Genomic DNA, 72,089 nt, shown 5'->3' on the forward strand with positions numbered 1-72,089 from the left:
ACCTCCTCCTCCTGGGTTCAAGCGATTCTCCCACCTCATTCTCCCGAGTAGCTGAGATTACAGGCATGTGCCACTATGTCTGGCTAATTTTTGTATTTTTAGTAGAGATGGGGTTTTGCCATGTTGGCCAGGCTGCTCAGGTGATCCAACCGCCTCGGCCTCCCAAAGTGCTGGGATTACAGGCATGAGCCACCGTGTCCAGCCAGCTTAGTCTTCTTTATTCATATCCAGGGAGCAAAGAGCATCTCTGTTTGTAGCATCCACAAATGAGTAACAAAGTTTCTTTCCTTGAAATCTCCAGCAAGCTCATCTCATCTTGCATTTCATTGGCTTGGAGTGGGGAACCTGTCCATCTTTGACCCTATCCCTGGGGCCAGGAGGATGATGGAATGTCATGATGGATCTAAGCCAAACAGGATTTGTCCCTGGAGCCAGAAGCAGGTTCAGTTTTCCCCCGAAGGACATAGATTGCGTGGGCAAGGAATAGATAACCAATACAAATTTGGATTCTACAGTTGACAAGTAGGAAGAAGAAACGCTGGCAAGATGAAAAGAACAAGCATCTGCTACACTTGAGTTTATCCCATCTTAAGAGGCAGAGCCAGATCTAGCATTCGTATCTACACTCCATGAAACGTCTTATTAGTTATTGCCTGTGATAGGCAACTCACCGTGCTAGGCACTGTGGTAAAATAACGCCCCAGATCCCACGAAGTCAAAAGTTCAGTCTGAGATGGAAGGCACACACAAATAGCTAGAGTGAAAGCAGGCTGGGGGCGGTGGCTCTCACCTGTAATCCCAGCACTTTGGGAGGCCGAGGCAGGTGGATCACTTGAGGTCAGGAGTTTGAGACCATCCTGGCCAACATGGTGAAACCCCATCTCTACTAAATACTAAAAATACAAAAATTAGCCAGGCCTGGTGGTGCTGGTCTGCAATCCCAGCTACTCGGAAGGCTGAGGCAGGAGAATCGAACCCCAGAGGCAGAGGTTGCAGTGAGCCGAGATTGCACCACTGCACTCCAGCCTGGGTGACAGAGCAAGACTCTATCTCAAAAAAAAAAAAAGAAAGAAAGAAAGAAAAGAAAAAAAGATAGCGAATAATACACACCATTAAAGAGAAGCAAATGGAGTGCTTTTTCCTGCAGAAACATCTCCCTATGTGGACACACGATGCTTTCTTCTCTAGGAGAGTTGCATGGCACACGTTTGTTCTATGTGCTGAGAATCCTCTTCTCATGGACAGTGGGTTTCACAGAAACATGTTGTACAGTCTTTCCTTAAAGTTAACATGCAAGATGAACTATTAAGGAGAAAATGCAAATCTCTTATGTTGAATACTCTTACCACATTCTTCAGGAAAGCTAAAGACTTAACTGAGTGGTGTATTATTCAAGCTTGAGCTTTAAAATGTGCCCTTGAGCCTCCAGGAAATATTCCTGAAATATTTTTCCCTATATGGCATAATGTCTAGTGAAAACTTTCCTTCCTTAGTCTTAAAATAGTTTACTGTTTTCACATTTCTCTGCTCAACACCAAAGAAGGAGCATAATTCTTTTGTTCTGAACTTAATGGGTTATTAAGTTTCGCTCTGTAGTCCAGAGTACAGTGGCACAATTTCAGCTCACTGTAACCTCCACCTCCTGGGTCCAGGTTCAAGCAATTCTCCTGCCTCAGCCTCCTGAGTAGTTGGGATTACAGGAATGCACCACCATGCCCAGGCTAACTTTTTTATATTTTTAGTAGAGACGGGGTTTCACCATTTTGGCCAGGCTGGTCTTGAACTCCTGACTTCATGATCTGCCTGCCTTGGCCTCGCTAAGTGCTAGTACTAAAGTGCCCAGCCGGCTTATGCCTTTTAAAATGCCTAGCCTAGGCTAGGTGCAATGGCTCATGCCTGTAATCCCAGCACTTTAGGAGGCCAAGGCAGAAGATCTAGAGGCTAGGACTTTGAGACCAGCCTGGACAACATAGTGAGATGCCGTCTCTATTTTAAAAAATAAAAATAAAAATTTTAAAATCAAAAATGCCTGGTCTAATGCCTACTGCACGATAGGTCTTTGATAAATGCTAGTTGAACTTGAATCTGTAGCTGCAAATGATTATCATGACTGCCTTCTTGTTAAGGTACTCTACTTAAGCAACATCTCATTTCAAAATCTTCCTGGCTGAGTATTTCATTTTTCTGTGCTATTTAAATGACAGTTCCCATCTCCTCATTGGATTCACTCTCTTGGGTACCTAATATTACCATAGTCATTGAGGGTTGTAAGCTCCAACAGCTAAAGGGGCCAAACAGGTTAACAAACTAAGTAAAGCAGATATGCTCAGCTTTCCATGGGCAGCCTCATACCAACTGTGACGTCATGTTCGTTAATTTTTTTTAAATCTCCCCCAAACAGAGACAATTCAATGCAAGTTAGCCATGAGAAATTATTAACTTGCTCAAAATCCTACGGAAAGACAAGGAGGGGCATTTGAACACCAAGAGCAGAAGCAATCAAATTCTCCAGCTCCTCCCTGCCAACTATCTTGCCTGTCTGCCTTCTTTTTCCCACACAGCCTCCATGTGTGTCTTGTCTATTTTGTGTTGCTGTGACAGAATACCACAGACTGAGTAATTGATGAATATAAACAACAGAAGTTTATTCCTCACAGCTCTGGACGCAGGGAAGTCCAAGATCAACGTGCCGACAGTCTGCTGTCTGCTGAGGGCTGCTCTCTGCTTCCAAGATGGTGTCTTGATGCTGCATCCTCTGGAGGGCAGAATGCTGTGTCCTCACTTAGCAGAAAGCAGGAGGGCAAAAAGGGTGAGCTCCCTCTGTCAAGCCCTTTTATGAGGGCACCTAGCCCGATTCATAAGGCAGAGCCCTCATGAGTCCATCACATTCCAAACGCCACACCTCCCAATACTGCTGCCTTGTGGATTAATTTGCAACGTGAATTTTGGAAGGGATAAAAACACTTAAATCACAGAAATACAGACGTAGCCAATTAAAAAACAAAACAAGGACAGAACTTGACTTTGCAAGGTGCGAGTGCCCTTCTTTCTTGAGGCAAATTTCACTCATGAGGAATAAAGTGTGCGTGTGCCATGTATCTACCATGATGGGGGCCAGGGACCATGGGAGAAAGTCTGCTATAGGTAGGTCACCCACCAGATGCTTCCCCTTTCCAGGTGTGGAATTTATATGTAGAGGGAGCCCTTTTGGTTCGAGATAGAAGAAGTATTTTAAAGACCCCAGAATGAAAATTCTGCCTACCTCTAAGTTTTTTTTTTTTTTTTTTTTTTTTTTTTTTTTTTTTTAGAATTCTTTGCCTCAAGACAGTTATAAACCTCTAGTCCTCCAAAGATCACGGAACACTTGACTGATGCAGAGTGGGTATCTCTCCCTCCCAGCAGAGGATGCAGTGTTAATTTCCCAGAGAGTTAAACTGGCTGAAGACCTGAGGAGTGTTCACTGCATGTGTCTAGATGCCTTATTCATGGTAGTCAGGTTATTCAGAGCTACCCTTTGTTGAAAAGGATGGGACTGGAGACTAGTGTTCTATTTTTTGTTTTGTTTTGAGAAGGAGTCTTGCTCTGTCGCCAGGCTGGAGTGCAGTGGTGCAATCTCGGCTCCCTACAACCTCCGCCTCCTAGGTTCAAGCGATTCTTCTGCCTCAGCCTCCTGAGTAGCTGGGACCACAGGTGCGTGCCACCACGCCCGGCTAATTTTTGTATTTTTAGTAGAGACGGGGTTTCACCATGGCCAGGATGGTTTTGATCTCTTGACCTCGTGATCTGCCTGCCTCAGCCTCCCAAAGTGCTGGGATTACAGGCATGAGCCACTGTGCCTGGCCTTTTGGAGACGAGTATTCTAAGTAAAATAACTCAGGAATGGAAAACTAATCATCATATGTTCTTACTCATAAGTAGGAGCTAAGCTATGAGGAGGCAAATGCATAAGAATCATATAATGGACTTTGGGTACTTAAGAGGGTGGGAGGGGGTTGAGACATAAAAGGCTACAAATTGGGTTCAGTGTAGTATACAGCTCAGGTGATGAGTGCACCAAAATCTCACAAATCACCACTAAAGAACTTACTCGTGTAACCAAATATCACCGGTTCCCAAAAAGCCTATTTTTAAAAAAAGCAGCAGAAAAAGAACTCCCTATTCAATAACTGGTGCTGTGAGAACTGACCAGACATATGAAGAAGACTGAAACTAGACCCCTTCCTTACACTATACACAACGTGAATTTTGGAAGGGATAAAAACACTTAAACCACAAAAATACAGATGTAGGGAAGATGCCAAAAGCAGTTGCAACAAAAACAGAAATTGACAAATGGGACCTAATTAAACTAAAGAGCTTCTACACAGCAAAAGAAACTATCAACAGAATAAACCAACAACCTACAGCATGGGAGAAAGTATTTGCAAACTGTGCATCTGACAAAGGTCTAATATCCACAATCTATAGAACTTAAACAAATTAGCAAGCAAAAATCAAACAACCCCATTAAAAAGTGTGCGAAAAACATGGATCGACGTTTCTTTTTTTCTTGAGACAGAATCTTGCTCTGTCGCCAGGTTGGAGTGCAATGGCGCCATCTCAGCTCACTGCAACCTCTGCCTCCCAGGTTCAAGCAATTCTCCTGCCTCAGCTTCCCAAGTAACGGACTGCAGGAATGTGCCACCGCACCTGGCTAATTTTTACATTTTTAGTAAAGGCAGGGTTTCACCTTGTTGGCCAGAATGGTCTTGATCTCCTGACCTCGTGATCCACCCGCCTTGGCCCCCTAAAGTGCTGGGATTACAGGTATGAGCCACCATACCTGTAATTGACACTTTTAAAAAGAAGACATACACGTGGCCAAAATGCATATGGAGAAACAGTTGAACACCACTGATCATTAGAGAAATACAAATAAAAACCACAATGATATACCGTCTTACATCAGTCAGAGTGGCTATTACTTAAAAGTCAAAAAATAACAGACACTAATGAGGTTGCGAAGAAAAGAGAATGCTTATACACTGCTGGTGGGAATGTAAATTAGCCATTGTGGAAGGCAGTTTGATAATCTCTCAAAGAATTTAGAACTATCATTTGACCCAGCAATTCCATCAATGGGTAATATGCCCAAAGGATTATAAATCACTCTGCCATAAAGACACATGCGCATGTGTGTTCATTGTAGCGCTATTCACAATAGCAAAGACACAGAATCAACCTTAATGCCCATCAACAGTAGACTGAATGAAGAAAAGGTGGTACATATATACCATGGAACACTATGCAGGCATAAAAAAGTTGCGATCATGTCCTTTGCAGGGACACAGATGGAGCTAGAGGCCATTATCCTTAGTAAACTAAATCAGGAACAGAAAGCCAAATACCACATGTTCTCACTTATAAGCGGGAGCTAGGCCAGGCACAAAAACAAAAACAAAAAATAAACAGCTGGGCTCAGTGGCTCATGCCTGTAATTCCAGCACTTTGGGAGGCCAAGGCGGGCAAATCACCTGAGGTCAGAAGTTTGAGACCAGCCTGACCAACATGGTGAAATTCCGTCTCTACTAAAAATACAAAAATTAGCTGGATGTCGTGATGCATGCCTGTAATCCCAGCTACTTGGGAGGCTGGGGCAGGAGAATTGCTTGAAACCAGGAGGTGGAAGTTGTGGTGAGCTGAGTTCGTGCCATTGCACTCCATCCTGGGCAACAAGAGTGAAACTCTGTCTCAAAAACGAAAACAAAACGAAATAAATATATGCTTGACAAATGGTCCTTGAATAGAAGACTGCATCACCACCATTTAGGAGCATAAACAAGGGCTAAAAGTTGTAACCCTGGACTAAACACTATGATGCACTCAGAGTTAGAGACAAATTAATAAAGGGCCCACTAACAGAATTGAGCATTAACTCAACTTACCCACTACTAAACCACAATGCTTTAGCGCCCATGCTGAGGCTGTGAGCTGTATCAAAGAAAGCTTGGAATGAAGAAGAGCAGTCTAAATTTCAATTTCAAAGACAGTAGGTAAACCATTGGAAGAACTTAGTTTCTATGGATACATATTTTTGACAAAATCATTGTTGTCTTAAAAGTAAAATTTAGACTATGTCTATCTATACAAGGCCAAAATATCGGATCTTTGCAGAGTTGACAGATAAAAGACAGGATACTTGCTTGATTAAGTATGAATTTCATATAAACTATAATTTTCAATTACAAATTTATTTTTAAATTTTTAGTATAAACGTTGTATTTGTCAAGGTCACAGAGAGAAATAGAACCAATAGATTCTACTATCTATCTACCTACCTATTTTAATGAACTGGCTCACATGAGGCTGAGAAGTCCCAAGACCCACAGTTCAAAGGCTTGAGAATCAGGAGAGCTAATGGTTTAAGTTCCAGTTCAAGTCTCAAGGCAGGAGAAGACCGATGTCCCAGCTCATAGACTGCCAGGCAGAGAGAGGGAGTGAATTGTCTCTTGCTCAAGACTTTTGTTCTATTCAGGCCTTCAATGGATTGGATGTGGCCCGCCTACACTGCCTACACTGAGGAGGGCTATCTGCTTTGCTCAGTCTACTGATTCAAATGTTAGTCTCATGCAGAAACACCCTTACAGAAACACCAAGAATAATGTTTAACCAAATATCTGGCACTCTTTGGACAGTTAAATTGACATATAAAATTAACCATCACAGTATGTCCCAAGCATTGTGAAACTAAACTATGGAACGTATTTAAACTAGTATCAATCAATCATCTATAAAATGGTTTATTTCAGATTTGAATTCAACTGGGCATTACTATTTTTATCTACTAAATCTGGCAAGCCCACATCTATGAGAAAATAAATTCAATTCGTTGTCTGGATATTAGGACTACATGTCATCTGGTTAATTTTATTTTCATATATTAATGGATGCTTGGCTTTTGTGTAAAGTGCTTCCCTCCTTTCTTCCCTGCTTATAAGTGTTTGGCTGATACAAAAGATTTTTCTTGTCATCCCTCCATCCCTCAAGGACCCAAAGGCCAAAAGTTCCGGGTAATTCATTTATTGACTTTCCATGGAGAGGGCATTGATAAAAGGGGTCAAAATGTGTGCCTTGGCTTTCAAAGAGCTCAAAGCATTAAAAAAGCTGAAAATGGCAAAAGCAACTCATTCCTTGACACATTTTCCAATCTGAGAGTTGCACAGCCCTGGCCATAAGGAACCATGCTAGAAAAAGCCAGTCTTAGGGAACATGCTTATAATTTTTCATAATAAATAATAATGTGGACGAAAGAAACAGACATCCTCCCACACAGCAAATCAAACCCACAAATGTTGGGGTTTGAGGTATAGGATGCCGGTGGACTTGGAGAAGAAATCAGTAAAAATAGAAGGAATTTGTACAACAATAAAAAGTTTTAATTTAAAAAGGCCACAGTGGACTTGACCTCATTTTTAGTCTGATGTACCTCCACAGAAACTTTACCAACCCATCTTAGCTGGAGGTAAAATCTCCAGCTAAAGTTTCATTTTAAGAGTTCTTTGAGAAAGAACTAAGCTTATTCCTTTCAAGCATATATTTTAATTGGAATTAGGTTGATCAAGTGGAACTATTAGAAGACTTGTATTAATGAATGGGCAAGAATAAGGGATATGGTTAAAATGACAGAGGCACCCTAAGCAGTGACTTCTTATAGCACAACTACATAATTCATAATTAATACAAATATTAATGACACATATTTATACACTATTGGGTACAAGTGTGCTAGAATTATTGGAGTGCTCATGAAGATTCTGTTTTCTTTTTTTTTATACAGAGTCTTGCTCTGTTGCCTAGGCTTGGAGTGTAATGGCACGATCTCGGCTCACTGCAACCTCTGCCTCCCGGGTTCAAGTGATTCTCCTGTCTCGGCCTCCTGATAGCTGGGATTACAGGCACCCACCATTGTGCCTATTTTTTTTTGTATTTTTAGTAGAGACAGGGTTTCACCATGTTGGCCAGGCTGGTCTTGAACTCCTGACCTTGTGATCCACCCGCTTCGGCCTCCCAATGTGCTGAGGTTACAGGTGTGAGCCACTATGCCTGGCTGAAGATTCCTCCTTTCTACAACAGTGACTCCAGAACTCAGGAGTGGGCTGTACACAGACTGAGTCACCCAATCCCCCAGCCGTAGCTGAGGGGTCCAGGGGCAGACACCTGATCCACACTGGACCAATCAGAGCATTTCTTTGGGATTTTTTTTTTTTTTTTTTTTTTTTTTGGGACGGAGTTTCGCTATTGTTACCCAGGCTGGAGTGCAATGGCGCGATCTCGGCTCACCGCAACCTCCGCCTCCTGGGCTCAGGCAATTCTCCTGCCTCAGCCTCCTGAGTAGCTGGGATTACAGGCATGTGCCACCATGCCCAGCTAATTTTTTGTATCTTTAGTAGAGACGGGGTTTCACCATGTTGACCAGGATGGTCTCGATCTCTCGACCTCGTGATCCACCCACCTCAGCCTCCCTAAGTGCTGGGATTACAGGCTTGAGCCACCGCACCCGGCTGGGATTTTTATTGTATTTATTTTTCTCTAAGATTTTAAAAAGAGGAATTAAAGGAACAGAGTCCACACACTTTGGGGCTAGAATCCTGGTATGTGTGGCCTGGGAATCCTCAAGCTACATGGGGGATCCTGGCTGCAGCAGGAGAATGACTCCACATGCAGAGAAATAGAGACAGAGCAGAAACACGTGCCCTGTTGAATTCCAGCCGCTGGCTCCAGGCAGCTCTGAGGTCCAGCAGTCCCTGTACTTCCTACTGCTGTGTGTGTTTATCTAACACACTTTTTTTTTTTTTTTTTTTTTTTTGCCTTTGTTACGATAGCATCCTGGGCTGGTCAAGGTGGCTGACACCTATAATCCCAACTCTTTGGGAAGCCAAGGTGAAAGAATCACTTGAGGCCAGGAGTTCAAAACCAGCCTGGACAACACAGGGAGACCTCAACTCTACAAAAATAAAAAATGAGTCCGGGGTGGTGGCATGTGCTTGTAAACCCTAATACTCATGAGGCTGAGGTGGGAGGATCTCTTGGGCCCAGGAGGTCAAGGTGGCAGTGAGCTATGATTGTGCCACTGCATTTCAGCCTGTGCAACAGAGTGAGACCCTGTCTAAAAGAAAAAAAAAAGTTAATGAATTAGCTAAAAATAAAGAGAGAAACATCCTGAATAGACTAGCATTGTGGCTCATATACTGTGTTGCTGCTGTGGGGCCTGCAGCGATATGGAGACTGGGCTCCAGCCCGGAAGGAACCCACCGTCCTGTGCGTTAGCTAGAGGATAAGGTGGAAGGCTATACACACCGCAAGAGGACTCAAGAGCTGTAAGAGAGCAAAAGTGGGTGCAGTCCCTTCTAGCAGGAGGGTTTAGGGACAACTTCTTGGCCAAGATGGGTTCTGAGCTTGCCTCTGAGGTAAGGTAAGATTTGACAATGCGGAGAGAAGGCCCTGGAGCTAGAGAAGATAACAGGAGCAAAGATTTAGTGGCATGTGGGGAAACAGCCATGCTGGCAGGTCAAGACATTTAGATTTTGTTTGGTGGCCAGGAGGCATCTGAAGATTAATTGATTTCCTTCCTTCCTTCCTTCTTTCCTCCCTCCCTCCCTCCCTCCCTCTCTCCTATAAACCACTTAAGGTTTGGGAAGGAGGAAGTGGGAAAAATGAAGCAGGGACGCTGGAGAGAGAGCCTCACCGAAAGGAGGGAGGCCAGGACGGACGCACTGGGGAGGGGCGGGATGGCTCAGAGGCAGGAAGTCTCTAGGCTGGGTGAGCAAATCAAGACATGAGAGCTCGGAGGAAATAGTGAGAGGGGAGTGATGAGATCTCTCTGGTTGAGCAAGAGGAAGACAGCATGAGGTGGTGCAGGGCAGAGGGGAGAATTTCAGGAATTCAGAGCATGGGGCTGGGGCAGCTCTGCCTGCTCATCTGTTTGTGTCTTGATGACGTGGAATGAGTAGAGATAAAGGTCTCTAGACCTGCAGAGGCTGAGGATGTTTACAGAAACAGCCAAACATTTCCTTTATGGATAGAGGGAAAAGACTAAGGCCTCTGAAGAAGATCCTCAAGCGTGTTCATCAGGAAGGAGGATTGGGAAAGGAGCGTGAACAGATGGTGTGGACATCCATGGAGGCTGCCGAGAGCTGATGACCGAAGAAATAGTTGAGAAAAGGGATGGGGGACCCAGAACAAGGAGAGGCCCCCAGGAAGGTGGAGAGTGAGAGGAATGTCATGCCAGGGGAGGAGGGAGCTATCGTCCTGCAGATAAAGTAGATTTTGGTTAAAGTGAAGTGTTATAGAAAGGAACAGTGATGGTTTACTTCCCAGGATACCCCAGGGAGAACTCAGAATGAGAAGCAAGAATACACACATCAGTGAGAACAGTTGATCATTTTCCATGCTAAGTTTAATGAAAGAGGGAGTGTCCGGATGCACACGAGTGATGAGGACACAGATGTATGAAGACGGCTTCTCCTTCAATTCTCTTTAAAAGATTGTTTCTGGACAGTTGAGTTGGCTCATGCCTATAATCCTAATACTTCGGGAGGATTGCTTAGGAGTTTGAGACCAGCCTGGGCAAAATGGCAAAACCCTGTCTCGACAAAAAAATCACAGATTAGCCAGGCCTGGCGGTGCTTGCCTGTAGCTATTTGGGAGGCTGAGGCAGGAGGATCAGTAGAGCCCAGGAGTTCAAGGCTGCAGTGGGTTATGATCATGCCACTGCACTCCAGCCTGTGTGACAAAGCAGGACCCTGTCTCAAAAATTGTTTTTTAATTAAAAAAACAATTAAATGGGCCAGGTGCAATGGCTTACATCTGTAATCATAACACTTCAGGAGGCCAAGGCAGGTGGATTGTCTGAGCTCAGGAGTTCAAGACCAGCCTGGACAACATGGTGAAAATCCATCTCTATTAAAATACAAAAAATTAGGTGGGCATGGTAGTGCATACCTGTAGTCCTAGCTACTTAGGAGGCTGAGGCAGGAGAATTGCTTCAGCCCAGGAGGCAGAGATTGCAGTGAGCTGAGATGGTGCCACTGCACTCCAGCCTGGGTGACAGAGCGAGACTCTGTCTCTAAATACAAACAAAATCATAATAAAAGCTTGTTTCCAAGTATATATAACATCTCCCCTTCCCCCTTGCATCCTTTATTTGCTTGGCAAATTGTGTGTGTGTGCTTGTGCATGTGTGCACGTACCTGTGTGTGTTCATGTAAGGTCACAAGGGCTCACCTGACCTTTTGACCCTTGATATTTGCGTATAGAGGGCCTGTGTCCCCTTTTTCCATCACTGCAGTGGACAGTTAAGTATTAAAGACTCCAGAGTAAATAAATCCCTTCCCTAACTCTCTGACTCAATCTTCTGGAGGGGGAAAAAAACCGAAGGAAAGCCAGGACCTCCTGTGAGTTGCAAGTGGAAGCAAAGGTTATCTGAGGGTGACTTTCTGAGATAAGCCCATTTTCCACTGGAGACTTGTCTTTCCCAAAGCCTCAAAATCTGAAGATTATCACCTCTTTTGTTTTTTCCCTGCCTCGTGGGTGTATGGCAACCCTGCTAAGCTCATTCTCAACTTCATGTGGCAGTGCTGTGGGGGCTCTGGCACCGCAGCTCCAGTGCCTGAATGCAGGGAGACTTGTTTGGTGAGGGTGGCATCCTACATAGAACAGAATTAGGCACAGGTTCCAGAACTGTGCCCAGAGTCCACAAAGGTGCCTGCTCTTCAGATCTCTGGGCATTTGCCACCTGTGCTCCTAACAGGGCAGAAGCACAGTGCCATGATTAGCATCATCAGCTCACTTCTTGGAAACTCAGTGTCCTCCCATGGATTGCAGTATGGTGGTCACATAGCCTATCTGAGATGATTCACGTGAGCACAGCGCCCAGCGCGGAATTTGGCAGGTGGCCAATATTATCATTATTATAGATTCAATAAGTTCTGTGGGAAGCAGGAAAGCAGTAGTATGTGTGGGGTCACTCAGTCCTTGGGCAGAACAAGGGCAGAACATAGACCAGGAGCTCCAGGCATGGGGGCTCACACCTGTCATCCCAACACTTTAGGAGGCCAAGGTAGGCAGAATGCCTGAGCTCAGGAGTTCAAGACCAGCCTGGGCAATATGGTGAAACACCGTCTCTACCAAAAATATGAAAAGTTTGCCGGGCGTGGTGGCGTGCACTGGTAGTCCCAGCTGCTTAGGAGGCTGAGATAAGAGAATCGCTTGAATCCAGGAGGAGGAAGTTGCAATGAGCTGAGATCATGCTGCTGCACTCCAGCCCAGTGGGCAGAGCGAGACTCCATCTTACAAAACCAACAACAACAAAAAACCCAAAACCAAAACAAACAAAATGAACATAGACCAGGAGCACCAGAGAGAGCAGCCAGGAAAGCTCGAGTCCACAGGGAGGAAGGGGAGCTGCACAACGTTGGACAGAGTCCGCAGGTGTGCACTGGACACACAGTGCTTCTGGAACGAAGTCCTTCAGGCCTTTTCTTTCTTTCTTTCTTTTTTTGGTAAAGTCTCTCTGTCACCCAGGCAGGAGTGCAGTCATGCTATGGTGGGTCCTACAACCTCCACTTCCCAGGTTCAAGCGATTCTCCTGCCTCAGCCTCCCAAGTAGCTGGGATTACAGGTACACACCACACCCAGCTAATTTTGTCATTGTTGTTGTTTTTGTATTTTTAGTAAAGATGGATTTTCGCCATATTGGCCAGGCTGGTCTTGAACTCCTGACCTCACGTTATCCACCCACCTCAGCCTCCCAAAGTGCTAGGATTACAGGCATTAGCAGCCATGCCCGGCCTGCTTTTCAAAGCGTTGTCTGTACTGAGCCCTGGCATCCTCTGGAAGCTGATTAGAAATGCTGACTACCAGGTCCCAGCCAGGCCTCCTGAATTAGAATCTGCATTTTAAACAAGGTATACATTGGAGTTTGAGATGCCGTGCTGCACCCTTCCAACAAAGGTGAGAAGAGACTTACAACCCTCCTGCTGCTTCCGTGGAGTTACTGAGAGGAGGTGATGGTCAAAAAGAAACCTCTGGGCTGGCTGCCACTACTTGGAGACATTTCACTTGACCCCCGTCCAGTAAGGCCACTAACATGCGAAAGAGTGGGACCGAGCCTTTAGAACAGGCTTACCAGTGCCCAGTGATTGGAGGCCTCAGACAAACAGTGAAACACTTTAGGAAAGCAAATTAATGTCCGAGCCCAGGTCTGCCTTAAATAGGCACATGTTTGCAAAGTACCTAGTGCTGTACTCACAAGTGAGTGTATGTGAGTGTGTGTGTGATAGTGTGTGTGAATGTGTATGTGTATGAGTGTGTGTGTGTGTGTGTGTGTACAGTCCTCCCCCTAACACACACAGCCAGAGACAACGTCTGCTTTTTTTTTAAATAAACAGAACCCATATGTCTGCATAAAAGCAGAATACTATTTTATTAAGATCTCATCTGAGGATATAAAAACTTCTATCTTAAAAAGAAAGCCATTTCCAAAAATCAGAAATATTTTTTTTGTTCTTGTTTTGAGGCAGAGTTTTGCTCTGTTGCCAGGCTGGAGTTCAATGGTGCAATCTCGGCTCACTGCAACCTTTGCCTCCCAGGTTCAAGTGATTCTCCTGTCTCAGCCTCCCAAGTAGCTGGGATTACACGTCAGGCTAATTTTTTATATTTTTAGTAGAGACAGGGTTTCTATTAAACCTGACTTCAGGTGATCCGCCCGCTTCGGCCTTCCAAAGTGCTAGGATTACAGGCGGGAGCCACCTGGCTCAGTCACGAATTTCTTCTTCGTGTGAAATATAACTGGCCTCTCTGAATCCATCTCTCTCTTTCTCTTTGCCCTTTCCCCAATAGATTTCCGTTTTGTTTTGTTTTTGTTTTTGTTTTAAAACAGAGAACATGAGTTTCTAGTTGACAAAGTCTGTGCTCATTTCCTTCACTGAACATTGCTCTGAGCCAAAGCATGTCAGTGAGAGGACATGGTGACACAGGCCTGTGGTTGCATCCAGAAACAAACTAGGTGGGGACAGCAGCCCCAGTTCTCCAGAATGACCTCTTTCCTCGGAATCCCACTCCAGGAAGAGAGTCCGGCAGGGGCTGGCCCTTGGCACGCACAGCATCAGAGCTGGCTGGGGACAGCCTGGCTTTGTCACGTCAGGGGGCATGGATGGGCATGCAGTGCTCAGGGTGGACACCACACACACACCAGTGACACTGAGCTCAGAGGACCAAATTTCGGGGAGAGAATGTGCTGATGGTGCTTTCTCCAAGACCCCTCTGACCTAGAATGGCAAACTACCACTGATGCCCAGCTCCTCTGCTAGAATGACCCCGAGGGACTGCAGATGACTTAACAGTTATATTTAGCAAGTCATGGGAGGGATGGGCCAGTTCCAGCCAGCTAGCCTGCCTTCAGAGGCCCTGGATTCCTTTGTCCTCCCGCTCTGCCTCCCGCTCTGCCTCCCCTTCTAGTCCTTCCCACTGACTGGCTCTTAACTCCTTCATGGCTTGAGGACTCCGTCAAACATTGGCAGAGCAGATAGAACGGAAGGGAGGCCAGCCGAGTATCCCAGCCCCCAACTCCTCACTTGGCTGCCTGAAATTCTGCTTTATGAACTCTTCTTCAGTCCTGAACTTTTTTTTCCCCATCATTTCCTAATAAAATTATGCAAGTGCCCTTGGGAAGAGGATGACTCAAGTTTTCTTTGATCAGCTCGCAGACTCCGCAAAATGGGCACAGTTGAGGCTTTGGAGGGGACAGGACTGACTTCTGAAGAAAATGGGGAAGACGGTTACACCCCCAAAACCAGTGAAACAGAGCAAAGCGACGAAAAAAGGCGAAAGGAACGGAAGAAGACACAGAGGAGTTCTCGCTGGCTGGTGCTGCCAGCCCTGAATGAAATTTAAGGTGAGAATAATGGAAATCCTACACACTGATTTAATCAAAATCTGAGAGAGGAGGAGTGTAGGTGGCGGCTGGTGTGCATGAATCGCTCTAAATTTTCATCTTTCATATGAGAAAGATATTAAAAACTGAAAAATTGAGAGAGCTGGATATGCTTGCATTTTAAAAATAAGGGGTAAGGCCAGGCATGGTGGCTCACGCCTGTAATCCCAGCACTTTGGGAAGCCAAGGTGGGCAGATCACTTGAGGTCAGGAATTTGAAACCAGCCTGGCCAACATGGAGAAACTGCGTCTCTATTAAAAATACAAAAATTAGCTGGGTGTGGTGACGGGCGCCTGTAATCCCAGCTACTCAGAAAGCTGAGGCACGAGAATCTTTGAGCCTGGAAGGTGGAGGTTGCAGTGAGCTGAGATTGCACCACTGCCCTCCAGCCTGGGTAATGGAGTGAGACCCTGTCTCAAAGGAAAAAGAAAAAAAAAGACACTGAGTTTGGGGGTGGCCTTTTATGCAGCATTAATGTGGCAATAGCTAACTGACATATTGCTTGACCCCAGGGCTAGGCTCTCCGACACTGCTATATTGTCAATATGAAATTTTAAGGGGAATAAAAGAAAAATAAAAACAAACCGGCCGGGCGCGGTGGCTCAAGCCTGTAATCCCAGCACTTTGGGAGGCCGAGGCGGGTGGATCACGAGGTCGAGAGATCGAGACCAACCTGGTCAACATGGTGAAACCCCGTCTCTACTAAGAATACAAAAAATTAGCTGGGCATGGTGGCGTGTGCCTATAATCCCAGCTACTCAGGAGGCTGAGGCAGGAGAATTGCCTGAACCCAGGAGGCGGAGGTTGCGGTGAGCCGAGGTCGCGCCATTGCACTCCAGCCTGGGTAACAAGAGCGAAACTCCGTCTCAAAAAAAAAAACAAAACAAAAAACCAAAAAAAAGACTTTTTTTTTTTTTTTTTAAAGGAGCATATAGAAGAAAGCAACAAAAAGGAGAATTAGAAATGAAAAGGAATGCACTAGAAACTCTTGTTTTTCTTTACAATTCTAGGAGAATTTAGCTTCTAAACTATTTTTTCAAAAAAAAAAAAAGTAAAAAGAGGTCAATGCCTCTTATTTCAGATATCTATGCAGGGTTCTTAGCAGGGCTTTTCTAAAGCCTGTGCCATTCAGTGGCCCAGCACTTTGCTGAATGGGTTGAATCCGCCACACCCTTGAGGGGACAGTTGGAAGCACTGCCAGGGTTTTTCCCAAGAAGTAGGATTGATAAAGTTGGTCTTTTTTTGTGATGACTCCAGTAGCATTAAGCACAGAATCAGCTTTGTGAAATGCATTTTTAAAAAATAAATAAATAAGACCAAGAGGATGGAATTCTTTGTCCCGGTTTGGCTTGAAAGGGGGCAAACCCGGGTGAATCCACGGGACTCGAAGCCATAGGTCTGTCTGCATGTGGGGTTGCTGGGGAGAACTTACAGAAGGGCAATTCCAATAGAAGAATTTGCACATCCTTTACCTCCCAGAGCTTTATAGTTTCCATGCTCGCTGCTCTGTTGTGCAGAGAAACCACACTGAGCTTCCTGTAATTCCTGTCCATGTGACTCATTCTTTTTTTTTTTTTTTTTTTGAGACGGAGTTTCGCTCTTGTTACCCAGGCTGGAGTGCAATGGCGCGATCTCGGCTCACCGCAACCTCCGCCTCCTGGGTTCAAGCAATTCTCCTGCCTCAGCCTCTTGAGTAGCTGAGATTACAGGCACGTGCCACCATGCCCAGCTAATTTTTTGTATCTTTAGTAGAGACGGGGTTTCACCATGTTGCCAGGATGGTCTTGATCTCTTGACCTCGTGATCCATCTGCTTCAGCCTCCCAAAGTGCTGGGATTACAGGCTTGAGCCACCGCGCCCGGCCCATGTGACTCATTCTTACGGGGCTCAGCCTGCCACGTGCAGTGGACACTGCTTGGCTGATGTTCAGATGGCGGGGTCCACGCTAGATAGGAGCCCCAGTGAAGACCTAGGCATACACGCTTTCTGCAGGTATCCGGGGAGCTGGGCTCCTACAGCACACATCCCATGAGTAAGCCAGGCTGGACAGTGGAAACCTACTTCCCTGCTTTCCTCCTGCAATTTTCTTCTTTATTGCTTCAAAACCCAGAACCCAGCTGCGAGCATCCCTAAACTGTAACTCAGACACCACCATCTCACAGTGGCATCGTACCCAACTTGCAGGTGTAATGCCTGGGAGAAAAATGTACTGAAACACTGTGTATGAGCAGGCTTTGCAAAATGTATAAAATGAGAATAAAATGAAATCATGCAAAGAACTTAAAGTCTTTCCCCATATAGTCAGCACTCAGCATTAACATAAATCAACACAATAGCATGCACCTGTAATCCCAGCTACTCGGGAGGCTGAGGCCAGGAGTCCGAGACCAGCCTAGGCAACATATCGAAACCATGTCACTAAATAAACAACTAAGTAGCAAGGTGTGACGGCATGTGCCTGAAAAAAATGAAGAATATTAGTCATAACTATGATAATAATTATTACCTATATTGATCAGGAAATGTGCTAGGAATTGAGATAAATTTACATATATTATTCTCTTACCAAAGTACAAACTTTTCTTTTTTTTGAGACAGAGTCTCTGTCACCCAGGCTGGAGTGCAGTGGTGTGATCTCAGCTCACTACAACCTGCCTCCCAGGTTTAAGTGATTCTCCTGGCTCAGCCTCCCAAGTAGCTGGGACTACAGGCACATGCCACCATGCCAGGCTAATTTTTTTTTTTTTTTTTTGAGACGGAGTTTCGCTCTTGTTACACAGGCTGGAGTGCAATGGCGTGATCTCGGCTCACCACAACCTCCGCCTCCTGGGTTCAGGCAATTCTTCTGCCTCAGCCTCCTGAGTTGCTGGGACTACAGGCACGCGCCACCATGCCCAGCTAATTTTTTGTATTTTTAGTAGAGACGGGGTTTCACCATGTTGACCAGGATGGTCTTGATCTCTTGACCTTGTGATCCACCCGCCTCGGCCTCCCAAAGTGCTGGGATTACAGGCGTGAGCCACCGCGCCCGGCAATTTTTTTATTTTTATTTTTTTTTATTTTTATTTTTTTTTATTTATTTATTTTTTTTTTTTTTTTTGAGACGGAGTTTCACTCTTGTTACCCAGGCTGGAGTGCAATGGCGCGATCTCGGCTCACCGCAACCTCCGCCTCCTGGGTTCAGGCAATTCTCCTGCCTCAGCCTCCTGAGTAGCTGGGATTACAGGCACGCACCACCATGCCCAGCTAGTTTTTTGTATTTTTAGTAGAGACGGGGTTTCACTATGTTGACCAGGATGGTCTCGATCTCTCGACCTCGTGATCCACCCGCCTCGGCCTCCCAAAGTGCTGGGATTACAGGCTGAGCCACCGCGCCCGGCCAATTTTTTTATTTTTTAATAGAGACGAGTTTTCACCATGTTAGCCAGGATGGTCTCGATCTCCTGACCTTGTGATCCACCTGCCTCGGTCCCCCAAAGTGTTGGGATTACAGGTGTGAGCCACTGCACCTGGCCAACTTTTTATTTTTTTAACTAAAAATGAGTTTAATAAACCCATTGTTGGATGATAAATCTCTGAATCCCAGCTTTGTAACAGTATACATAAAACAAAACAGTCAATCCTACTCAGCAGGTTTTAAAGGAGACTTGCATTCTTTTTCTTTTGAGACAAGGTTTGACTCTGTCATCCAGGCCGGAGTGCTGTGGTACGATCATAGCTTACTGAAGCCTCAAACCCCTGGGCTCAAGCAATTCTCCCACCTTAGCCTCCCAAAGTGCTGGGATTAAAAGCATGAGCCACCATGCCCAGCCAACTTGCTAACAACTTTCTACAACTCTCTCAGTCTTTGTCCTACAGCTAATTAGACGTGATCACTGCCAGTACTTTAAGACAATATAATATTGTACTGAGTGAATTTACTGCACTTTTTATAATCATTCCCCCAAATGCTGGATATTTAGGTGGTTTCTTACTTTTCATACTATTTAGGATACTGAATAAGCATTTTTGTTCAAATGCTCTTTTTCTATCTGTCAAATCATTTCCTTTTTTAAGAGTCACAATCAGAGAAATGTTAAAGGGGAGTGGAGATTTTTAAAGGCTCTTGAATTTCCTCTTAAGAACTGTACTAATTTATATGCTCACTGGGAGAATTTGAAAGGTCCCATTTTATTGAACTCTTGCTAGCATCAAATATTTTCATTGAAAAAATAATCTTAGGCCAGGTATAATGGCTCACATCTGTAATCCTAGAAGTTTGGGAGACTGAGGTAGGCAGATCATTTGAAGTCAGAGTTTGAGACCAGCTTGGCCAACGTGGCAAAACCCTGTCTCTACTAAAAATACAAAAATTAGCCATATGTGGTAACGCATGCCTGTAATCCCAGCTATTCAGGAGGCTGAGGCAGGAGAATTGCTTGAACTCAGGAGGCGAAGATTGCAGTGAGCTGAGATCAGGCCACTGCACCCCATCCTGGGTGACAGAGTGAAACCTGCCTCAAACAAACAAAAAATAATTTTAATTACTTAGAGTACTTATATGGCATTTTCTTTTACTTTGTACTTTCTGGATTACTAGTAAGATTCAACATTTTCTTATCTGCCTGCTAATTAGTAGGATGCCCGTGTTGGTGATTGTTTTTTTCTGTTCATATCCTTAAGTCAAGTATGCATATTTAGGACCAAATGTGATAAATATAAATATTGATTATTCCGATCCCCCCCCCCCAAAAAAATCACACTTTTAATTACCTGGAGTTTTCGCAAATTTCTTTTCTTTTTTTTTTTTTTGAGACGGAGTTTCACTCTTGTTACCCAGGCTGGAGTGCAATGGCACGATCTTGGCTCACCGCAACCTCCGCGCCTCCTGGGTTCAGGCAATTCTCCTGCCTCAGCCTCCTGAGTAGCTGGGATTACAGGCACGCACCACCATGCCCAGCTAATGTTTTTTATTTTTAGTAGAGTCGGGTTTTCACCATGTTGACCAGGATGGTCTTGATCTCTTGACCTCGTGATCCACCCGCCTCAGTCTCCCAAAGTGCTGGGATTACCGGCTTGAGCCATCGCGCCCAGCCTTTTTTTTTTTTTTTTTTTTTTTGAGACGGAGTCTCACTCTGTTGCCAGGCTGGAGTGCAATGGCGTGATCTCAGCTTACTACAACCTCCACCTCCTGGGTTCAAGTGATTCTCCTGCTTCAGCCTCTGGAGTAGCTGGGACTACAGGCACGTGCCACCATGCCCAGCTAATTTTTGTATTTTTAGTAGAGACGGAGTTTTACCATGTTGGCCAAGCTGATCTCAAACTCCTGACCTCAGGTGATCTGCCCACTTTGACCTCTCAAAGTGCTGGGATTACAGGTGTGAGCCACCGAGCCCAGCCAGTTTTGGCATTTTTTTTTTTTAAACTCCTGAGAGAAAGTAGTAAACTGTAAACTAAAATCTAACAACATGAATGAAGCTCATGGACATGATATGGAGGCAAAGAAGCCAGACACAGAAGAGCACATGCCATAGGGTTTTGTTCAGAGGAGCTCCAAGAACAGCAAAACAAATGTTGCTAATAGAGCTCCAGGCAATAGCTCTTGAATGAAGGCACTGATTGGGTTCGGGCATGGGGGTGGGACAAAAGGAAGCACTTTGGGAGGTTGGAAATATTCTACATCTTGATCTGCGTATGTATGTACACACACACATGCACATACACATACATATTTTAAAATCCCCCTAAGATGAGAACATTTTACATTTGACTGGGTCTCTATTCTCTGTAGGTGCATATGTGTGTATCATATGTACATGCACATACGCATAAACCTTTTATCTCATAAACTTGCTTTTATAACTTCCATGAGGCTTCCTAGGGTCAGAACTCTGAGGATCCCACTGTGGCCCAGGGGTTGGCAGTTCCACTGGAGAGTTTGGGGAAGAGGCAGCAGAGCTGCCCCCACAGCCCCAGCCCCATGTGAGAAAGAGGACAAAAGTCCATTGTGAACACAGAAAAAAAACGCTAGATTTCAGGAGGCTCTGAACTAGGAAACATTATGAGGTCCACAAGACACCAGTGCTCGAAGACCACAGACAATGTGGCCCAAGATCTGGAGTTGTCGTTAAGTCAGAAGAGACCAGAAATGGTAGCGAAGAGAGTTGGGAAGCTGTGCTGACATTTTGTCAGAAACCAAGATGTCTGTGAAAGATCTCAGGATTGTCTTCAAGGAGATCTCCTGAAAAGAAACAAGCAACATCCCAACACGCCTCTGAGATGAGAATAAATGTTTGGAAGGTGATCCTGTGTCTCTGCAACAGACTGCACTAGAAGAAAAGATGCATTCGGCTGGATCTAGATGGGGAAAGTAATGTAAATAGGTTAAGGAGCTTTTGCTGATAAATATTGACTTGGATTAACTTCTGTTGGCTAGGCAGCCAGAAGGCGCCCCTCCAAAGGGATCTAGATCACCAAGCTCTGCGTCTACACCCCCTCATCCATCATGGTGTCAGCTTCAGCAGATGCTTCACACCTGAGCCACCTTCCTCCATGTAAAATGAGGGGTTTGGACTATGTGACCTCTCAGGTTTTCTCAATCTCTTACTGTGTTAGTCCATTCAAACGCTGCTCTAAAGATACCACCTAGGACAAGCAGGGTGGTTCATGCCTGTAATCCCAGCACTTTGGGAGGCTGAGGTGGGAAGATCACCTGAGGTCAGGAGTTCGAGACCAGCCTGGCCAACATGATGAAACTCCCTTTCTACTACAAATACAAAAATTAGCCAGGTGTGGTGGCAGGCACCTGTAAACCCAGCTACTTGGGAGGCTGAAACAGGAGAATCGCTTAAACTTGAGAGGCAGAAGTTGCAGTGAGCCAAGACTGTGCCACCACACTTCAGCGTGGTCAACAGTGAGACTCCGGCCGGGCGCGGTGGCTCATGCCTGTAATCCCAGCACTTTGGGAGGCCGAGGCGGGTGGATCACAAGGTCAAGAGATCGAGACCATCCTGGTCAACATGGTGAAACCCCGTCTCTACTAAAAATACAAAAAATTAGCTGGGCATGGTGGTGCGTGCCTGTAATCCCAGCTACTCAGGAGGCCGAGGCAGGAGAATTGCCTGAACCCAGGAGGCGGAGGTTGCGGTGAGCCGAGATCGCGCCATTGCACTCCAGCCTGGGTAACAAGAGCGAAACTCCGTCTCTAAAAAAAAAAAAAACAACAAAAACAGTGAGACTCCATCTCAAAAAACAAAACAAAACAAAACAAAACAAAATAAAGATACAATCTGAGACCCGGTAATTTATAAAGGAAAGAGGTTTAACTGACTCGCAGTTCCATATGGCTGGGGAGGATTCAGGAGACTTGGAGGAAGCAAGGACCTTCTTCACAAGGCAGCAGCAGAGAGAAGTGCACGTGTCAGCGCAGGAAAAACTACCATTCATAAAACCATTAGATCTCGTGAGAATTCACTCACTATCACCAGAACAGCATGGAAAACCACCCCCATAATCCAATCACTTTCCACCTGGTCTCCCCCTAAACACCTGGGGATTAAAATTCAAAATGAGATTTGGGTGGGGCCACAAAGCAAAACCATACAACTTACCATTCTATTATTTTATGCAACACATTCCTGGAGAGTACACCGAGACCAGGATGTGGTGTGTCACGGACTGCGGTGTGTTTTACAGCTGCGATCCTGGATCACTTGAGTCCAGGAGGTCAAGGTTGCAGAGAGTCGTTATCGCACCACTGCACTCCAGTCTGGGTGACAGAGCCAGACTGTCTCAAAAAAAAAGGTGGGTGGGGCGCTGAGGGTAGCAAAAGACTCCTCTACTTTTAGATTTCCCTGAATATACATGAGATTCTATTGTTCTCACTTCCCAGGTTCTGAGCAGCGAAGTACAGCAGGGTGCAGGACTCCGTTAAGAGATAAGCAGCATCTTACTCCTTTGCTGCCTAGCTCTCTTCCCCTAGCCTAGAAAACCATTATCTGACCTCCCCAGACATACGGTTATCTATTCTCTCTTCAGCCTATTGTTTATGACCCTAATTTCATGATTCCTTAATGACTTCCTTTCAACACTTAAAACCAAGCTCTTGGAACTAAAAACTCCTTTCACCATAAAAAATCTTTCAATTGGGGCTGGGCGCAGTGGCTCACGCCTATAATCCCAGCACTTTGGGAGGCCAAGGCGGGTGGATCACGAGGTCAAGAGATCGAGACCATCCTGGTCAACAAGGTGAAATCCCGTCTCTACTAAAAATACAAAAATCAGCTGGGCATGGTGGCGTGCGCCTGTAATCCCAGCTACTCGGGAGGCTGAGGCAGGAGAATTGCTTGAACCCAGGCAGTGGAGGTTGCGGTCAGCCAAGATCACACCATTGCACTCCAGCCTGGGTAACAAGAGTGAAACTCCATCTTAAAAAAAAAAAAAAAAAAAAAGTTCCTAAAATCTTTCAATTAAGAAAGGAGATTTCTACTCTTTATCCATGGAATCCATGCACCCCAGGAGTGGGTCATTGATTTAGTTTCCTAAGTTGCTGTAACAAATCATTACAAATTTAGTGGCCTCAAACAAGACACAGTTATTATCTTACAGTTCTGGAGGTTAGAAGGCCAACACGGGTCTCTCTGTGCTAAAGTCACGGTACCAGCCAGGCTGTGTTTCTTCTGGAGGTTCTGGGGGAGAATCAGTTTCCTTGCCTTTTGCATCCCCTAGAGGCTGTCTGCATTCCTTGGCTTGGGGCCCCTTTCTCTGTCTCCAAAGCCAGCGGCATACAGCCATGTCTCACTCACTCTGCCATCTCTCTGGTTCTTCCTCTTCTGCCTCCCACTTCTACTTATAAGGACCCTAATAAAGACTACAGGCTCACCAGGATGATCTAGGCTAATCTCCTCATCTCGAGATCAGCTGATTAGCAAGTTTCGTTCAATCTGCAACTTTCCTTACCCTCCACCATGCAGCCAAATGTGTTCATGAGTTCTAGAAATTGGGACATAGATATCTTTGGAGGGGGACATAATTCTGCATACCAAAGTCATGCCCAACTTTAGCTGATTGGCACAATCCATACCCCCGGCTACAGTCACTGGTGTAAAGTCACATACATAGAGCTGAATCCCAGTAAAGATTAGCTCCCCCGGGTACAGTCACTGGTGTAAAGTCACATACATAGAGCCGGATCCCAGAGAAAATTAGCTGGTATAGTCATAGTCACAGGCGTGTAGCCTAACCCACTCCAATCAGAGTGAATGCAAACTCCAGCTGAGAGTATAGGGACAGAACCACTTCCCTCTTTGTCTAGACCTGTGCTGTCCAGTACAGTAGCCAACAGCCACATGAGACTATTGCACACTTAAAATGTGGGTGCTGTGGGCCAGGCACGGTGGCTCATGCCTTTAATCTCAGCACTTTGGTAGGCTGAGGTGGGTGGATCACCTGAGGTCAGGAGTTCAAGACCAGCCTGGCCAACATGGTGAAACCCCGTCTCTATAGAAAAAAAAAAAATACAGAAATTAGCTGGGCATAGTGGCAGGCACCTGTAATCCCAGCTATTCGGGAGGCTGAGGCAGGAGAATAGCTTGAATCCGGGAGGCAAAAGTTGCCGTGAGCCGAGATTGTGCCATTGCACTCCAGCCTGGGTGACAGAGTAAAACTGCATCTCAGAAAAAGAAGAAGTGAGCACTGTGAATCAAGATGGCCTGTAAGCATAAAACACATAGTGAACTTTTTGGAGGGGGAGGGGACAGTATCTCACTCTGTCATGCATGATCACAGCTCACTGCATCCTCAATCTCCCAGGCTCAAGTGATCCTCCTGCCTCAGCCTCCCGAGTAGCTGGGACTGCAGGCATGCATCACCATGCCTTTCTAATTTACTGTATTATTTGTTGTAGAGATGGGATCTTACTATGTTACCCATGCTGGTTTCAAACTTCTGGGCTAAAGCAGTCCTCCCACCTCAGCCTCCCAAATTGCTGGGGTTATAGGTGTGAGTCACTGTGCCTAGCCCACAATGAATTTTGAAGACTTGGTACAAAAGAAAAGAAATGTAAAATATCTTAATTTTTATATTGATTATACATTGAAATAATATTTTATATACATTGGGTTAAATAAAAGGTATTTTTAGGATTAATTTTACCCTTTTCTTCTTACTTTTTAAGAATGTGACTACTAGAAAATTTAACATCACGCTTAGGGCTGGCACTATGGTTTGAGTGTATTCCTGCCAAAACTGAGGTGTTACCAATGTGATGGTATTAAGAGTTGTGCTCTTTAAGAACTGATTGGGGCCAGGCATGGTGGCTCATGCCTGTAATTGCAACACTTTGGGAGTCTGAGGTGGGAGGATCCCTTGAGTTCAGGACTTCAAGACCAGCCTGGCCAACATGGCAAAACTGTGTCTTTACTAAAAAATACAAAAAAATTAGCCAGGTATGGTGGTACATGCCTGTAAGCCCAGCTACTGGGGAGGCTGAAGCAGGAGAATTACTTGAACCCAGGAAGCAGAGGTTGCAGTGGGCCGAGATTGGGCCACGGCACTCCAACCTGGGCAACAGAGTGAGACTCCATCTCAAACAAGGAAATTAAAGAAAAAAAAAGTGATTAGGCCAGGAAGGCTCCTCACTGGTGGGATTACAGCCCTTTTAAAAGAAGCTTCGCCCTCCTTAAGAGGAGGGTTATGCTAGCTTGCTAGCTTGCTCTGTTCTGCTTCTGCCAGATGAGGTCTCCTGTTCCTCTCCTTCCGAGGGAGCAGTCTTCACTATACAACAGAACCTAGCAGCACCTTGATCTTAGACCTCCCAGCCTCCAAAACTGTCAGAAAATAAATGTCTGCTTTTTATCAGTCTCCCAGTCTGCGGTACTGTGTTACAGCAGCCGCAAGATGGACAAAGACAGCTTGCATTATATTTCTACTGCACAGCACTGTTCTAGATGGTGTAGTGAATGGATATGAAATGTGGCGCTACTGTAGCAACTTCTTGCCAGTATGTGGGAACTCGGTTTAGGATGAAGGTGAGACTGAAAAAGGTAGAGAGAAAAAGAAATTAGCTTCTTTAAAAAAAATTATTTTAGAGAGACAGAGCCTCTCTCTGTCACCCAGGCTGGAGTGCAGTGGTGCCATCATAGCTTGCAGTAGCCTTGAACCCTGATGCTCAGGTGATCTTCCTGTCTCAGCCTCTGAGTAGCTGGGACTACCGGCACACCACCATGCCTGGCTAATTGTTGTTATAATTATTTTTTTTCTAGAGAGAGGGTCTCACTATGTTGCCAGCCTGGTCTCAAACTCCTGGCCTCAAGCCATTCTCCTGCCTTTGCCTCCAAAAGTTCTGGGGTTATAGGTGTGAGCCACCACACCTGGCCGAAAATGGCTTCTTGATAACACCAGTGGGCCACTAGCTCAGTTTAGATCTATCCAGTCTAAAATCTTTATAGACCATATGTGCCCCCTCTTCTTCAGCTAAGTCAGCATCTCACTGGGTATGCATCCTCTCCCCAGAGTCTCAGACACAATGCTGAAATAGATCTTTTTATTTTTATTTTATTTTATTTTTTTGAGATGGAGTTTCACTCTTGTTATCCAGGCTGGAGTGCAATGGCACGATCTCGGCTCACCGCAACCTCCGCCTCCTGGGTTCAGGCAATTCTCCTGCCTCAGCCTCCTGAGTAGCTGGGATTACAGGCATGTGCCACCATGCCCAGCTAATTTTTTTTTTATTTTTAGTAGAGACAGGGTTTCACCATGTTGACCAGGATGGTCTCGATCTCTTGACCTTGTGTTCCACCCGCCTCGGCCTCCTGAAGTGCTGGGATTACAGGCCAGAGCCACTGCGCCTGGCCCTTGAAATAGACCTTTGAGTGCTTATAAAGCCTTTTAAAAACACGAGTCCTTTTCTAAAAAAAAAAAAAAAAAAAAAAAGTGTACACACACACACACACACACACACACACACCAGCCTGGGTGACACAGTGAGACTCCATCTCAAAAAACAAAAGCAAACAAACAAAAAAGTTATCCAAGCCCAGAAAGCTTCCTGCCCCTAGACAAAATGCAAAATTTTCTGTGCCTCTAAAATTTCACACCAGACTAACAGTAACTCAAGATTACTTTCTTTTCTAGCACACTTAAAAAAAATGTTTATATATATATAATATATATATTTGTAGTACTACATATATATATATATATATATATATATATATATACACACACACACACACACACACATCATACATGCCATCTCTACAACAAATAATACAATAAATTAGAAAGGTATGGTGATGCATGCCTGCAGACCCAGCTGCTCGGGAGGCTGAGGCAGGAGGATCACTTGAGCCTGGGAGATTGAGGATGCAGTGAGCTGTGATGATGCCATTGCACTGTATAAATACACTGAACCTGTACTACATATATATATATATGTAGTACAGGGTCATCACAGAGTTTGGCCAATACAATAAAGAAAGAAGAAAAATCTTTACCCTGCCCTTCAGAGAGAGCCTCTGCTAATGTTTATTCTTCCTAACTTAAGCAAACATTCAGTTCTACAATGTGTAACTCAAATTGTGTTCAAGTCAACAAGTGTAATAATTGCTGCATCATCCAGGAAGTGGCATTGAGAATGGGTTTAGCTTGCAAGACAGAGGAGAGGAGAGGGATGGCTGAAGCTCTGGAGAAGTCTCATACCTTCTCCCTTCCCTTCCTAATTCTGGCAACTTCTTGATTTCCACAGTCCCCCTCTGTTCATTTCTGAAACTTCTGAGGATCAGGCACTTCTCTCATCAAACTATGCCACTGCCAGTTCTCACAGCACGTGGCTGCAGGCTGTCTCCTTGAGGATGGAGCTCTGTGGCTTCTCTTGCTTTTCTGCTTTTCCTCGGCCCTTAGACCCCTTTGGCTTCCATCTGCTTCATGACTTCACTGTATGGAGTTCCCTCCAGTACCTCCTCAGCATCAGCAGCTCAAGCTGCTCTGGAAGCCTCTTATTATGGGTGCCTCCTTCAATCCCAATGAGCTTAATGCTGTGTTTGCTTGCACCTAAGCAAGGTTTAGGATACCTTTGGAAACTGCATAGGATTTTTTTAAAAACTGGAATAAAGCTCTGCCAATAATAATACAGAAATCCCATAGGCATAAGGTGGGAATCTCAACAGTAACAGAACCAGCATAAGGCTGAAAGTGAAAGGCCCAGTGAAGCTCTTTCCGGCAATGCAGTTGTGCTTGGAAGAAATAGTCCAAGCCAGCACAGTGGTTCACACCTGTAATTCCAGCACTTTGGGAGGCCAAGGTAGGCAGATCACTTGAAGTCAGGAGTTTGAGACCAGCCTGGCAAACATGATGAAAAAATGTCTTTACTAAAAATATAAAACTTGGCTGGGCATAGTAGTGGTACACACTTGTGATCCCAGGTACTCGGGAGGCTGAGGCAGGAGAATCACTTGAACCCGGGAGGTGGAGGTTGCAGTGAGCCGAGATCACACCACTGCACTCCAGCCTGGGTGACACAGTGAGACTCCATCTCAAAAACAAAAACAAACAAACAAGCTATCCAAGCCCAGGAAGCTTCCTGCCCCCAAACAAAATGCAGAATTTTCTGTGCCTCTAAAATTGCACACCAGACTAACACTAACCCAAGTTTACTTTCTTTTCTAGCACACCTTTAAAAAATAATAAGGGTGGGGATAGAAGAATCACAGATCTGAAATAGGGAAATTTTAGGATATTTTCTATTTTTTACTAAAAAATTTAGGCTGGGCACGGTGGCTCATGCCTATAATCCCAGCACTTTGGGAGGCCGAGGTGGGTGGATCACTTGAGGTTAGGAGTTCGAGCCCAGCCTGGCCAACATGGTGAAACCCCGTCTCTACTAAACTACAAAATTAGCTGGGCTTGGTGGTGCACGCCTGTAATCCCAGCTACTTGGGAGGCTGAGACAGGAGAATCCCTTGAACCTGGGAGGCGGAGGTTGCAGTGAGCCAAGATTGCACCACTGTACTACAGCCTGGGTGATACAGTGAAACTCCATCTCAAAAAAAAAACAAAAAAAAAAACCTGCTTTTTTAACAATTCAGAGATTTTTTTCATAAATAACTTTAAGATTAAAGTTATACAAAGACTTTTAAAAGACTTTATATAACTTAAAGGAAGGCAGTATTAGAAGTGAGGGCTAGGTACAGTGGCTCGCGCCTATAATCCCAGCACTTTGGGAGGCCAAGGTCGGAAGATCACTTGAGCCCAGGAGTTGGAGACCAGCCTGGCCAATGTAGTGAGATCCTGTCTCTAAAAAAATATAAATTAGCTGGGTGTGATGGTGTGTGCCTGTAGTCCCAGCTACTTGGGAGACTGAGGCAGGAGGATTACTTGAGCCCAGGGGTTTGAGGCAGCAGTAAGCTATGGTTGCACCACCGTACTCCAACCCGAGTGACAGAGAGACAGAAGAGGAAGAGGAGGAAGAGAAGTCAAATTTTAGCAGTATTCCATTGTATTATAGCCAGAAACACAGGCCTTCTTGATTGTGTGGCCCACACCTCCAGGCAGATAAAAGTAGTCCAATGGGAAACAAAGCATGACTTTATTAATAGTTGGCCAAGTCCTCTACATGGGCTTTCTTGGTGAAAGTGGATTGAAGAATGTGACTTAGGCCAGGAAGATACAGTGGGACTTAGTGTTCTCTGCCCTCTTGAATCCAAGGTTGGCCATCTATGGATTAGGTTCAAGTGAATTGACCTGTCCCACAGCAGGCAGAGAAGAGCCAGAATAGAAAGGCTTCATGGCCAGGCACGGTGGCTCACGTCTGTAATCTCAGTACTTTGGGAGGCCTAGGTAGGTGGATCACATGAGGTCAGGAGTTTGAGACCAGCCTGGCCGACATGGCAAAACCCCGTCTCCACTAAAAATACAAAAAACTAGCTAGACATGGTGCCGCATGCCTGTAATCCCAGCTACTCAGGAGGCTGAGGCAGGAGAATCATTTGAACCCAGGAGGCAGAGATTGCAGTGAGCCAAGATCATGCCACTGCATTCCAGCCTGGGTGACAGAGTGAGACTCTGTCTCAAAAAAAAAAAAAAAAGAATAGAGAGGCTTGGCCATGAAACTGACGTGGACCCATTCTGTTAATTATCTCAGAATGCTGGAGGCAGAAAGAGTGTGAAGCTGAGGGGTCCTGCCATGATGGTGGTGATCTTTAGTGGAAATAGCTTCTACAATGTTTCATAATTAATCAGCAATTTTTCCTCTCTAAAGCAGAGATGGGGTGAGGGCCCCAAGGGGCAGATTGTGAGTTGGAGGTGGGGTTGGGGCTCCTCTCTGAAAGGTAACAGCCAATCTAGAATCTCCTATCTAGTAGTCCACCAGTGGAATTTGCTACTTGCTTGACTGCCATGATGGAAGGAGAGCTATATTCTCATTTATTACGGAGTTAGCAAGTTGTATCTTCATGTAATGCTGTCTTGAGTGTTTACAGTTTTTAAATTATTATAGCTTCTCCCTTCAAAGAGCTTGTAATCTAATTGCAGAGATGACACACAAACACACAAAAAATAGATCAATAAAGATTTACATAAATGTTGAAGATGACAGGAAACGGTTATTTGTCCAGTAAATTGTAAGGACAGTACTTTCTAAAGGCTTTCCAAAGAAGGATCGAGAAGCTGAGGTGGGAGGATGACTTGAGCCCCAGAGGTCGAGGCTGCAGTGAGCCATGATTACTCCACTGTACTCCATCCTGGGTGACAGAGCAAGACCCTATCTCTAAGAAAAAAAAAAGTGAAACTTAAGAAAAAAATTAGAGTCAAGTCTTTTCTTTCTAAAAAGCATAAGTAGTTTTCTTCTGGTCTCCATGTATTTCTGTCTATGTTATGTTTTCTCTTCTGAAAGCTTCTGGGTTTAGACATTTCATTGCTTTTTGCTTGTTTTAGAGACAGGGGTCTATGTTGCCCAGGCTGGGCTTGAACTCCTGGGTTCAAGTGATCCTCTCACCTTAGTGTCCTGAACAGCTGGGATTACAGGCATGTGCCACTGTGCCTGGCTTGGAATTTGATTTTGATTTACAAGAAACTGAGGTGTGAAACTGGCTTGCTGTCCTAGTTGGGGTTCCAGTCCCACAGAGCGTGAACATCCCCAGACATGGACACACCATCTCCAGAGCGCTTGGCTAGAGATCCCTTTGCCTAAGGAATCACGGCTTGTTCTGATAAACACCTGTTTCTGCTGTTCTCTCTCCATAATCAGAGGAAAGGAGTAGCTGCCTGACCCACACGGGGCTCAATGATCTTGTTTCTGCCTGCCTGTCCATGGTGCTGGTCTCTGCTGTTTAGTAACCAGGATGTTCACGTTGAGTCCAGTCATTTCAGTACAAACCTCTAGCTGCTCCATTCCCTTTATTCTTTACATCCCTGTAAGTATATCTGCCTTAGACATTCAGTTTTTCTATTTATGCCCACTGCTTTTGAGATGACAGAAGTTGGGTTTTACAGTCAACTCAGCTATTTTCCTGTACATCACCTTCACAGATAAAAAGCTCACGCCTATAATCCAGTACTTTGGGAGGTCAAGGTAGGTGGATCACTTGAGACCAGGAGTTTGAGACCAGCCTGGCCAACATGGTGAAACCCCCGTCTCTACTAAAAATACAAAAATTAGCCGGGTGTGGTGGTGTGTGCCTGTAATCCCAGCTACTCAGGAGGCTGAGGCAGGAGAATCACTTGATCCTGGGAGGCAGAGGCTGCAGCGAGCTGAGATCGTGGCATTGCACTCCAGCTTGGGCAACAGAGCGAGACTCCATCTCAAAAGAAAAAAAAGCACATCCCTAATTGTGGCTCCTAACCACAGGAGTTATAGGAGCTGGGAAATTCCAAGGGAAAAATATGAAACAAGATGTGAAGCAGGACTGTTCCTGTCAGGCTGGAATTGTGGCTGAGGCTGAAAGCTGAGGACAAGAGTTTCTAATACCATGAGAAATTACTAATAACTGGGAACTAGATGCATTCCTCAGAGCTTACCAAGAAGTAGAAGAACGGGCTCTGCTACCATCACCCTCCTCACCATGGATCCTATTAGAGAATGCTGGGTTGGGGCTCTGAGCTCATCGTGAGGGGAAATTCTCTCCCCACCCACCAAAGAAAGAAATGCTTCCCTCCTGTGATCCCCAGTGAAGACAGGGTGCTTTCCAGAGAATAGCTTACAGGAAATGAAGGTACCCTCAAGAGGCTCTTATTTGGGCATCTCAGGTACCTGTTGGACACTGGCTTAAGTCAGAGATTTACTTGCTGACAGCCCCTGTGCTGGTGTGAGCAGGGACAAGGGAGTGGAAAGAGAGGGCTGGACTCTGGGAAGGGGTAGGCAAGGAGCAGCCACAGTCCCAGCACAGGGAAGGGAAGGTGGCACCGCCGCCAACCAGACAGCGTCAGTTTCATTGGGGGCGGCTTTGCGGTGCCAACTCAGCGGGGCTGAACGAGGCTCCTGTCATTCCATTTCTTGTATGTTTCTTGTTAGGGTTGGCCACAAGAGGAATTTGCATGAGATTTGGATGATGGAGGCTCAGCAGCACCTGTGTTTTTGTCTCAGAAGGTCCAGGTAGGTCAGGTTTTAAGCAGATGCAACGGGTCCATGGTTGGTGTGGGAAGCAATTTGGCCTAAAGCCCCAGTTCCTGTGGGATCACTTCCTTTAGCTTTTCTGAATCCTGGGCCGGGTGCAAGTATGGCTCTGAGCAAGAGAGCAGCTTCTCCTGCAGATGGTCTGGGGGCCCAGAGTTGGAGGCTCTGAGATAGAAAGGGGCTGACATGGATGCCAGTGAGAGACAGACAGAGGTCCAGCTGCCCGCCTCTCTCCCAGCCTGTGTTCCTCTTTTCTTCCCATCACCTGCCCTGTGACTTCGAGCTTGGCACCAGGCACACAAGAAACAGCTGGACTGAGACTGCTTTAAGTCTCTCTCAATTGAGTTGAATCCCTGTAAGAAATCTCTTGTTCTGTCTTTATCACACTTAGCAGTTCTGCTTCTCAGACTGATTGATACTTCTAGATTACATGGAGAAAATTAGTACAGTAAAAAAAAAAAACAGTCAGATACATGTTCTAATTTCATCTGTTTGGCTGGGCATAGTGGCTCACGCCTGTAATCCCAGCACTTTGGGAGGCCAAGGCAGGAGGATCACTTGTGTTCAGGAGTTCAAGACCAGCCTTGGCAATAGAGTGAAACCCCATCTCCACAACACTTTATTTTTTTTTATTTATTTATTTTTGAGGCAGAGTCTTTCTCTGTCACTCAAGCTGGAGTGTAATGGTGTGATCTCGGCTCACGGCAACCTCCATCTCCTGGGTTCAAGTGATTCTCCTGCCTCAGCCTCCCGAGTAGCTGGGATTACAGGCGTGTGCCACCACACCCAGTTAATTTTTTTGGTATTTTTAGTAGAGATGGGGTTTTGCCATGTTGGCCAGACTGGTCTCGAATTCCTGACCTCGGGTGATCCACAGCCTTGGCCTTCCAAAGTACTGGGATTGCAGGCATGAGCCACCACTCCCAGCTCACACAAATTTTTTAATTAGCTGGATGTGGTGGCATGTGCCTGTAGTCCCAGCCACTCAGGAGGCTAAGGCAGAAGAATAGCTTGAGCCCGGAGGGTTGAGGCTACAGTGAGCCAAAATCATACCACCGCACTCAGCCTGCACAACAGAGCGAGATGTAGTCTCAAAAGAAAAGAGAGAGACAGACAGAAGGAGAAACAATTTCACCCATTCATCTTTATAGCTAATTTGCTGTGTGACCTTGGGCATGTCACTTTGCCCACTCAGTTCCAAATTACAGTTTAAATAGAGGGGAGTTGGATTAGGTGGTCTGTAAAGATGTTGCCAGATTTAAATACATAAGCAGACATATGATATCAAAGAACTTTGATAAGCCAATAGGAAGATCTATTTTTCTTGATAAAAACTGGTTGAAATTTGATTTGGGGATGAACACGGTTTCACTCTGCTGCCCATGCTGGAATGCAGTGGTGCAATCACAGCTCACTGCAGCATGAGCCTCCCTGGGTTCAGGCAATTCTCCCACCTCAGCCTTCTGAGTAGCAGAGACCACAGGCATGTGCCACCACATCTGGCTAATTTTTAATTTTTTGTAGAAATGGGGTTTTGCCATTTTACCCAGGCTGGTCTCGAACTCCTGGGCTCAATCAATCTACCTACCTTGGCCTCCCAAAGTACTAGGATTACAGGTATGAACCACCTCACCTGCCTTTTTTTCTTTTCTTTTCTTTTCTTTTTGAGACAGGGTCTCACTCTGTCACCCAGGCTGTATTATAGTGGCACGATCTCAGCTCACTGCAATCTCCTCCTCCTGGGTTCAAGCGATTCTCATGCCTCAGCCTCCTAAGTAGCTGGGATTACAGGCACTCACCACCATGCCCAGTTCTTTTTTTTTTTTTTTTTTTTTTTTTTTTTGTATTTTTAGTAGAGACAGGGTTTCACCATGTTGGCCAGGCTGGTCTTGAACTCCTGACATCAAATGATCTGCCCGCCTCTGCCTCCCGAAGTGTTGGGATTACAGGCATGAGCCACCGTGCCCAGTTTCTTTTTTTTTTAATTATTGTACTTCTTTACCCAAAACAGAAATTTGGGTTTTGAAAAAATAGCCTAGCTGTTAGAAAGCAGACATTCTTGGGCCTCTGATAATATCATATTTGTCTGCTAGCAATAGTGAAAATGACTTCCACTTTCAATCTCAGTCTCTTTCTATGGCAAACAATAATTAACCCTGAGCTGAGCACTCCCACGCAAGAGTTCACTGAGTTGCCAATGGTCCCATATTGGAGCACTGGGCTTGGCTTATAAAGGTAGGGTTCAAGTTCCACTTCTGCCATTTACTACCTGCAGAGGTCTAGCTGCCCGCCTCTCTCCCAATCTGTGGTCTTTCCTTCCCATCACCTGCCCTGTGACTTTGAGTTTGACACCAGGCACAGGAGAAACAGCCGGACCAAGGCTGCTTTATGGCTCTCTCAGTTGAGTTGAATCCCTACAAGAAATCCTGCCCTTGGAAAAGTGCAGACTCACTGACCCTCAAATATGTCATCTATTTGTGTTAGTCCATTCTGCATTGCTATAAAGGGGAATAACTGAGGTTGGGTAATTTATGGAGAAAAGAGGTTTATTTGGTTCATGGTTCTGCAGGCTGTACAAGCATGGTGCCAAGATCTGCTTCTGGTGAGGGCCTTAGGTGCCTACACTCACAGTGACGTGAGAGCAAGAACAGGGAGCAAGAGAGAAAGAAGGAAGTGACAGGTTCTTTTTTTTTTTTTTTTCTTGAGACGGAGTTTTGCTCTTGTTGCCCAGGCTAGAGTGTAATGGTGTAGTCGTGGCTCACTGCAACCTCCACCTCCCAGGTTCAAGTGATTCTCTTGCCTCAGCCTCCCAAGTAGCTGGGATCACAGGCATGCACCACCATACCTGGCTAATTTTGCATTTATAGTAGAGACAGGGTTTTTACCACATTGGCCTGGCTGGTCTTGAACTCCTGACCTGAGGTGATCCGCCCACCTCAGCCTCTCAAAGTGCTAGGATTACGGGTATGAGCCACCATGCCTGGCCTGGTGCCAGGCTCTTTTCAACAACCAATTTTCACATGAACTAATAGAGTGAGCACTCACTCATTACTACAAGGACGAGAAATTGTTGTCAGACAATGGACTTCCAAGTGGAGGGCCAAAACCCCAATGGAAAATTCCTTTTTTGCCCCATTTAATCTAAAATAAGAGTAATTGAAATAACATAGAAAATGAGCTCTTCAAGTCTACACTAAGGTAGAACTTCATCGATAATGTTTTCTAAACATTTTCTTACATTTTTGTGGGTACGTAGGTGTATATATTTATGGGGTACATAAGATGTTTTGATACAGCATGCAATGTGAAATAATCACATCAGAGACAATGGGTATCCATCCCCTTAAGCATTTATCCCTTGTGTTACAAATAATCCAATCATATTCTTTTTTTAAAAATGTACGATTAAGTTATTACTGACTACAGTCACCCTGTTGTGTCTACCAAGAATGTTGGTCTCCATGTGTTTTTTTCCCCACAAGCCAATTGTGCGAACATGGGCTTGAACAGAAACTCTTATTACAGAGACTCAAAAACATGTTTTTATAATTTTAGCTCAATGAGATGTGGCATATCGTCTACATATACAAAACTTCTGTGAATGTACTTAATTCCCCATATATAGAGTGTAGATCTATTTACATAGATCATAAAAATTCCAGAGTAAGAGCCTCACCAGGGAATCCACTGGGAATTCCGACATGTCCAGGCATGGCTGCAGAGCCACAATGTAAGATCACTCAGAATCTATTTACATGAAGGTCTGAGATGCCGCAAGCATGAGACAATGATGGGAAATTCTGGGACACAGAGTGGATCCCCAAGAATGAGCTCACCTGCCTTTGGGGAATAGGGAGATCTATTACCAGCTTTTTGCTCGTGACCAGCGAGCCTGAGAGGAAGAGGAAGTAGATGCACAAGACCCTGGGTCTGGAGCCATAGTTTAGGGTGCAAGGAGGTCCAGTTTCCCACAGCACCAATATGCTGCATTGGTATCACCCAGACGCCCTCAGTAACCCTCTTGTGACCAAGAACTAAGAAGACGGCTGTATACTTAGAGTCTGTGTGGGTCAAGTAAGACAGTGTAAGGAGATGCTGGTGGAAGTCATTGCCTCCCCACTTCAATATGGTATCTATTAAAAGCCAATAAGGGGCCACGCATGGTGGCTCAAGCCTATAATCCTAGCACTTTGGGAGGCTGAGGCAGGCAGATCACCTGAGGTCAGGAGTTCGAGATCAGCCTAGCCAACACGGTGAAATCCCATCTCTACTAAAAATATAAAAATTAGCTGGGTGTGGTAAGACGTGCCTCAATCCCAGATACTCAGGAGGCTGAGGCAGGAGAATCGCTTGAACCCAGGAGGTGAAGGTGGCAGGGAGCTGAGATCATATTGCTGCACTCCAGCCTGGGCAACAGAGGGAGACTCCAACTCAAAAAAGAAAAAAAACAAAAGCCAACAAGGCCCATGAAAACAAGAGATGTACTGGGGGCAGTACCCCAATACCATGACATGGACCAGCTGACCTCTCCAGCTCACATCCCTTATCACCTCCCACTCTGTTTATCTGTCCCATGACTGTGGCAACTTTCTCTCCATCCAGAAATGAAGCTGTTTGTACCCTCTAAAAAAACTTCTGTGACTCAGCCCAAATGCAGATGTCTGTATTCTCTATGTCACCACATCCTGCTGTATGATGAATCCCTCACAAAGATGATGCAGCCTTAACAGGGCAGACAACATGGTCTTTTATTTAATTTTAATTTTTGTAGAGATGGGGTCTTGCTGTGTTACTCAGGGTGGCCTGGAACTCCTGGCCTAAAGCAATCCTCCTGCCTTGACCTTTCAAAGTGCTAAAATTGCAGGCATGAGCCACTGTACCCAGCAGAGCAATCCTTTAAAGTGTGTCATGTCACTTCTCTGCCCAAAATACTCTACTGCTACCTGTCCTCAGAGAAGAAGCCCCAGCCACCTCGTCTTTATCTCTCTTTACTTCTACCTTCAGCATCAGATCCAGGTTTTGTGGAGCCTAAAACTTATAAAATGGAGCACTTAAGAGATATCATCCAAAATAATGTATAAATTAGAATACTTATTATAATAAGAAAATAAATCACAACAGATGCAAAATCTCCTTGTATTCATCAGGGTTCTCCAGAGAGACAGAACCAGCAGGGCAGATATGCAGTGTAATTAACTGAGGGGGATTTATTAGGGGAATTGACTGACATGATTACAGAGGCTGAGAAGTCCCATGGCAGGTGTCTACAAGCTGGAGACCTTGGGATGCTGGTAGCATGGCTCAGTGCCACTCCAAAAACCTCAGAACCCAAGGGGCCGCTGGTGTAAGTCCTGGAGCTAGAAAGCCTGAGGTCCAAGGGCAGGAACAGGGGAGTGTATCACAGCTCCAGGGAACAGAGCGACCAATTTGCCCTTCCTCTGCTTTTGTTCTATCCAGGCCTCTAGCCAATTGGATGGCGTCTGCCCACATTGAGGGTGAATCTTCCCCACTGAGTCCACTCAGGTTCACACACCACACACCAAACTCCTGGAAACACCCTCCCTCAAAGACGCACACCCAAATAATGCTGTATTAGTCTGTTTTCACATCACTGATAAAGACCTACCCAAAAGTGGGAAATTTACAAAAGAAAGAGGTTTAATGACTTACAGTTCCACTTGGCTGAGGAGGCCACACGATCACGATGGAAGGCAAAGAGAAGCAAGTCACATCTTATGTGGATGGCAGCAGGCAAAGAGAGAGCTTGTGTAGAGAAACTCCCATTTTAAAAACCATCGGATCTCATGAGATCCATTCACTATCACGAGAACAGCACAGGAAAGACCCACTCCATGATTCAATCACCTTCCACTGGGTCCCTCCCACTTGGGAATTATAGGAACTATAATAGGAGATTTGGGTGGGGATACAGAGCTAAACCATACCAAATGCTTTACCGGTTCTTGACATATTCCTTAATTTAGCCAGGTTGACACCTAAAATTAACCACCACGCTCCCCAACTCAACTTGCTCTTAGTTGGATCCAGAAAGTATCATATGCCAAATGTCCAACACCATCCAACTCAGGGGATGTGCAACAGAGGGGAAGCGGCAGCAGAAGGAGACAGCAGTCCCAATCATTTGCAGTTGAAATATCATTTCTGCAAAGTTTGCAAAATGTATGACTACAAGAGCGCATTGCTAGGGCCCTCTCAGGGCTTGCAGGGGACTGTGCAAGTGAGGCACCCTGAAGTTTTGCAGTGAACCCACCTCTTTCTACTCCTTTTCTGTCTTGTCTTTTCTTTATCCGTGTTGGCTTCCTCTGTAGGAAAATACCAAGTCCATTCCCTTCTCAAGGCTTTGCTTTGCTGATCGCTCAGGCTGCAATTCTTTTCCCTAAGATATGTGCATGGTTCCCTTCAGGTTTCTGCTCAAATGTCACTGTGTTCAGAGAGTCCTTCCCAGACATCCTGCATGAAAAGTCACCCCCACCACTCTCCACCCCTTTGCCCTGACACATTTCTCCTCCTAGTACATGTCAGCACCTGATAGGACTTCTAGCTATTTGCTGTCTGTTTTCCTCACTAGAATGTGAGGCAGGCAGAGACTTATCTGTTTGATTCATTCATTTATCCCCAATACTTGTAACAATGCCTGGCCTATAGCAGATGATTGGTACTCATTGAATCAATAAAGTAAATGTTTTATTCACTGCAGGTGTTACTTTGCAAGTACTTATTGACAGGCCTAATTAGATGGTATAATTCTGGGGAGCAGGGGGCTTATTCATCTTTTCATTTATTAATTCACCAAATCTGAGTACCTCATGTTAGGCCATGGAGATGCAATGATAACAAAAATCGTCCTGACCCAATGTCAGGGAATCTGCAGCATATACTACAAAAAGTGGATTTTGGCCGGGTGCAGTGGCTCACGCCTGTAATCCCAGTACTTTGGGAGGTCAAGACAGGCAACACTTGAGGCCAGGGGTTAGAGACCAGCCTGGCCAACGTGACAAAACTCTGTAAAATACAAAAAAATTAGCCAGGCATGGTGGTGTGCACCTGTAATTCCAGCTACTCAAAACACTGAGGGCAGAAGAATCGCTTGAACCTGGGAGGTGGAGGTTGCAGTGAGCTGAGATGGTGACGCTGTACTCCAGCCTGGGTGACAGAGTGAGACTTTGCCTCAAAAAAAAAAAAAAAAAAAAAAAAAGATTTTGATACAAATGTTCATGGGTGCGGGGGTATGCTGAAGATACAGCACTGTGGGAAGCATGGGATCTTAGCAGGGCAATAATAACAGCTGACATTTATTTTGCAATTCCTGTGTGCCAGGCACTGTTACCTGAAAGCAACAACACTGTGAAGCGGGCACTATGATCCTCATTTACAGATGAGGAAAGGAGGCACACAGCGGTTACACACCTTGCCCAGGGTCACGCAAATAGTACCTGGAAGAAACAGGATGTGAACCGACGCAGCCTGCTTCCAGAGCCACACTCTTAGCATTGGGCTATAGGTTTGAGAACCCCCCCATTCCCGTCACCTTGCAGATGAAGATTACAACTTTGTTTTTTCCATCTCCAGCATCCGACACATGTATGTTAGCTGAGTTGAGCTGACACTCCCACCCTCTGCATTTACAAGCTCCAGTACTGCTCCCTCCATGCTATTCAGTTACCCAAGACCTTGATATTTGTCATAATCACGGATATTAGTTCAGTACTTAACCAGTTCACAAAGCATTCTCACATGCCTTATGTATTAGTCCATTTTCACACTGCTGATAAAGACATACTCCAGACTGGGCAATTGACAAAAGAAAGAAGTTTAATGACTTACGGTTCCACGTGGCGGGGGCGGCCTCACAATCATGGCAGAAGGCAAGGAGGAGCAGTCACATCCAAGGTGGATGGCAGCAGCAGAGAGAGACTGGGCGAGGAAACTCTCCATCAGATCTCGTGAGACTTACTTGCTTTCACAAGAACAGCACGGGGAAGACCTGCCCCCATGATTCAATTACTTCCCACCAGGTCCCTCTCACAACACGTGGGATTTCAAAATGAGATTTGGGTGAGGACACAGCCAAACCATATCACCTAATCACACTTAATCTTCATAGTCATACTAATTGGTAGGTATCATGATGCGCATTTTACACGGGAAGAAATTGAGAGGATGGGAGAAGAATGTTGCCAAGGCTGTTGCCTTAAAAGGAGTGGGACCTGGCCGGGTGCGGTGGCTCACGCCTGTAATCCCAACACTTTGGGAAGCTGAGGCGGGCGGATTGCCTGAGGTCAGGAGTTTGAGACCAGCCTGGCCAATATGGTGAAACTGCATCTCTACTAAAAAATACAAGAAATTAGCTGGGCATGGTGGCAGGTGATTATAATCTCAGCTGCTCAGGAGGCTGAGGCAGGAGAATTGCTTGAACCTGGGAGGCAGAGGTTGTAGTGAGCCGAGATTGTACCACTGCACTCCAGACCGGGCTGCAAGAGCCAGACTCCATGTTTTAAAAAAAAAAAAAAAAAAAAAAAACGGAAGTGGGACCTCTGGAGTAGCCTCATTGGGATTTCTGGACACTGGCTTGGACTCTACTAGCTCTGACATCTTGAGCAAGTTGCTCTTCCAGGGAGAGATGAGTAATGCAGAGTTTTTCCCTAAGCCCAACCTTGTTACTTTAAGCAGGTTTCTCACCCTTGGCACTGCTGACATCTGTGGGGGGCTGTCTTGTGCACTGTAGGACATATATCAGCATCCCTGGCTTCTACCCTCTAGATGCCAACGGCACCCCCTCCTCCAGCTCTAACAATTAGAAATGTCTCCAGATACTGGCAAATGTCCCCTAAGGATAAAATTGCTCCTGATTGAGAAGCACTGCCTTAAAGACAGGCCAGGGAGGCCAAGAGTCACTGAAGTTCATCTCTGAAGGATGTGGTCAGATATCAAGATAGAGCCACCAGATCTTCCCAGCCTTGAAGCCGCATCAAAGTCTTCCTGATCTGCCAGACAGGAATCTATGCTTTGCACTCAGCAAGTGTCTTATTACTTAATATTATAAATCTTTTTTTTTTTTGAGACAGTCTCACTTTGTTGCCCAGGCTGGAGTGCACTGGTGTGATCTTGGCTCACTGCAAACTCCACCTCCCAGATTCAAGTTATTTTCATGCCTCAGCCTCCCAAGTAGCTGGAATTACAGGTGTGTGCCACCATGCCTGGCTAATTTTTGTACTTTTAGAGGAAATGAAGTTTTACAATGTTGGCAGGCTGGTCTCGAACTCTTGGCCTCAGGTAATCCACCCACATTGGCCTCCCAAAGTGCTAAGATTACAGGCGTGAATTACCGTGCCCAATCTTGACATTATATATTTTTATACTGGGTTCTCCCATAGTTCCCCTCATCAGGTGTTGCTAGTATGCAGTGATGAGCCTTTCACTGCAGCTGGGAGGGAGGTAAATCCAGGCATGGAGTTTATAAAGCCAGCCACCAGCTGAAGGTCTGGCTGATCAGGTAGTTCCAGGGATCACCTGGCCATGTAGGCTGCTAGTTTGGGCCCTAGAGAAGCCCTGTGTGCCTGCTTGGATATTTAATTTAGAGATCTGAGTTCTAGCCATATTTTAGCCATCTGGTTCTTGTGTAGCCTTTAAAAAGTCCTAGTTTGCCCTTCCCTAACTTAGGGTCAACTGTACCCGCCTTACTTGCTCAGTTGAGATGAAGCAAGCAGAGGCTCTTTTAAACTGTGTTGCATGTCAGCTGTTAATACGAAAAGTATCTGCCCTTTTCCTACAGGCCTGCTGACTATTGTCAGAAACTGTACCATCACGACATTTCTTGGGGGTTCAGGCATGGTCTGGAACTAATCTGAAATCTGTGCCAGCATCCTGGAGCTCTGGACCAGCCTTTTCGTATTTGTTCCCATTCAGACCTGCCTGTATTAGCTGGCTGGTCTGCCTATCTACAGGTTTCCCGGGAACAAAGTTCATGTGAGCTGCAGAACATCTGGAAGAAGGCCAGCAAAATCTAGAACCAAGATTGGCTCCTGGAGTCTCCTGCCAGCTACAAACTGCCCTGGTGACTGGAAGACCGTACACAGCCCTTACCAGCTTTACTTTGAATAGCAGCTGGGGAAACTAAGGGAGTGATGCTGTCCACTTGTGTATTAGCACATGTGGCATGAACTTTACAGTATTGCCTGTGGTTTCTGTAACACTGAATTAGTGGGAAATAGTTTAGCTGGGTGTAGCAGCTCGTGCCTGATATCCAAGCACTTTGGGAGGCCAAGGTAGTGCTGAATGGGGTGGACCAAGCAAGTGGAAAAAAGGCTATGGGATGTGACTCTTCCCTGTGGACTTTCAAAATCGTTGATAAAGAAAGAAGAAAAATCAACAACAAAACAATTAAATAAAAAAACAAGCAGAATTGGTTGAAATGAATAGAACTTTTCTAAATTAAAACTTGATGAAGGTACTTAAAAGCACAAGTCGATTTAAGCTAGTTTTGTCAACAGATTTTGACTGTTGCTTTTGTAGATACAGGATCTCAATATGCTGCCCAAGCTGGACTTGAACTTCCGGTCTCAAGTGATCTTTTTGCTTTGACCTCCCAACTGCTAGGATTACAGGTATGAGCCGCCATGGCTGGCCTGACCTATTTGTTTAACCAAAATGTCCGCTTCCATGTACTACTTCTTGCTTTTCAAATAATACTTAGTCCATTTTCTGCTGCTGTAACAAAATACCACAGACTAGGCAGTGGTTCATGCTGGTAATCCCAACACTTTGAGAGGCTGAAGTGGGCAGATCACCTGAAGTCAGGAGTTCGAGACTAGCCTGGCCAACATGGTGAAACCCCATCTCTACTAAAAATACAAAAAGTAGCCAGGTATGGTGGGATGCGCCTGTAATCCCAGATACTCAGGAGGCTGAGGCAGGAGAATTGCTTGAACCCAGGAGGCAGAGGTTGCAGTGAACCGAGATCATGCCACTACACTTTAGCCTGGGTGACAGAGGGAGACTCCATCTCAAAAATAAAAAATAAAAAGCCAATAAGGCCCATGAAAACAAGAGATGTATTGGGGACAGTACCCTAATACCATGACATGGACCAGCTGACCTCTCCAGCTCACATCCCTCATCACCTCTGACTCTGTTTATCTGTCCCATGACTGTGGCAACTTTCTCTCCATCCAGAAATGAAGCTGTTTGCACCCTCTAAAAACACTCCTGTGACTCAACCCAAATGCAGATGTCTGTATTTTCTATGTCACCGCATCCTGCTGTATCATGAACCCCTCACAAAGATGATGCAGCCTTAACAGGGCAGACAGCATGGTCTTTAATTTTAATTTTTGTAGAGATGGGGTCATGCTATGTTGCCCAGGCTAGCCTGGAACTCCTGGCCTCAAGCAATCCTCCATGGACTGGGTGTTTGCTGAGGCAGAATTGCTTGAACCCGTGGGGGGTGGAGTTTGCAGTGAGCTGAGGTGTCACCACTGTACTCCAGCCTGGCAACAGAGCAAGACTGTCTCACAAAAAGGAAAAAAAAAAATGGACAAAAATATATTTGGCTCATGGTTCTGGAAGGTCCAAAAGCACGACTGGAAGGTCCAAAAGCATGGCACTGGCATCTGGTGAGAGCCATCCCATGGTGAAAAGGGGAAGGCAGAATTCAGCATGTGAGACAGAGAATTGAGGCCAAACTTACCTTTTCCTCAGAAGCCCACTCTGGAGATAACTTACCCACTCCCATGATAACAGCATTAATCCATTTATGATCTAATCACCCTATAAAGGTGTCACCTCTTAATACTGTTACAATGGCAATTAATTTTCTTTTCTTTTTTTTCTTTTTTTTTCTTTTTTTCTTTCTTTCTTTTTTTTTTTTTTGAGACGGAGTTTTGCTCTTGTTACCCAGGCTGGAGTGCAATGGTGCGATCTCAGCTCACCGCAACCTCCGCCTCCTGGGCTCAGGCAATTCTCCTGCCTCAGCCTCCTGAGTAGCTGGGATTACAGGCACGCGCCACCACGCCCAGCTAGCTTTTTGTATTTTTAGTAGAGACGGGGTTTCACCATGTTGACCAGGATGGTCTCGATCTCTCGACCTCGTGATCCACCCACCTCGGCCTCCCAAAGTGCTGGGATTACAGGCTTGAGCCACCGCGCCCGGCTAATTTTCTTTTTCTAAAAAACAGACATGTCTTGCTATATTACCCACATGGGTCTTAAACTCCTGGGCTCAAGCAATCCTCCTGCCTCAGCCTCCCAAAGTGCTGAAATTACAGGAGTGAGCCACTGTGCCTAGCTGGCAATCAATTTCAACATCAGTTTTGGCAGAGACATTCAAACCACAGCAAATACGCAATTCATTCCATTTAATGCTTTACTCTCTAGTTATTTATTGATTCGTCTTAGGGTCCCTGGCAAACAGTGAAAGACTTCGTCTTTGGCCTCCTTGACCTCTGCTAATTCATTCATTTAACAAACATTTGTTGAGATCCTGCTGTGCTTCAGACAATATACAACAGTGTGGATCCAGACCAGGAAGAGTTCAAAATAAACGGTGAATCACAAATAGTACCCAGGTAAGAGCTGTGACAGAGAATTATGTATGACATATTGTGTGACTACAGCTGAGGAACCATAGAACTTCAGTGAGAGCATGAGTCAGCTTGACTAATGAAGTGACAATTGAGGTATTTTAAAATCTCTTTAGCCCAAATCATCTGACTCATTCATCTTCACCACCACATGCAAAGGAAAATAAAACCTATTGTGTTTCCCATTCAAATGAAAATATAGGTTGACAGTTCTGTCCTGGGTTGTCATTATTTTCTTACCCATGTTTTCCCAGAAGGAGATTGTGATATGGTGAACGGTCACAGAATTTGGAATCGAAATTAGAATTGTGTATCATTTAGTGGCTGTGACCTTTGGGCAAGTTACTTGACTTCTGTGGACCTTAGGGTCTTCATCTGTTAAAACAGGGGTCCCCAACCCCTGGGGCTGTGGACTGCTGCTAGTCCATGGCCTATTTGGAACTGGGCCACACAGCAAGCCCTAAGTGTCAAGCAAGAGATGCTTCATCTGTATTTACACCTGCTCCCCATCACTTGCATTACTGCCTGAGCTCCGCCTCCTGTCAGATCAGTGGTGGCATTAGATTCTCATGGAAACATGAACCCTATTGTAAACTGCACATGGAAAGGATCTAGGTTATGCACCTCTTATGAGCATCTAATGCCGGATGGTCTATGGCTGTCTCCCATCATCCTCATATTGGACTGTCTCGTTGCAGGAAAGCAAGCTCAGGGCTCCCACTTATTCTACATTATGGTGAGTTTTATAATTATTGTATCTTCCAATGTAATAATAATAGAAATAAGTGAACAATAAATGTAACGTGCTTGACTCATCCTGAAACCATCCTTGGCACACTGGTCCATGGAAAAATTGTCTTCCATGAAATGTGCCCCTTGTGCCAAAAATGTTGGGGACTGCTGTGTTAAAAGAGATTATAAGCTGGCTATGGTGGCTCATACCTGTAATCCTAGTACTTTGGGAGGCGATGTGGGCGGATCACTTGAGGCCAAGATTCGAGACCAGCCTGGCCAGAATAGTGAAACACATGTCTCTACTAAAAATACAAAAATTAGCTGCACGTGGTGGTGCACACCTGTAATTCCAGCTACTCAAGAGCCTGAGGCAGGAGAATCACTTGAACCCAGGAGGTTATAGGTTGCAGTGATCTGAGATTGCTTCACTGCATTCCAGCCTGGGCAACAGAGCAAGACTTCATCAAAAAAAATTATAATAAGAATAGCAACTATGTGGCAGGCTGCTATCAGTATTAGCAATAATGTATACAAAATTACAGACTGTTGTACTGATGGCTCCCAGTGAATCAGACCTACTGGTATTCCTGGTATTCATGCCCTTGGGTAGGCTCCTTCCATACTGACTCTGGGCTTGGTCATGACTTGATGGCTAATGAGACATAACTGTGACCCAAGCAGAGACTCAATAAATATTTGCACATTGAGGCTTACACTCTGGGAACTCAGATGCCATGTAAAGAAACCTGGGCTACCCTACATAAAGAGAGAGGCCCCAGTCTTCCAGCTATCCCCACCAAGGGAGGCCATCTGGGACCTTCCAGCTCCAGTCAATCCACCAGCTGAATGCAGCTTCTTCAGTGAACCTAGGCAAGACCAGAACCACCCAGCCAGACCACAAAATCATGAGAAATTACTGTGTTGTTTCAAGCCACTATATTTTAGGATGGCTTGTTAAGCATGAATGGACACACCAGTATTTTTTAAATACTCATATACACCTACTGTGAGCCAAACACTGTGCTAGGCTTTAGGGAGACAGCAGTGAACAAGACCAATATAGGCTCCCTCTCATGGAGCTCACATTCTAGTAGGGAAGATGACCAGAAAAATAAAATGATTATGCTGTTTTGTGTACTATAAAGGACGAGGTTTATGAGCTGAAGCCGAGGAAACAGCAATTGCTTTTGATAAGGTAATCAGGGAAAACCTTTCTGAGTTTAAATTCAAGCAGAAACTTAAAACTTGAGAAGAAAGTAGCCAGGCAAAGAGTCACAGAATAGGTCCTCAATACATCGCAGCTATTACTAGTAACATAAAAGTATTGATTAATATTTATTATATGTGTAATTGGTATACAGAAGGCATATATATATATATATATATATAAAATCCTCATGTATATATATAAAATCATATATATACTCCATATCTATCTACCTATAAGTTAGAAAGAAGAAAGTCCCTTCTTTTCTGTTACCTTACAGTCTTCCTCTAGTGCCCACTATTGACAAAGCTTTGTAGGAACGCAGCTAGCTAAGAAATCTGAAAGGAGCATTGCAGAGTTCCAGACACAGCATAAAAGAGAGGAGCATGCAAGGGCAGATTGGGAGCTGAGAAATGGCAGGCAAAAGGCTAAGAATTTATAAAGGAACGAAGTTTAATTAACTGATAGTTCCACATGATTGTGGAGGCCTCAGGAAACATACAATCATGGCAGAAGGAGAGGCAAAAAGGGCAAAAAAAACCTCCTGTTTTTCCAGCATCTGGTCCAGTACAGCATTTGTTCTGAATCTGTTATTACTTTTAAGAAAGAATTTTTCTTTTAAAAAAGTTTCTGAATAAAACTGTTTTTGGTCAGGTATGATGGCTTACACCTGTAATCCCAGCACTTTGGAAGACCGAGGCAGGTGGATCCTTTTGGGTCAGGAGTTCCAGACCAGCCTGACCAACAATGGTGAAACCTCATCTCTATTAAAAATACAAAAAAATTAGCAGGGCATGGTTGTGCATGCCTGTAGTTTTGGCTACTTGGGAGGCTCAGGCAGGAGAATCGCTTGAACCCAAGAGGCAAAGATTGCAGTGAGCTGAGGTCGCACCACTGCACTCCAGCTCTGTCTCAAAAAAAGAAAAAAACTGCCGGGCGCGGTGGCTCAAGCCTGTAATCCCAGCACTTTGGGAGGCCGAGGCGGGTGGATCACGAGGTCAAGAGATCGAGACCATCCTGGTCAACATGGTGAAACCCCGTCTCTACTAAAAATACCAAAAATTAGCTGGGCATGGTGGCACGTGCCTGTAATCCCAGCTCCTCAGGAGGCTGAGGCAGGAGAATTGCCTGAACCCAGGAGGCGGAGGTTGCGGTTAGCCGAGATCGCGCCATTGCACTCCAGCCTGGGTAACAAGAGCGAAACTCCGTCTCAAAAAAAAAAAAAAAAAAAAAAAAAAAAAAGAAAGAAAAAAACTGTTTTATGTATCTCAATATAATAAAATGACTATCAAGTATGTATTAGGTTGGTGCAAAAGTAATCGTGGCTTTTACCATTGAAAATAATGGCAAATATGTCCTACATCAGAACACTATGGCAGGAACTTCTATCCCTGTCTGTCCCAACATTGAGCAGACACTCAGTAAAAACCAATGAATGGGTGAGTTCATGGATGAATGGAACTTACAAGATCTGTCTTTCCAATGGCCAAGGGGCATCTGGTCCCCACACGAAGGCTATTGCACATCTGCACAGGACAGTCCTATTTTTGGTGTCCTTTCCTTTCTGAAAATAAAGTTGTGCTTTGGGGAATGAAAAGAAAAAAAAAGAACAAGAAGAAGAAGAAAAGAAGGTAATGGCAAAAACTGCAATTACTTTTGCACTGGCCTAATATATAAACTACCTAGAGTAGCCGCAAAAAACTAATCTAAGAGATACACTTAAAAACACTATCACAAATAAAAAATGTAATTCTAAAAAATGTTCAAATAACCCACAGGAAGATGGGGGAAAAATACATAAAGACAAAAACAGGGAGAACCTAGAGAAAACGACATAGGAGATGTACACCAACATATTAATAATATCCATAAAAGCCCTAGAAGGAACATTAAAACCCTAGAAGAAAACCCTAGAAGAAAACCTAGGCAATACTATTCAGGACATAGGCATGGGCAAGGACTTCATGACTAAAACACCAAAAGAAATGGCAACAAAAGCCAAAACAGACAAATGGGATCTAATTAAATTAAAGAGTTTTCGCACAGCAAAAGAAACTAGCATTACAGTGAACAAGCAACCAACAGAATGGGAAAAAATTTTTGAAATCTACCCATCTGACAAAGGGTTAATATCCACAATCTACAAAAAACTTAAGCAAATTTACAAGAAAAAACCCACCTCATCAAAAAGTGGACAAAGGATATGAACAGACACTTCTCAAAAGAAGACACTTATGCAGCCAACAAACATGAAAAAAAAAAAAATCTCATTATCACTGGTCATTAGAGAAATGCAAATTAAAACCATGTTGAGATACCATCTTATGCCAGTTAGAATGGTGATCATTAAAAAATATGGAGACAACAGATGCTGGAGAGGATGTGGTGAAATAGGAATGCTTTTACATTCTTGGTGGGAGTGTAAATTAATTCAATCATTATGGAAGACAGTGTGGTGATTCCTCAAGGATCTAGAACTAGAAATACCATTTGACCCAGCAATCCCATTACTGGGTATATACCCAGGGGATTATAAATCATTCTATTATAAAGACACATGCACGTATGTTTATTGTGGCACTGTTCGCAATAGCAAAGACTTGGAACCAACCCAAATACCCATCAGTGATAGACTGAGTAAAGAAAATGTGGCACATATATACCATGGAATACTATGCAGCCATAAAAAGGATGAGTTTACGTCCTCTGCAAGGACATGGATGAAGTTGGAAACCATCATTCTCAGCAAACTGACACAAGAACAGAAAACCAAACACCACATGTTCTCACTCATAAGTGGGTGTTGAACAATGAGAACACATGGACACAGGGAGGGGAACATCACACACTGGGGTCTGTCAGAGGGTGGGGAGCTAGGGGAGGGATAGCAGGGGGTGGAGGTATAGGGGAGGGATAGCATCAGGAGAAATACCTAAGGTAGATGTCGGGGTAATGGATGCAGCAAACCATCATGGCATGTGTATACCTATGTAACAAACCTGTATGTTCTGCTCCTGTACCCGAGAACTTCAAGTATAATAATAAAAACAACTAAATAATAACAATAAAAAAAGAAGAAGAAAAAACAACTACATAATCATCATCATCATCATATTGCTCCCCACAGCCACCACCACCCAGTGGAATGGCCAACAGGGGACCTGCATGTGGCCTGAGCCAGGAGGTACAGCAGAAAATTGAGAAACCATACGACACAGACCAGGAGCAGATCAATGAATCACCAGTGGATCATCAGCCAGTGTGGAAAGGATGGGGGCTGGCCCCAGCTTGGGCACGAGAACTTCCAAAACTTGCTTAAGGAGGGCACGGAGCTATATGAGCTCATTAACGCACTAAGCCCCAAGGGGCAGGGCCCAGTTAAAAAGATCCAGGCTTCCACCATGGCCTTAACTCCGATGGAGTGGGTATCTCAGTGCCTGCAAGCAGTGGAGCACTGTGGCATTAACACCACCAACATCTTGCAAACCGTGCACCTCTAGGAAGGAAAGAGCATGGCCTGTGTGCATGATGAACCTGGGTGGGCTGGCAGTAGCCCAGGATGATGGGTTCTTCTCTGGGGATCCCAGATGTTTCCGTACAAAAGCCAAGGAGAATCCTTGGAACTCCTCAGACAACCAGCTACAAGAGGGCAGGACATGATTGAGTTACAGATGGGCACCAACTGCGTGTCTCAGGCTGGCATGACCAGCTATGGGATGTCACGCTAGATCCTCTGATCTGAAGACTAAGCTCTAATTTTTTTTTTCTCTCGGCCTAATTCCTATCTAAGGAGTCTGGCAAGTCATGCCATACAAACCATAAATTCTCATCAGATGGGTTTTATTTAACCCTGTATATTGTGACTGACTTTCCAACCTGACTATGGAATAACATTACAATTCAAAGAAGAAAATAAAAATATTTTATCCCAAAACATGTTTCTTTGCCATATCTTCATATGGCCTGCAAAGTTGTCCTTCGTGGGGAAAATTTTGCATCTGTAAAGATTCTCTATTAACATAGCTATATCTTTTTTTTTTTTCCAGGCCCTCCCAATCCTAAAGAGATGAAAAGTCTAGCACCTTTTTGTTGTTGTTGAGATGGAGTCTTGCTCTGTTGCCCAGGCTGGAGTGCAGTGGCATGATCTTTGCTCACTGCAATCTCTGCCTCCCGGGTTCAAGATTCTCCAGCCTCAACCTTCCAAGTAGTTGGAATTACAGGCATGTGTCACCATGCCCAGCTGATTTTTGCATTTTTAGTAGAGATGAGGAACCTAGGTCTCAGGCAACCTCCGCCTCGCATGTTCAAGTGATTCTCATTTGATTCTTGTGCCTCAGTCACCCAAGTTGCTGGGATTACAGGTGCCTGCCACCTGGCTAGTTTTTGTATTTTTAGTGGAGACGGGGTTTCAGCATGTTGGCCAGGCTGATCTCAAACTCCCGACCTCAAGTGATCTGCCACCTCAGACTCCCAAAGTGCTGGGATTACAGGCATGGTCCACCACACCAGGCCTGGGGATCAGAGTTTTTAAGGACAACTTTAAAAGCCTTAAAAGTGAGCTGTGAGTGCTGATGGGTCAGGTCAGAGATGAACTCACAGGGTGTTGAAGATGTCTTCCTGCGCTGAGTCAGTTCCTGGGTGGGGCCCACAAGATCAGATGAGCCAGGTTATTGATCTGGGTGGTGCCAGCTGATCCATCAGATGCAGGGCCTGCAAAATATCTCAAGCACTGATCTTAGGAACAGTTTAGGGAGGGTCAGAATCTTGTAGCCTCCAGCTGCATGAGTCCTAAACCATAATGTCTAATCTTGTGGCTAATTTGTCAGTCCTACAAAGGCAAGTCTAGTTCCCAGGCAAGAAGGAGGCTTGTTTTGGGAAAGGGCTATTGCCCAGGCTGGAGTGCAATGGCACCATCTCGGCTCACTGTAACCTCTGCCTCCCGCGTTCAAGCTATCCTCCTGCCTCAGTCTCCTGAGTAGCTGGGATTACAGGCGCCTGCACCATGCCCAGCTAATTTTTGTATTTTTAGTAGAAATGGTGTTTCACCATGTTGGCCAGGCTGATCTCGAACTCCTGACTTCAGGTGATTCACCCTCCTCAGCCTCCCAAAGTGCTGGGATTACAGGCGTGAGCCACCACACCCGGCCCTGCATCTCATTTTTTTTTCCAATCTTAAATACAGTTTCATATAAGACATTCCATCTTCCACTTACAATACAGTGCTTATAAAGTGCAATGTTATTTCCTTCCCTTGGGCACATGTTCCATATTCAAGGATTGAGAATGCCCAGTAATTTACTATGCAGCTGAACATTAAAGCTGCCACAAAATTTGCTATAAATTTAAGTCTTCTATGTTTTCACTGTGTGGAACAATGCTACATCTTTTCTTGGGTTGGCTTAATCAACCTCGTCAATGGTGGGCCCTGAGGAAGCACCAACAGAGGGAGGAGCTCCACCACCAGGGAATCCCCCAGCATTCCTCCTGGGGTGCCTCTTGCACGCTGGTACAGCTTGGTAATGATGGGCTTGCAGACTATCTCCAGCTCTTTCTGCTGAGGTTCAATTTCCTCCCTCACTGCAGTCCAATTCTTATCAAGCCTATTGATAATTTCATTACAACTGTCAAGAACCTTCTGTTTGTTCACATCACTCATCTTGCCTCGAAGTTTCTCATCTTCAACAGTTGCTTTCATGTTGAATGCATGGGACTCAAGTGAATTCTTGGATGACAACTTCAGCTTTGCGCTTCTCAGCTTCCTGGACTATAGCTCAATATCTTCCTTGTCCAAATGGCTCTTGCCATTAGTGATGGTGATCTTGTTCTGTACTCCTGTCCACAACAGAGACATTTATGATGCCACTGACATCAGTGTCAAAAGTGACTTCAATCTGAGAAACACCGTGGAGGACAGGAAGTATGCCTGTGAGCTCAAACTTGCCAATCCACAGAGACAGAAAGTAGATTAATGTTTTCTAGAGGGGAGAATAGGTAAATGGAGAATGATGGCTAGTGGATATAGAATTTTTTTTCAGGTTGATCAAACTATTACAATTTTTTTATTGTTTGTTTGTTTGCTTTTGAGATGGAGTTACGCTCTTGTCGCCCAGGCTGGAGTACAGTGGCACATTCTCGGCTCACTGCAACCTCCATCTCTGCCTCCCCAGTTCAAGGGATTCTCCTGCCTCAGCCTCCTGAGTAGCTGGGACTATAGGTGCACACCACCACGACTGGCTAATTTTGTATTTTTGGTAGAGATGGGGTTATACCATGATGGCCAGGCTGGTCTCAAACTCCTGACCTTAAGTGATCTGCCCACCTCAGCCTCCCAAAGTTCTGGGATTAGAGGCATGAGTTACCGTGCCCGGCCAAACTTTTGTAATATTGGAAAATAGTGGTAGTTGTATGTCACTGTGTATATATCAAAACACATCAAATTGTATACTTTAAAAGAATGAAGTTTATTGTGTGTTAATAATATCTCAATAAATTTGTGATAAAATAAGAAACTGCATCTCAAAATTCTTTCTCCTATGTTTCTTTTACATAGCACACTTAGATATGGAAATGGCTTTTTCACTAAGAAAACCCATCTGGAGACCTTGTGATGTGCTTTGGATGTTTGCTATCTCTAAACCTCATGTTGAAATTTAATTCCCAGAGGTGAAATTGGGTCCTGGTGGAAGGTGATTTGATCATGAAGGCGGATCCCTCCTGAATGGCTTAGCAGCATTCCCTTGGTGAAGAGTGAGTTCTTGCTCAGGTAGCTGATAGAGATCTGGTTGTTTAAGAGTCTGGGACCTTCCTCTTCACTCTCTTGCCATGTGATACACTGCTCCCCTTCACCTTCCACTGTGATTGTAAGCTCCCTAAGGCTCATACCATAAGTGAGATGTTTGTACCACGCTTCCTGTACAGCCTGCAGAACCATGAGCCAAAATAAACATCTTTTCTTCATAAAAATTTTTTTTAAAGCCCCAAAACTTGCCAGACAGGTTGTAATCCTTGGTCATGGGGCACTCACCTTTATAAACCTGAATAAGCACACCAAGCTGGTTGTCAAAGTGGGCAGCAAAGTTCTTTTTTTTCTCTTTAAGACGGAGTCTTGCTCTGTTGCCAGGCTGGAGTGCAGCATGATCTCGGCTCACTGCAACCTCCGCCTCCTGGGTTCAAGAGATTCTCCTGCCTCAGCCTCCCAAGTAGCTGGGACTACAGGTGTGCTACCACACCCAGCTAATTTTTATATTTTTATTAGAGACAGGGTTTCACCATGTTGGCCAGGCTGGTCTGGAACACCTGACCTCGTGATCTGCCCATCTCAGCCTCACTGACATCCTTCTATGCTTGTGCTTGAACTCAGCAGTAAGATGGTTGACCATTCAGTTGTCAAAGTTTTCTCCATGCAAGTGGGTGTCTCCAGCTGTAGATTTTTTTTTTTTTTTTTTTTTCTGAGATGGCGCCTTGCTCTGTTGCCCAGGCTGGAGTGCAGCAGCATGATCTCTGCTCACTGAAACCTCTGCCTCCCAGGTTCAGGAGATTCTCCTGGGAGGCAGAGAAGGCCTTAGTCTCCCAAGTAGCTGGGATTACAAATGCGTGCTACCACATCCACCTAATTTTTTTTTTTTTTTTTTTTAGTAGAGACGGAGTTTCACCACATTGGCTGGGCTGGTCTTGAACTCCTGACCTCAAGTGATCTGCCCAGCTCAGCCTCTCAAAGTGCTGGGAGTATAAGCATGAGCCACTGTGCCTGGCATTCCAGCTCTAGATTTGACTTCAAAGATCCCATTCTCAATAATGAGGATTGACACATCAAAAGTGCCACCTCCCAGGTCAAAGATCAGCAAAATTATTTCAGCTCCAACCTTTTTCGTCTAAGCCATAAGCAACGGCAGCAGCAGTTGGCTCATTGATAATTCTAAGTACATCAGGACCAGCAATACTTCCAGCATCTTTGGTAGCCTGACGCTGAGAGTCATTAAAGTCAGCTGGCACTGTGGCCACAGCATTGGTAAGGTCAGAATCACAGAGGACCTCTCCTCTGGGTAGAAGCTTTTTGTCTCTTGGCTGTATCCTCCTTGACCTTGGCCTGCCAGCATCATTCACCACCATGAAGGGCCAATGCTTTGTATCTCACTGGGCAACAGCATCTGCGTCCAATCAGATACTTGGCACTAAAAACTGTGTTGGTGGGGTTCATTGCAACTTGATTCTTTGTGGCATTACCAACCAATCATTTAATGTCTGTAAAGGCAACACAGTTTCCACTAATTTGGTTTCCCTAATCATTGGCAATTGTCTCTACATTTCCATGTTGGAAAACACCCACACAGCCAAGATCAAGACCAACTCTAGTCCCTTAGACACGGCTGCTGGTGTGTAGGTCCAGCTTGGATTGCGAAAAAAGACACAGGAACCCCAAGAGCTGCAGCCACGTTCCGTTAGCTGCATCTCTTTTTATTTATTTTTATTTTTATTTTTTTGAGACAGAGTTTCACCCTGTTGTCCAGGCTGGAGGGCACTGGCGCAATCTTGGCTCACCGCAACCTCCGCTTCCTGGGTTGAAGTGATTCTCCTGACTCAGCCTCCTGAATAGCTGGGATTACAGGTGTGTGCACCATGCCCAGCCAATTTTTTGTATTTTTAGTAGAAGTAGGGTTTTACCATATTGGTCAGGCTGGTCTCAAAACTCCTGACCTCAAGTGATCCACCCACCTCAGCCTCCCAAAGTGCTGGGATTACGAGCGTGAGCCACCACACCCAGCCTTGATGTGCTATTTCTTAATCATGTAGACTTTTCTGTTTTTACAGGGAAAGGAGTAAGACGAGGAGCCTGGATTATCAAGAGGTCGTCATCCTAGATCACCAGGCGGCAGGTAGACACCGAGAACCTGGAGAGCAGGAAGTACAGGCAGATTCGGCTGAGGACCGGGCCAGGAATTCTCTGTCTTGTGGTTCACCGGTGGTTGCTTCCTCTTGGTTACAGGAAGAAGAAGGAACTAAGAGTATATGAGTACATGATATGCAGTTTAATGCACAGGAAACTGATGGGCGCATTGTATAGATAGCATTTAATCCTCACAACAACCCCGTGAAACAGGTGTTACAATTCCCTTTCTCTGGATTAAAAAAAAAAAAAAAAAAAAAAAAAAGGCCGGGCGCGGTGGCTCAAGCCTGTAATCCCAGCACTTTGGGAGGCCGAGGCGGGTGGATCACGAGGTCGAGAGATCGAGACCATCCTGGTCAACATGGTAAAACCCCGTCTCTACTAAAAATGCAAAAAAGTAGCTGGGCATGGTGGCACATGCCTGTAATCCCAGCTACTCAGGAGGCTGAGGCAGGAGAATTGCCTGAACCCAGGAGGCGGAGGTTGCGGTGAGCCGAGATCGCGCCATTGCACTCCAGCCTGGGTAATGAGAGCGAAACTCGTCTCAAAAAAAAAAAAGGTACCCTGTCTCTACTAAAAATACAAATTTAGCCACAGGAGGAGGTCAGATAGGAAAGAGGATAGAGTAAGAAAAAGAGTGCATTGAGTACCTTCAGGCCAAACATGATTTTAATAACTGAGCAGAAGAAGTCTCTGCAGAGGTATGAGGAAGGGGCCAGGTCTGCCGGAGGCCACAGCGTGGCAGCTAACATGATTCACCACTGCTGAGAGGGAAAGAAGAGGAGGGAAACACGTCTGCTGACAGCAACAGGAGCATCTTGGGTGATGACACTGACTGGGGTGAAGAATGAGCAGGAAGGGAGGCCATAGGGCATTGAGTATGGACCATTCTTTGGAGTTTAGTTGCAAAGGGGATATAAGTGGTGATGACGCGTTAAGGCTGTGTGTGTGTGTGTGTGTGTGTGTATGTGTGCGTGTGTGCATGTGTATTTATTGTTTTTTCTAATGAACATGACTTGTGCATATTATGGAATCAGTAGAAAAGATTTGAAAGAGGCCAGGTGCAGTGGCTCACACCTGTAATCCCAGCAATTTGGGAGGCTGAGGCAGATGGATCACCTGAGGTGAGGAGTTCAAGTCCTGTTGACCAACATGGTAAAACCCCATCTCTACTAAAAATACAAAAAATTAGCTGGGCATGGTGGCACATGCCTGTAATCCCAGCTACTTGGGAGGCTGAGGTAGGAAAATCGCTTGAAACCAGGAGATGGATGTTGCAGTGAGCCGAGATTGTGTCATTGTACTCCAGCCTGGGCAAAAAGAGCAAAACTCCGTCTCAAAAAAAGGAAAGAAAAAAAAAAAGCTCTGAAAGAGCTGGAGATCAAGACAGGAGAGTGAAGGATGATAGACAGTTCTATGCTCCTACCAAGGACTCTTGGCCAAGACGCAAGGCAGGAATGAGAGCCTCACCTTTGACAGGAGGAACAGCAACCCCTGCCATAACAAGAGGCAAGGAGAGGAGAAGGCGAGCCTTTCATTTGGTACTGGGAAGAAGAGGCAACTATTGTCTCAAACACTTCAGTTTCTCTGAATCTTTGCAGCGAGGTCAGCCTGAGAGTGAGAGGATCTGAGCAGATGTAGCGGGCTTGAAATCGTGCTTGCATGAGTAAGAAAGTGAGTGGACTGGCAAAGCCTAATAGTGTCACCCTGAAGGTCTACTGGACCATTTGTGGAAATGAACAAATCCAATTAGGGTCAAAGTGAAATCTGCCAGATGTCCATGAATATCAGCTGAAAAAGGGCACTAGACATGGACACATGACAAGAATCGGTCCTTGCTCTCCAGGGCTTATCGTCCATTGGAAAATTTCAAGGACACAGGTTGTTAGGATAAGGATTAGGTCTGGCTAGGAGTAAAGGAGAACACCCCAAAATAAAATAGTTTCTTTCTCTTTCAGAAATAATGTATGTAGTATCCCAGAGCTAGTATGGCACACCACAGTGTTGTGAACCAAGACTTCTCTCTTGTTGCCCTAACACGCATGGCTTCCACTCCCAAGATATCTCATGATCTTAGGTGGCTGCCATAGCTCCAGCCATTACACTGCTATTCCAACCAAGAGAAATGTGGAAGAAAGTAGCGGCAAAGGCCGCATGCCAGCTATCTTTTATAGGGTTTCCTGGAAGCTGTCATCTCACTGGCCAGAACTTCATTATATTTTCTGAGATGGAGTCTCATTCTGTCACCCAGGCTGGAGTGCAGTGGCAAAGTCATGGCTTACCAAAGCCTCAACCTCCCAGGTTCAATAATCCTCCCACTCCAGCCTACTGAGTAGCTGGGACTTCAAGCTGTGCCACTATACCCAGCTATTTTGTATTTTTGCAGAGGCAGGGTTTCACTATATTGCCTAGGCTGATCTCAGATTCCTGGGCTTAAGTGATCCTCCTGCCTCGGCCTCCCAAAGTGCTGGGATTACAGGTGTGAGTCACTACACCTGCCCCTGAACTGAATCATATTACCACACCTAGCAGTAAGGGACCCTGGAAAACGTCAACTTTATTCCATTTAGCAACGTGCCAAACGTAAAACTTGGGGGAGGGGGTCTTAACTACCAAGGAAGAGGGAAGGAGTAGAAATTAGAGATGACTGACTGTCTCTTCCATATAGCTAAATTAACAGATGAGTGAGGCAAGGCACGGTGGCTCATGCCTGTAATGCCAACACTTTGGGAGGCCGAGGCAGGATGATCGCTTGAGCCCAGGAATTAAAGACCAGGCTGGAAAACATAGTGAGGCCTCATCTCTACTAAATTTTTTTTTAATTAGCTGGGTATGGTGGCACATGCCTATAGTCCCAGCTACTTGGGAGGCTGAGGTGGGAGGATTGTTTGAACCTCAGAGGTTGAGACTGCAGTGAGTTGTGATTGTGCCACTGCATTCTAGCCTGGATGACACAGTAAGACCCTGCCTCAAAAAAAAAAACACACACACAAAAAAGCAAAAAACAAAACCCAACCAACTAACCAGCAAACAGGTGAGTGAGTACAGTGCAGTGATGCAGGCTGAGAACCAAGCACAGAAAAGGGAGACATCAACTCGGCCTGAAGCAGTCAAGAAAAGCTTCGGGGAGCTCAAGTTGGGGTTCTTTGGGTGCAATTTACAGAAACCATGAGGCATACAGTGAATTGTTCCTTCATGATCTATTCTCTTCTTCCATAGAATAGGATTTCAGCTGTCCAACTAAGAGCTGTATTTCCAGACTCTCTTGCAGCTAGAGAGAGTTATTATTAAGTTCTGGCCAGTGAGCTGTGAGCAGAAGTAGTGTATACCATTTCTGAGTCTTGCCCTTCTAAATCCTGAGTATATGCCTCCCTGGTATGCAGGTGTGGTGCTGGCAGCTAGCTTTGATCTTGCAGAGAAAAGCAACACTTTAAGGCATGGACTGCTGGGAAACAGAGATAGAAAGAGCCGGGTTCCCTGGATGTCCTAGTGCCTCAGAGCCCTCAGGCTTCCTGGACGCGTGCCTACAGATATAATAAACTTTACTGTTGGAGCTATATTTGAGAGTCTTTTGGACAACAGCAGCAGTTTAGCCTATGCTGTAAATAATTTATTACTGAATCGGGCCGGGTGCGGTGGCTCACACCTGTAATCCCAGCACTTTGGGAGGCCGAGGCGGATGGATCACGAGGTCAAGACATCGAGACCATCCTGGTCAACATGGTGAAACCCCGTCTCTACTAAAAACACAAAAAATTAGCTGGGCATGGTGGCACGTGCCTGTAATCCCAGCTACTCAGGAGGCTGAGGCAGGAGAATTGCCTGAACCCAGGAGGCGGAGGTTGCGGTGAGCCGAGATCGTGGCATTGCACTCCAGCCTGGGTAACAAGAGCGAAACTCCGTCTCAAAAAAAAAAAAAATTATTACTGAATCTATTTGAAGGAAAAAAGAAAGAAGTCAATAAAGGGGTATTATGCAACCTAAGTACTGGAAAATGCTGCCCAGATCACGGAGGAAAAGGAACTAGGAATTGGAGACTGGGTAGAAACCCATGTGTGCCTTTTCTGAGTCCCATCCCTGCTTTGCTCTGCACACCTGCTTTGGTTGTCTGTCCCCTGCAGAGCAGTGTTGTTTGATTCTGCATTTATATAGCTCTTAGGGCTGCCCTGTAATTTCCAGTGTATTTATTATTGTTCTGGGCCCAGGTCAGCAATAAGTAGTGGTTTCAATCCCACTTTCAGATTCCTGAGAGGAAGGATCAGATTTCCTGTCAGGTCAGGTGTTTCCAGGGTTAGGTGTTCACCCCTGGAGCTATCAGCTAACTATGAGCAAGACAGTGAGGGTCAAATACTATCAACTGGGGGCTGAGCACGGTGGCTCAGGCCTCAGAACTTTGGGAGGCTAAGGTGGGCAGATCACCTGAGGTCAGGAGTTCGAGACCAGCCTGGCCAACATGGTTAAACCCCCATCTCTAATAAAAATACTAAAATTAGCCAGGCATAGTGGCGGGAGCCTGTAATCCCAGCTACCCGGGAGGCTGAGGCAGGATAATCACTTGAACCCAGCAGACAGAGGTTGCAGCGAGATGAGATGGTCCTACTGCACTCCAGCCTGGGCAGCAGAGTGAGACTCCCATCTCACAAAACGACAGCAACAAAACCTATCAACTGGCTACCTGGACCCAAACCCATGGAGTGACAGAGTTTTTGGACATGGTCATGGCTCTTGGATTGGGAAGGACCCCCTGATATGGCTTGGCCCTGTGTCCCCACCTAAATCTCATCTCGAGTTGTAATCCCCGTGATTTGATGGAGGGACTTGGTGGTAGGTGACTGGATCATGGGGGCGGTTTCCTACGTGCTGTTCTCATGATAGTGAGTTCTCATGAGCTCTGATGATTCGTAAGTGGCAGCTTCCCCTGTGCTCTCGCTCTCTCCTGCAGCCCTGTGAAGAAGGTACTTGCTTCTCCTTCCCCTTCCATCATGACTGTACGTTTCCTGAGGCCTCCCCAGCCATGTGGAACGTGAGTCAGTTAAAGCTCTTTTGTTTGCCGGGCGCGGTGGCTCACGCCTGTAATCCCAGCACTTTGGGAGGCCGAGGCGGGTGGATCACGAGGTCGAGAGATCAAGACCATCCTGGTCAACATGGTGAAACTCCATCTCTACTAAAAATACAAAAAATTAGCTGGGCATGGTGGTGAGTGCCTGTAATCCCAGCTACTCAGGAGGCTGAGGCAGGAGAATTGCCTGAACCCAGGAGACGGAGGTTGTGGTGAGCGGAGATCGCGCCATTGCACTCCAGCCTGGGGAACAAGAGCGAAACTCCGTCTCAAAAAAAAAAGCTCTTTTGGGCCGGGCGCGGTGGCTCAAGCCTGTAATCCCAGCACTTTGGGAGGCCGAGGCGGGTGGATCACCAGGTCAAGAGATCGAGACCATCCTGGTCAACATGGTGAAACCCCGTCTCTACTAAAAGTACTGAAAATTAGCTGGGCATGGTGGCGTGTGCCTGTCATCCCAGCTACTCGGGAGGCTGAGGCAGGAGAATTGCCTGAACCCAGGAGGCGGAGGTTGCGGTGAGCCAAGATCGCGCCATTGCACTCCAGCCTGGGCAACAAGAGCGAAACTCCGTCTCAAAAAAAAAAAAAAAAAAAAAAAAAAAAAAAAAAAAAAAAAGCTCTTTTGTTCATAAACTACCCAGTCTCAGGTGATATCTTTATAGTAGTATTAGAAGGGACTAATGCACCTCCCAAAGCATCTACTCTACAGGGTAGAATCCTACTTCCTTAGTTTGGTGTATAAGGCCTGGTACAACCTGACTCCACCACATTTTCTCTCTTGCCTGCCTTCCCTACACACATACCCACTCCCCACAATGAACGTACCTTGTCTCCCACAAGATTACAGGCCTCTGTGCATGCTGTTCACACTCTGGAATTTTTTTCCTTTTTTTCTTTTTGGCTAGCTTCTAAACATGCTTCAAGAGCTGACTCAAATGTTGCATTCTCTTGCATAGACTACAACTTGATTCTAAGTTTGACTTTACTGGAATTTTATCAGCTCAATTGCATTGTGATAACACTTGCCATCCCTGAGGGGGAAGTAATAGATGTCTCATTAACATAAAATGTGCACAGTAAACTGCTACAGGACATTCTACTCGCCAGAAATTTCCATAAACTGGCATTTCTAAACTGTGACTATGCAAATGCAATTGATGGCAACACTAGAAGATACAAAGTTGTTTCACAAATCAATTAAAAATAAAGTCAGGTGTGAAAGAGCGAGAGCGATGCTTTCTGACCAGACTGCTCATTGCCCCACTTTTATTTTATTATTTATTTTATTTGAAAGGGTCTTGCTCTGTCACCCAGGCTCAGGTACCATAGTGCCATCATAGCTCATTACAGCTTCAAACTCTTGGGCTCAAACAATCCTCTTGCCTCAGCCTCCTGAGTAGCTGGGACTACAGGCGTATACCACCATGTCCAAGTAATTTGTTCATTTCTTTATTTTTGTAGAGACGGAGTCTTGCTATGTTGCCCAGGCTGCCCCACATTGCTAACTAGGCTCATCACTGCCTAGCAAAAGACTGCATTTCCCAGCCTTCTTTGCAGCTAGATGTGGCCATAGGATTAGGTCCATGCCCTAGAAGGTGAGTAAGAGTGGTAGGTGTGACTTCTGTGTTTCTTGCTTAAAAGCAAAATTGCATGTCCTCCGCTTTTTCTCTTCTCTTTCTCCAGGCTGAAGCATGGATGAGGTTATGACTCAGCTTTGACCATGCAGCCAAGGATGACATCCTGGGAACGGTGAGGCAAAGGGATAGGAGGAAGCCATGGCCTGACTGACCCGATGGAGCTGAACAGCCTGACCAGTCTGGACCACCCACCCCTGGTCTTTTGCTTGAGAAATAAATTAATTGTATCTTCTTTCAACTTCTTATCCAGTATCTTATGTATCTCTCATATATATAATTATATCTTATAATTAAGATTAGCAGGTCAGCAGCTTAGCCGATTTATGGATATGGATATTTTATATATATAAATGTTAAATAATTTTATATCTGTATCATGTGTAAATAAATTTTATATCTATATTATATATAAATTTTATATAACAAATGTACATGAATTTATTTATACATGATATAGAGATAAAATTCTATCTCATATATAAACATTTATTTTATATATACAATTATTCATATGCATAGCATTGGCTATGAAATACACATATTTCATATATAGCTGCTAATTAAGATTAATAGTCTGGGGCTGGGTGTAGTGGCTCACGCCTGTAATCCAAGCACTTTGGAGGCCAAGGAGGGTGGATCACCTGGGGTCAGGAGTTCAAGACCAGCCTGACCAACCTGGTGAGACCCCATCTCTATGAAAAATACAAAAATTAGCCTGGCATGGTGGCCCATACCTGTAATTCCAGCTACTCAGGAGGCTGAGGTGGAAGGATCACTTGAGCCCAGGAGTTCGAGGCTTCATTGAGCTGTGATGGCACCACCACACTCCAGTGTGGGTGACAGAGTGAGACTCTGTCTCAAAAAAAAAAAAAAAAAAAAAAAAATTAGCAGCTTAGCCATAGCAGTTTAGCCAATGCTATAGATATGGATAATTATATATATAGCTCATCTAGATAATTATAGACAATCCATATCCATAGCATTGGCTAAGCTATGACAACTATACATACATATATACATGTATAATGTGTACATCTATACATATATACTATGTAATGTTTAATTGCATATATGTGTACATATATGCACACGTATTTGTTGTAGCAGCTTAACCTCTGCCTCCCGGGTTCAAGTGATTCTCCTGCCTCAGACTCCCGAATAGCTGGGATTACAGGCATCCACTACCACGCCTGGCTAATTTTTATATTTTTAGTAGAGATGAGGGTTCACCATGTTGCCAGGCTGGTCTCGAACTCCTGACCTCGGCCTCCCAAAGTGCTGGGATTGCAGGCGTGAGCCATCGCACCCAGCTGCCAGTGTTTTTAACATAGCAGCTTAGCCCTTTCCTAGGCAGAGCAGGCCGTGCAATTCTCTGGAACAGAGGTGAAATCTGTCATCTTTTCATTTCCAGTCTCCAGCACAGCCCCTTACAAATAACAAATGTTCAATAAACTTCTGCTGATTGAATGCGCGCCAAAATTGGCAAAAATTAAGGCAGTAAAACATTAGTTGGGCGAAATATGAAGGGCCTGGAATATCCTAGGAATTCGGACTTTGCACTGCCCACACACATTTTGGTGCCACCAAAGGTGTAAGGAATCTGTTTTGTTTTTTTTTTTAGGCTTCTCTGAATCATGTTAGCTGGGGTGACACCTGCTGGCAAATTGAAATACTGCAGCCTCAATCCGTATCAGCCAGAGAAGAGATCAAGGAAGTGGTTATTAAATAAGGTAAGTTACAAATACGAGATGTTGAGGAAAATATGATGGACAGCAATAGTTTGGAAATACTCTGGGCCAATCATGGTGATGGGTGCCGTAGTAGAGATGCAGAAAACTTTTGACATGTTCTGTGATGGGGAGTTTCAGGGTTTCGTTTTGTTTAGAGATGGTCTCCGTCCTTTGATCTTGATAAGGTGTAAAATGCCTCTCCTACCCTTTCCTCTTCCCGAGATTCTTCCCTGTCTATTTGCATCAGTATGATTTTCTCATTACTACCAAAGGGGTTAATCACTGTGACAATGTTATTTGAGTCAAGTTGTTAATTTGATTAAAAACAACAACAAAAAGCCTGTAATCCCAGCACTTTGGGAGGCTGAGGCGGGTGGATCATGAGGTCAAGAGATTGAGACCATCCTGGTCAATTTAGTGAAACCCCATCTCTACTAAAAATACAAAAAATTAGCTGGGTATAGTGGCGTGTGCCTGTAATCCCAGCTACTCAGGAGGCTGAGGCAGGAGAATTGCCTGAACCCAGGAGGCGGAGGTTGTGGTGAGCCAAGATCGCGCCATTGCACTCCAGCCTGGGTAACAAGAGCGAAACTCCGTCTCAAAAAACAACAACGGGCCGGGCGCGGTGGCTCAAGCTTGTAATCCCAGCACTTTGGGAGGCCGAGGCGGGTGGATCACGAGGTCGAGAGATCGAGACCATCCTGGTCAACATGGTGAAACCCCGTCTCTACTAAAAATACAAAAAAGTAGCTGGGCATGGTAGCACGTGCCTGTAATCCCAGCTACTCAGGAGGCTGAGGCAGGAGAATTGCCTGAACCCAGGAGGCGGAGGTTGCGGTGAGCCGAGATCGCGCCATTGCACTCCAGCCTGGGTAACAAGAGCGAAACTCTGTCTAAAAACAACAACAACAACAACAACAACGACAACAACAAAAAGAAACTACCACCCCAAAACCAACCAACAACGCCACCCCCCCTCCCCCGCCCCCACACTGTCATGAAAACAGAGCAGTCAGGCTGGGCTCAGTGGCTCATGCCTGTAATCCCAGCACTTTGGGAGGCTGAGGTGAGAGGATCACTTGAGCCCAGGAGTTTGACACCAGCCTGGGCAACATAATGAGACTATCGTCTCTATTTAAAAAAATAAAAAGCAAGAAAGTAAAAGAAAGCTGAGCAGTCTTCTCAGGTGAGATAGAGCACCAGCGCTCCTTGGCTGCGCCCACTGCGGGAGATTTCTGTCCTCACTTTTCAGAGACAACAAGACGTGCTATTCCTCAACACTAGTGTGATCACCCCTAAGGCCTGTGCAGCTGCTGCAATGATCATTTGCCCTTTTTATTTGGCTTCCTGAAAACTTGGAGAGAATTCTAGTCCTCTTCCAGCAACTGTAGAAGACCATGGTTTTCCCAGCTTAGTCAATATGGCAAAATCCTCTCTCTACTAAAATACAAAAAATTGCAGAGAGCTGTGGTACGTGCCTGTAATCTCAGCTACTCCAGAGGCTGAGGTACTAGAATAGCTTGAACCCAGGAAACGGAGGTTGCAGTGAGCCAAGATCACGACCCTGTACTCCAGCCTGGGTGACAGAATGAGACTCTGTCTCTAAAACAAAACAAAACAAAAAGCTGTGCTTTGCTCAGCATAACCTGGCTTTAAAATGTTTTTTTCTCTATTTTGTCTGATTCAGTTGGTATTTTTGTAAGCCATCTGAAATCTGGAATACAACCTAGGACCAAACATCAGAACAAGTGGCCCAAGTAGTGCCTTGGTGGTGGGGCTGGGGAGTCATGGAAGTGAGGGGAAGAGGCTGGGCTTGGTGGTTCAAGCCTGTAATCCTTTGGGAGGCCGAGGCGGGCGGATCACCTGAGGTCAAGAATTCGAGACCATCTTGACCAACATGGTGTCACCTTATCTCTACTAAAAATACAAAAATTAGCTGGGTAGTGGCGGGCGCCTGTAATCCCAGCTATTCAGGAGGCTGAGGCAGAAGAATCACTTGAACCCAGGAGGTGGAGTTTGCAGTGAGCTGAGAGATCACACTATTGCCCTCCAGCCTGGGCAACAAGAGCAAAACTCCATCTCAAAATGAAAAAAAAATCTGTTGCAGAGGCTCACACCTGTAATCCCAGCACTTTAGGAGGCCTAGGTGGGTGGATCACCTGAGGTTGGGAGTTTGAGACCAGCCTGACCAACATAAAGAAACCCCATCTTTACTAAAAATACAAAATTAGCTGGGTATGCGGGTGCATGCCTGTAATTCCAGCTACTCGGGAGGCTGAGGCAGGAGAATTGCCTGAACCCAGGAGGTAAAGGTTGCGGTGAGCCGAGATGGCACCATTGTACTCTAGCCTAGGCAATAAGAGTGAAACCCCATCTAAAAAAAAAAAAAAAAAAAGAAGTGAGGGGAAGAGAGATCTGAAGTGAATGAGGGACAGAGCTAGGAAAGGACCCATATCTGGGGAAGGGGCCCGGTCTAAGCATTGAAGAGTGCCAGTGATGGCAAACACTGCACAGTGGGCTCACTCCCCTCAACCCTGGAACCTTCTGATAACACTTCTCCTGGGCTCTTCAGATGACAAAAGGCCTATCCCTTAAGTTCATTTAAAAAATACCTGGTGATAGCCTGGGCAACATAGTGAGACCCTGTCTCTACAAAAACTGAAAAAATTAGCCAGGCATGGTGGCTCACACCTGTAATCCCAGCTACTCGGGAGGCTGAGGTGGGAGGGATCACCCGAGGCCAGGAGTTTGAGGCTGAAATGAGCTGTGACTGCATCACGGCACTCCAGTCTGGCAGACAGAGCAAGACCCTATTTCAAAAATGTAAAATGTCCAGCCATAGAGCCAATGACGAAGGTACACCCATGATTTAGTCCTGTGGAGAATGTGGCAGCCAACCCCCAAGATGGCGCCCTGTGGAGAGGGGCAGCCCGCCGCCAAGATGGTAGCCTACAAGGAGCCCCTCTCGCCTCCTGGTGTCGTCTGTTTATGTGTAGCTCCCTCCCCCACTGAGTAGAGCCAACCCGTGTAACTTCCCTGGTAGCTGGCCACCCCCTCACCCCTGAGTTGATGAAACAGGCCACCAGCATTTCCCCTGTGGCTGTCATGCCATCCAGAAACCCACTTGAACCAATGTCTAAAATAAATACACTCAGCCTTGCTGGAAGTAAGAGGGGTGCCCTTTGCTCATGGCTTGTACAGAGATGTTGGGGGGCCCAGGATTCCTACAGTGAATGGAGCTACAAATAGTAGACAGCTGCCCCTAGAAGGAGCCAAAGGTGTCAGCCCACAATTTGAGATGTTTTCATAGCCATGTCTGTGCACTGAAGAGGGACCTGGCACTTTCCGGGTCCTGAGTTCCAGCTGCTGGACAAGGCTGGGCTTTCAGTCACGGGCAGCAACAGAGGCTGGAATGAGGTCTTCAGACTCAATATCCAGCTCCTGGCTGGGCGTGGTGGCTCACACCTTTAATTCCAGCACTTTGGGAAGCTGAGGTGGGCAGATCACTTGAGGCCAGGAGTTTGAGGCCAGCCTGGCCAGGTGCAGTGGCTGATTTAGTAGTCCCAGATACTTGGGAGGCTGAGGCAGAATTGCTCGAACCCAGGAGGCAGAGATTGCAGTAAGCTGAGATCATGCCACTGCACTCCAGCCTGGGTGACAGAGCGAGACTTTGTCTTAAAAAAAAAAAAAAAAAGCTCCAGCTCCTTTGCACAGTCCCTGTCTATTGTCCAGGCAGGCAGGCGGTCTAGAGTTGCTGGGGTCCAGTGCTGCTCCCTGAGCTCTAGAACCCCTAGATGGGCCAGGCCTTCAGACCATCACCGGCTCTGTGAACTCCACGCTTGAGACTATTCTTCCTCTTCCTCCCAACCACAGTGAGAAGTTCACTACTGCGTGTCCCCAACATCCCACTGCAGGGGCTGTGGCAGAACCGAGTATAAGTATTTAGAGAGGCAAATGCGAGCTCCTTGGTCTCTGGAGCCAAGCATGTGTTTCTGTCCTGCAGCCAAGTGATCAGTGACATCAGGTGGGACAGTAGGAGCTTGGGGCTGGCCAGGAGGTCCATGGCTTAGCAAGGGCAAGGTGCTGTGAGGCTGCAGAGCTCCGAGGGCTATCGCTCTGCCTCCGAACATGCCATCTACCTGGATGGGCTTCAATAGCTCCTGTCTCACCCTAATGGAGACTCAGAGGCTTGGGCTGATGGGGGGAGAGAATTTATCTGAGTGTGAGGTTGCTGGTGTAGTGTGTGAGTGAGTGTGTGTGTGTGTGTGTGTGTGTGTGTGTGTGTCTGTGTCTGTGTGGCAGAAGGCAGTGTTTAAGTCCAGGAAAACTTCCCAGTAGCTTGTTGTTGAGGGAGAAGAATGAGGAGAGAGAGGTTTATTTAAGCAGTTAGACCTAGCCACAAAAAAAAAAAAAAAAAAATGAGGAGGGAGGACTATTTTCCAGTGTCTGTGGCACCCCAGGAATGGACAAGATCTTTCCTGTTCATTACCAAAGTTCATTCAAATGAGCCCCGGAGCAGGTGCACGGGAGGGCGCAAGGTGTACCACAGAGGGGTTGGCTGCTGATAAAAAGGGAAGGGAAGTCCCTAGAAATAGAGCTGGAATCAGTTGCCCAGGAGGCATTAGCAGGTTCAGGAGAGCTGGGTGGCTACCCAAGCCAGGGCAATGTGCACACTGGATGCCCAGGGAGAGGAAGGACTTGGGGGGGCAGAGAGGGAAAATGAGGGAAAGGCAAAAGACGAAGGTCAAGGTCAGAACAGATGACCCTGTATTCCCAGACCCCACCACACTTCCCACCATGGGTGCCCACCGTTCTCTGAAGAACATTAGGGGATTAATCCCAGCACTTTGGGAGGCCGAGGTGGGCAGATCACTTGAGGTCAGGAGTTCAAGACCCAGCCTGGCCAACATGGTGAAACCCCGTCTTTACTAAAATTACAAAAGTTAGCTGGGCATAGTGGTGGGTGCCTGTAATCCCAGCTACTTGGGAGGGTGAGGTACGTGAATCACTTGAACCCGGGAGGCGGAGGTTGCAGTGAGCCAAAATGGTGTCACTGCACTCCAGCCTAGGCGACAGAACGAGACTCAATCTCAAAAAAAAAAAAAAAAAAAAAGAAAAGAAAAAAGGTTAGGAGAGAAATTGAACATGGGCTCTCTATTGGGTAAAAGTATTGTATAAATATCAAGCACCTTGGGCATGATAATGGTGCTGCATTCACACGGGAGAATGTCTCTGCTGCTAGAGCACATACTGAAGTGTTTAGCAATGATAGGTGCAACTTTCAAGTAGGTCAGTAAACAGAAGAGGAGAATGAAAGCCAATGTGGCAGAATGTTAACGATGTAAAGGTCTCGGTCAACGGTCCAGGGGGCTTCGCGGTATGACCTTTAAGTTCTTCTCTAGGCTCAAAATTAAAAAAAAAAAAATAACAAGTTAGAGGAAACAAATGACAAGTGCACGCCAACATGGATGAATCGACATACTAACTAAAAAAGAAATAAGACAGGCTGGGAGTGGCGGCTCACGCCTGTAGTCCCAGCACTTTGGGAGGCCAAGGCAGATGGATCACGAGGTCAGACGATCGAGACCGTCCAGGCCAACATGGTGAAACTCCATCTCTACTACAAACACAAAATTAGCTGGGCATGGTGATGCGTTCTTGTAATCCCAGCTACTTGGGAGGCTGAGGCAGGATCACTTGAACCCGGGAGGCAAAGTTTGCAGTGAGCTGAGACTGGGCCACTGTACTGCAGCCTGGGGACAAAGCAAGACTCCGTTGAAAGAGGGAGAGAGAGGGAGAGAGGGAGAGAGGAAGAGAGGGAGATAGAGATAGAGAGAGAGAGAGAGAGAGAAGAAAAAGAGAAAGGAAGGAAGGAAAACAAAAGATCAATTATTTTGGGATTCTAGAGCATGTAAAACTCTACAGCGGAAGATACTACAGTGGTTGCCTCAAGTGTGAGAGTATGTGGCAAGGGCTGGAGGTTTGCCTGGGAAGGAGTAGAAGAAACTTTCTTTATTTCTGAAGGGATTTAAGTTACACAGGCATTATTCAAAACTGGGCAGATGTACACCTAAGATCTGTGCATTGCATGGTATGTAAAATTTCTATGAAAAGGGAAAAATGATTAAAAAGAATTGGGGGGCGGCCAGACACAGTGGCTCACACCTGTAATCCCAACACTTTAGGAGGCCAAGGCAGGCAGATTACCTGAGGTCAGGAGTTCCAGACCAGCCTGACCAACATGGTGAAAGCTAGAGGCTGAGGCAGGAGAATCGCTTGAACGCAGGAGGTAGAGGTTGCAGTGAGCCAAGATCGCACCATTGCACTTCAGTATGGGCAACAGGAGCAAAACTCCATCTCAAAAAGAAACAAAAATTAGCTCGGTGTAGTGGCAGGTGCCTGTAGTCCCAACTACTAGGGAGGCTGAGACAGGACAATCGCTTAAACTTGGGAGGTAGAGGTTGCAGTGAGCCAAGATCACGCCACTGCACTCCAGCCTGGGCGACAGAGCAAAAGACTCCATCTAAAAAATGAAAATTAAAAAAGAACTGGGAGGAAGTGTTGGATTCAGGGAGAGTGTGATGGTTTGTCTCGGATTTCTAACCTCTTTGGGATAAATCTCGGGAGCCTGGCTGGGCATATTTTGAATGCTTCGCTTTGAGGATTCAGAAAGGATACATCATTGCTCAGGTTTGGGAAGTTCCCAGCCCCAGCGCTGGCTTCCCTGCACTCATTCCCGGCCATGGATCCGATGATGAAGGTACATTCATGGCTTAGTTCTATGGAGAATGTAGCAGCCAACCTCCAAGATGGCGCCCTGTGGGCAGTGGTAGCTGGCCTCCAAGATGGCGCCCTCCAAGGAGACCCCCTCACCTTTTGGTTTTGTGTGTGTGTGTGTGTGTGTGTGTGTGTGTAGCCCCCTCTCCCATTGCATAGGGTCAGCCTGTGTAACCAATAAGAGACTGTGGAAATGATACTCTGTGTGTGTGTGTGACTCTGAAACTAGATCATAAAAGTGTCCGCCTTGCTCTCTCTTGGATACTCTCTCTTGTTTTGGGAAAGCCAACCACATGGAGGCATCCACCTAGCAAGGAACTGAGGCATCCTGCCAGCAGCCAGCACATCTGCCGGCCATGTGAGCGACCCGCCTTAGAAATGACTCCTCCAGTCCCAATTTTTCACGATTGCAACCCTCACTGACATCTTGACCAAAACCTCCTGAGAGACCTCAAGTCAGAATTATCCTGCTAATTCAATCCCAAATTCAGTACCTGCAGATACTCTGAGATAACAAATGTGTCTTGCTGTGTTAAGCCAGTAAGTTTTGAGGTTAAGCCACCAGAGATAACGAATACATAAACTGACGTTGGGCCCACCAGAGGATGCTGAAGGAGGCTGTGGACAGGTGTGGTCCGCCTTCTTGTAGCGAACCCCAGAGGCCTTCTTGTGCCCACAGACCTCACCTTCCTTCCTGGTTCTCATTCACAGCAGGCCAAGAAAAAGACAGAAGTATTTTCCTTTGCCATTCTGGCCCCATTGTCATACTGAGTCACTAAACTCAGTACAACTCTGCTGTCTCACACCACCCCCGCCCCACCTTCACAAGGGGAATTCAAACCTCTCTACACATTTGCCTCAGGACCTCATGGCACCCCATAGCACCTTAAAGAGAATTACTTCTT

The 72,089-nt window shown here is 45.6% G+C and overlaps 1 long non-coding RNA gene and 2 pseudogenes across 2 annotated transcripts; 2 read left to right on the forward strand and 1 right to left on the reverse strand.

Moving 5' to 3' along the window:
* The first annotated feature begins 14,460 nt into the window (after positions 1-14,460).
* LOC141580840 (uncharacterized) lies at positions 14,461-45,300 on the forward strand. Of its 2 annotated transcripts, XR_012513217.1 has the most exons (4): positions 14,461-14,932; positions 32,458-32,538; positions 42,353-43,184; positions 44,974-45,300. It is a non-coding gene; the product is annotated as an uncharacterized LOC141580840 (long non-coding RNA). The 2 variants fall into 2 exon arrangements; XR_012513216.1 differs by lacking the exon at positions 44,974-45,300 and having other exon boundaries at positions 42,353-44,482.
* A 3-nt stretch (positions 45,301-45,303) lies between these two features.
* Positions 45,304-50,837, forward strand: LOC101036466 (transgelin-2-like; annotated as a pseudogene).
* Positions 50,838-52,499: 1,662 nt separating this feature from the next.
* LOC101036146 (heat shock cognate 71 kDa protein-like) lies at positions 52,500-57,648 on the reverse strand (annotated as a pseudogene).
* Between the last annotated feature and the right edge of the window lie 14,441 nt (positions 57,649-72,089).

Source organism: Saimiri boliviensis, chromosome 13 (genome assembly GCF_048565385.1).
Source record: "Saimiri boliviensis isolate mSaiBol1 chromosome 13, mSaiBol1.pri, whole genome shotgun sequence".
Classification (NCBI taxonomy): domain Eukaryota; kingdom Metazoa; phylum Chordata; class Mammalia; order Primates; family Cebidae; genus Saimiri; species Saimiri boliviensis.